Consider the following 72,089-nt stretch of genomic DNA (forward strand, 5'->3'; position numbering starts at 1 on the left):
TTTCTGTCTTCATCCAAGTGTTACACAGAGTTGATGACCAGACTTATATCTATATCATCTGTCTGACTGGAGGCCTTTGTTTAGGATTTTCTTGACAAATACACTCCTTTATGTGCCTCAGCCTGTTGCCTATTTACACTTTTTTTTTTTTTTCAGATGGAATTACTAAAGGATCAGACTTTCTCTGATTCTTTTAGAATGTGGCACTATCTATATAAATAAGATGCAGTCCATAGGATTGAGGAAGTTATAATGTAGAAATTAAAAAAAAAAGTTTTAGTTGCTATGAGTATAATATGTAAAATATAATGATGGAAAAATGAAGGAATAAAACATTACCATGGGTGAATGTGAAGATGGTTTCACAGAGGACGTTAACTGAGTCCAAAAAACGGGGCAACGTCCTAACAGACAACAAAGAAAAGAGCATTCTGAGAAGAGGAAAGAACATAAACTGTTAACAGAGACAAGGAATTATGGAATAGGTGTTTGATTTCTGGAAAATAGGAAATAGGGCACAATGCGGTAGGACTTATGCTCTAGATAAGCAACTACATTAGTCAGTTGAAGCTGCCATGACAAAATACCATGGGCTTTGTAGTTTAAACACAGACATTTATCTTCTCACAATTCTGAGGGCTGAAAGTCCCAGATCAAGCTCTAACAGGTTTCATATTCTGGTGAATGTTCCCTTCCTGGCTTGCAGACAGCTACCTTTTCTCTTTGTCTTCACGTGGCCTTTCCTTGATGTGTGCACAGAGAGAGAGCACATGAGAGAAAGATCACTGGTGTCTCTTTTTAAAAGATCACTAATACTACCAGATGAGGGCTCTGTCCTTATGATCTCATTTAATCTAATTAGGTCTTTAGAGGTCCAAATACAACCGAAATAGGTGTTAGGGCTTTAACATATAAGTTTTTGAGAGACACAAGCATTTATTCCATACCAGTGAGCATTTAATTTATTTTCTTAACTAGAACACATTAAAATATTAAGAAAATACTATTTATTCTTATACTAAAATAACATGCATAAATGAGAACTGATAGGGAAACTGGAATATATGGTCTTCTTAAATGTAGGGTAAGTGGTAAACTTGGAAGACTAATAAGGTAGATAATAGATTGAAGTGGCTTCTCTTATATGATAAGCTAAATAGTTTGAAGCTTACCCAGTGTGGTAGAAATAATTTTGTTTCCTATAACCTTCACCCTCTGATGTCATGCTCATGGTTATGCTATGTGCATGGTAAATAAAATTTTGGAGATGTAATTCAAGTTACTAATCAACTGAGTTTAAAATAGAGAAATGATCCAGATACTTCAGGTGGGCCCAGTTTTATTACATGAAACTTTAAAAGCAGAAGAGGAATGCAGAGAACTGAGACAAAGGAGGAGGACCTCAGAGATATTTGAAGTATGGTCCACTCCACTTGCTATTGATGGTTTTGAGAATGCAGGTCAAAGAATGTAGGTGGCCTCTGAAAGCTAATGACCCTTGATCAACAGCTGGAAAGAATTCAAGAATCTCATCCTACAATTACAGTCTCACATTCTGCCAGAAAACCCGAATAATCTTGAGAGCAGATTTTCCCAGTAAAAGCCCAGGCTCTTAATACCTTGATTTCAGCCTCATGAGACATCGAGCAGAGAACCCAGTCAAGTCCACCTAGACTTCTGAATTTTGAAATAATAAATGGGGATTATTTTAAGCCATTTAGCATGCTATTTAATTCATTGTACAGCAATAGAAAACTAATACATCCAGTATAAAGGGAGAATTACTGAAAATTATGGACAAAGCAATAATATGATCAGTTTTACATTTTCAAAGATTGCCTTTGCTGTCAATAAGGAAAACAAATTTCACTAAGAATGATGATTTCACGACACAGACAGAACGCAACTGTCGTGATGCTGGTGATAGTTGAAGGTCACAGAGGTATCAAGGAGGTAGTGGCAACACTATTGTAGACTAATTAACCATGAAAGATGATAAGAAAATGGAATAAGTCAAATTCTTCAAAGTGGTTCATTAGGAGGATGCAGGACTTTTAGAGAAGAGCTGATGTCTGCTTGTCATTAAAGTGATGACCTTAGGGTAGTCACGTTAAGTTTAAAGTGCTTGCGAGATAACAAATTGGATATGTTTGATGGACAGTCCAATACATAGAGTTCAAATGTGGGGAATGATGAAGGTCGGAGATATACATTTGGCTATAATCCTGAGAAAAGTGATCATTGAAGTTATTAAGTAATAATAAAGTAGTAGATAAAATAAAATGTATAGAATGTTAAAAAAGAAGGTTACAGGAAATGCCTTGGTAAACACCAGCATTTAAGGGGTAAAAGTAAGATGAGAGGCTGTAAATTGGCCAGAATAAGCAAAAAGCAAATTCGAAATTGCAGCATCATAAAAACTAAGAAAGAGATTATTAGTATTATTTAATTATAGAGAGTTGTAAAGCAGAATGTAAAATAAGAAAAACTGATGGTATTTGATAGCAAGATAATTAATAATTATTTCTTGGGTAGTGTCCGTAGACACAGGGGATGAAACTTTGTAATGATATTTTAAAAAATGACCTAGAAGAGAATGGTTGATACAGTGAGTATAGCTGATGATGATGATAATGAAAATTATGACGATTACTATTATTGCTATTATTCAGAGGAGATGAACTAAAAGGGGAGGGGATAAAAAGTATTAAAAGTTTGAGACATGACTTTATTTATATATGGGAAAGAAGCCAGGTGAAAAAGAATGACTTTAGATAAAGTAGAAAAAAGAGAGAGTGGGGAGGAAATGAGCTTACCATCATAGGTGGGTATAATGGTGTGGCAGAATATCTCTAAATCCATTTCCATATCTCTTTGGACTCCTCTTCCCATCAGTTAGATTCTTCTCAGACATTCATCAACTTCAGTGTGACCATGTGACTGTGTTTAGCCATGAAGATGACACGTGGCATTTTTAGGGCAAAAGCTTTCATGAAGTGGATATGCCCCATGCTCTCTTTCTTTCTGCGAGCTGGATGCAGAAGCTGCAGCCATGAGAGAAGGTGAAAATACAACAAATGGAAGCCAATCTCTTCACATCATTCCAGGGCTGTTTGAAGGAATCACTTCTATTGTTTTGCAGCCTTTATCCATGTTTTAGTCTGTTTATTTCTGTAGCGTAGGCCACCAAAATCATTATATGTATAAAAAGGAGATGAATCTAGAGGAGAGGAGGCAAGGGAAACAGCAATATTCATAAATTTGTTAGTGGGAACCAGGAAAGGAAGATGGATTTCAACTTTCTCAATAAAGTAGATGAAAATAGTATCTTTAGACCCGCTGGGGGTGGAGGACTTGAGATGGAGTACAGAGTATCCTGAAATCGGAGGGGTTTCAGCGGGACAGAAAATGTGAGGACTGGCAGAGAAGTGGGCTAGAGATAGGACTGTATACTGAGCTCAAATTTCCAAGCCAGTGCTTAGGGCTTAGCAGTAGTTAGACACTAGAAATTTGTAATCACTTCATGTCTCAGTATTGTTTACATAGAGAATGCATGCTATGAATGTGGAAAGCTAGAATAAACACATTTTCTTAAGAATTTTTGATTAAAGCATTAGTAAATAGCCTCAGCCACCAAGCCTGTGTTCTTTTCCTAATGCAGAGATATCCCGAGGATTATCTGACCCTGAGTTACGGTCTTAACAGTTATCATGAATATGTGTAGGTCCATCTGTAATGTCACAGAGATAATTATCATATCTAAAGACAACCTTGTGTGAAATAAGCATAAGCTCATAATAAAATATCTGATCCAGGTAAGGATCTTTTTCTTTTTCTAAATGCATTTATTAACCAGAAATTAAGATTAATTACATACTCAGTCTATAAACATTCATCAGCCATCAGTGGCATAAATGACCATGTTGAGGGAACTCACTAAGTTTAACATCAATACTTCTATTCTTCGAGTGTGGAGAGGCAGCATTTTTAAAGCTATAGACACTGAAACCCCTAAAGAATGGGTCCTGTATAGTAACATCCATACAGAATTTGTTTAAAATGCCCATAATGAAAGCAATTAGAATATTCTAATTTACAATCAATCACAGAAAGCCATATAAAAGACATCCTACCATTAAAAGAATCTGTTAAATTAATAAAATGGAAATCTGGTACTTATTTGTTAAGAATCATGCAGTGTGTCATTATTATATACCAGATTATCCTCGTTATATTACTGTTTCTGTTAAAACCTGCATATGCCAATTATCCAGGATACTTAGAGAACATTTTTAAAGCAGGACATAAATACATAAATTATTTTCAAATCTGTGTGAAATTGAAAGTTCACAACTTAGTTAAGTAGATTGGAGAATAGAAAAAATCTATATATTTTTAATTTTAATAATAAACTTAAAGCAGGTGAGGGACAATGGGCAAATAAAGGCTAAATTTTGTGAAGCACTTGTTCATTTGCAATTTTATTTCTCTGAATTCAAGTTTTCTCATTTCAGTTTTTCATTTCTGGCAATACGGCATACTAGGTATTCTAACTCATGGCTCCACCAAAAAAAAAAAAAATGCCTAAATGTCATGGAAAATGTATGTTCTATAAATGAATCAATGCACAAGAAAAATGTCAGAATTCTCATTTGAAAACTGAAAAACTGAAGACAGACACTTAGAGAGGGAAGTAAAATTCTAAAACAAATTTGACCTTAAGGAAATTTGCCAAAAATATTTTTTAAATTGGTTTGCACAGCCTCCCAGAATGCAAGAAATAGGAGAACAACAAGGCCTGAATAGAATGGGAGTCTATTTCGAAAAATGCCCTCGATAAGCTGCAACAGTCAGAAGGCTAAACCTACAGTGTAATTGTGAACTGAAACTAGTTAACCTATTTCTGCAGATGATAAATGGTATATGTCTTATTTTTAAAGTTGACGCTGCATGGAAGGTAAACACATGTACGTACACAGATGTACACACATACATACACACACAAACAGCTGCTAGAAATTCATGAGAAAAAAAATACTCATATCTCACATCTACTCTTTGCATGATAAAAAATAGAAATATAACACGGAAAAGAAGAGTTTATTTTAAAGTTAATTTAGTGTGGCAAAAACAATATAAATCTTCTTTGGAGGATTTCATCTTTACTCCTGAACTCTATTCTTCCAGGGAAAATGAACACTCATAGTCGAATATCAGAAAAAGAAAAAAGAAAGAAAGAACCATGAGTGTGAACCTGCAAAAACAAGAGACATTGAAAATAAAGCCTTAAAAAATCAGACATCACAGCAATCACACACAAAATACAAATACATATATATACAAATATATCTCATATGTTAAAAAATAAAAGACTAGTTTGAAAATACAATTATGGATAAAAAGAAAACATAAAGAATAAACAAGCTGATTTTCAAAGAACCAAGTGTAACTTTCAGCTGTAAAAGAAAGGATAGAATTGGGTGTGACAGTAGGTAAAGAATAGAGAGACTTGGTGAACTAATAGAGCTGAAGAAATTTTCTATAATGCAACACAACAAGAAAATGGAAAATATAAAAGAGAACCTAAGAGAGAAAAAAGAATGTAGAGAATTAATCTACCTCTCATTGGAGTTTCAAAAGCAGGGGAAACAGAAATATAGAGATAATATATGAGAATTATTGAGAACTGATGAATGACAATGATCAATATATTCAAGAAAGCCTATGAATCTTAAGTAGAATATTAAAGGGAAAAAAAAAATCACATCTTGACACATTATAGTAAAATTTCAGAACACCGAAGAGAAAGAGAGCATCTTGAAAACAATCAGTAAGAAAAGACATTGATTTCAAGGCAGTGACAATTATACTGACTCTTGACTTGCAAATTTGACATCGATAACAAGTTTCCTGAACTTACATTAAATATCCAAGTGGAGGATATAAAGGAAGAGTTGCAGTCTCTCCTCAGAGAGATTGTAGATAAGCTACCAGTCTCAACCCATTCCCCTCTTCATCAGACAACTCCATGTGTGGCCAAGGACCTAAGAAGTCACAAAAGTGTCAGGTTAAAGTAGGGGTCCAGAGACTGGTACCAGTCTGTGACCTGTTAGGAACTAGACCACACAGCAGAGGTGAACAGAGGGTAAGTGAGTGAAGCTTCATCTGTATTTGCAATGGTTCCCCATCACCGCCTCAGTTCCACCTCAGATCATCAGGCATTAGATTCTCATAGGAGCACTGGTCCCTGGTACCAAAAAGGTTGGGGACTGCCGGTAAAGGCTAAGAGTCTGACAGTGAGGCCCATAGCAGGAAGGGAAAGGCTGCAATTGGAATCATCATATTCCTATCGACAGCAAGCCAATAGAAGTTTCTTATGAGTCGCCTGTGAGCTTTGTGAGTTCAGCCTGAGATTGTCTTAAGTCTTGTCTAAAAAAGGCCCTGGCCAATGAGGGGACCTCTGCAGGAAGGGCCTTGGAAGGACATCACCAGATGTCTAAGGTTTTATGGAGAAATCTCAGGAGGGCAGCCAGAACTAATGCATTCAACCTGGCTGGGAGAACAACCTACCAGGGATCACCAGCCATGAAGAGGTTTCTCAAGTCCCAAGTGTGCCCTGTAGAACTCAGCACAAAAGTACTCCACTCCCACCCCCCTTTTCTTTTGTAATCAGACAGCGGTTTATGAAGGGTCAATAAGACCATTTGTGTTCCATAACTCCTCTCATGATAGTTCTGCAGGAGCTTATCAGGATACTGAAGAGATGGGCAAGGGACTTAGGCTTAGGAATAGGAAAGTTTACTGCTTGTTCATTGGATTGGCCAAACTTGTGAAGATAACTTTAAGCAAATATTGCTGTTTTAATTCTTATAGAGTACAGGGAATTGAAATTAAACCAAAGTGAGAGTTTAGGGTAATAAAAGTGACTAGAGGACTCTTTATTACTTGTGTATAAATGGCTAAGTCGGGGGATCTACTCTGTATTTCATTCAAGAATCCTTGTTTGCCCCTCAAAGAGGAAGGATTGGTTAAGTAAACAGTTGAAAGGACATAAGTTAATTTCTGATTGTACTTTTGCTCATTTCTCAAGTTAAATAAATATTTTTAAAAAACTACTAATTTAATATTAAGTGGTTCTACTAATATTCAAGAAGTTTATAGATGATTGTTTTGGAAACATAGTTTTAAATATTCATTTATTTTATTGAATGGCTTCTAGCTTTACTATAAAAAGAACGCTTTGAAAATAATGAAAACTAAATAAAAGTAATTCAATGCCAACCATTTAACTGACTAAACATACTTTATACCTTGGTGGGGAGGAGGGTAGGAATTGGAGAAATTAAAAGCAAGGGTGTCTCACTGAAGTATATCAAATCCCATTAGTCCAGGTATTTTCCTTGGTTGAAAACAGGACAGGGTTCCTATTGTCTTGTCTGCTTAGTCTGAAATCTTTTATTTATCCTCTATGTCTATTTCATTTGAAGGTAATTCTATACCTGTTTCCACATTTCTTGTGCTGGGTCATTTTCGCCTTATGACCAAGTCACTATGATGTTCGTACTAAATATTTAAAATTCTTGTGATGATATTTTAGCTCTTTCTACACTTAATAGTTCTAGTTATTGTTGATTGTTATCTCATTAAGCTCTCAAAAATGTATTTCTTCATTAAAGAGAAGTGTGTTCCTTTGAAATGCGATTGCCAACAAAGGTTGACATGAGGTTTATTTTCCTTGTGAAATAAGCCATTTATTCTGGAATGCATACACATCCAGCTGAAACTTGAAGAAAATAAGTCATCTTTGGTTTATGTTTAATATTACTCATTTCTATTCTAATGTTGGTAGGTTAGATTTAAGGTTTAATTATTAAACATTTCTTTCATGATACATTACACAGGCAGTGAACTTACAGTTCACAAGAGAAAGTCACAAAAGTCATCTCATAGATATACTATAATTATGCTGGGAGCTAGACAGATATTATCATCTCAGCATCAGAATTGAACACATAGATATATGTTGATTAAGGGATTTCATCCAAATTATTATAGCAGCTCTAAAATATTATACTTAAAGAATATTCAAAATGGGCATTCTGAAAAGAGAGGCCATTTATAGAACATCCTTCCAAGAGATGCAATACTCTATCCACCACATTTCTACTAAACAGTTAGGGTCCCTTTTGTTCACCTCCTTTTCACTCAAAGAAATTCATTTATTAAGAAATGCCAACATCTAAAGTCTAGTTCAGGGTTTTTCCTACTGTACCACATAGCATCTTCTATTTTTATTTGTTTGTTATCTTGCTATTTTTTTAATTGCCTGAATCATGATATAACTTTTAAAATTTTTGCTTTTATACTCAAGAGTTCCCAGAAAATATAAAATAATGTGGTTTGTAGAAAACTTTTGCTAACAAAATTCAAAAACTTAATAACTGAGAAAATGAGGCACACAAAACAAAAGGTCATGCATGGCTATTAGTTTGAGAGGAGTAGAACAGTAGATACGAATATATTCTGAATTGATCAGAAATATAGAATGACATTTAGGCTAGAGTTCTTCAAATAGTTAAAAGAAAAAGTAAAAACACTGCCTTGTAAGTTAGAAATGTAAAGATTAATTATATAATTGCCAGCCAACATACAAGTGCTAAAGTGTTTGTATAAAAAATTACAAGCAAAACTGTTTCATGTCGTTCACATGGATCAATTGAGTCAAATATTTGGCCACAAGCTTTACCTCATTTGTCACTAAAATGGCAGAGCCCTTTGGATGATATCAGGGAACATTCTGCCTTATAATGGGAAAGTTTAAGGCAGATAATTTTAAATCAAAGGACAGGTAAAAAGCTATATTAATTAAACAGCTAATTGGATATTGGAAGAATTGTTTCTCTCCTGAAAATTTCTATTAATTTGGGGTTTCTTTTTGTGTTTATGGAAGTTTCATGAAACAATATCCTAATCTGCAATTAGGTAAAAGAGTTCAGGCACAGGTTTTGGAATTGAATAATACATACTTTAAGTTTGCTTCAGTCATGAAAGTCTATAAGATTTTCTGAGCAACTTTATCTTAAAAAGAACTTCTATTGAAATCTTATTTTAAAGGACTCTTTTTGCTTTCTCAAATAAAAAAAAAATGACATGCTATACTTTAAAATTCGTAATGTCATTACTGCAAAAATAAAATATGTAACAATTTACCATTGATTCATTTTTTTTAAAATCTTAATCTTGAATTTAAGCTTATGCTTACTTCATACATTATTTTTATTGTTTTGTTTCTGTGAAGAAAATAACCTGATTGATCTATGAATATGATTACTTTTTATCTCAACCAGTGAGGCATTATAAAAGGAGTACTTTTAATTTTATATGAAATAATAATAAATAATAAACATTGGATAATTCTAAAATCTCAAATAAAATATTATTATAACACTAGGGGAAAGGATAAAGATAGAAAAATAAAAACTTCCTATGTTTTATCAAAACAATTGTAGGAAATTTTCTTCATGCAGCAATTTTTCTTCTATCATGAAAAGTTTTCTCAGAGACATAATGGCCACAACCATTTCATTTTCCTACTTATTAAGCAGTCTAAGGGAGAATTGAGAGATTCAATTCCAGGTTATGGTTATAATTACTAACTGCAAAAAATTCCTGTTGTCATTCATTAAGTAGTTATAATATTTAATTGAGACTACAGGGTGTCTACACACAGCATAGCACCATGCATAATTATCTGTACACATAAAAGAACACTGAGGGTACTCTTACAATGAAATAGATTATCAAAAAACTACATTTTTAATTTAAGTTTGACTTTAATATCTCAGTGATTAAGAATATATCTCTGCATTTTTCTGCAAATGAGGACATAAAGCTAAATAAATGAACCATAAAGTGGGGAAAGAAAAAAAAATCTTTGAACTGTAACATAAATGGATAAATGTAGGTTACGTTAACAAATTACACTATGTCTTTCTTTTCTAATAGCTGTATGAGACAGGAGAGCAGGTGACTGGGGTAGTCAAATACAATCAGTTTAGCTGGTCAGCTTCATCTCCTTGGTGAACTAGATAGGTGCTAGGATCACAGGTAGTCCTTTGCCCCAGCCTTTTGCATTCCCAGCTTTGCTTCTGGCAGAGTACTATCTCTTTGAGTACTGAGAAACTACTAAAAAGAGAGGAACTTGAAAGAAACTGGAACTTTCTGTGCATGTCCCTTTGAAAGTTGTCACATTCCAGGTTAGCTTTTAAGGGGAGTCCAAGCTAGTAGGAGCCTGCAAATAAAGAAAAGCTCACACACTGAAACGTCACCTGCTAATAGTTCCCTTATTAGAAAAAGAAATGTGAAATTACAAATATCATTATGGTGTTAGGAATTAATCATATGATTCCTATACATGTTAATACAAATTGTGGTTCGGAAGTTGCAGGAAAGGCCTGAAATTATTGCAAAAAATAAAATTATCCCCTCCTTGGAATCTAAGGCAACTGAAATTATTGTTACAATTTAAGATTTTTCTTCCATTTTATATTTGGAAAGTTCTTTAATAACATATCAATTTGCAGATTACCTGAGAGATACAAAGAAGGCAAATATTTTTATTGTTTTTGTTATTATTTATCTTTATGAAAAATATTCTTGCTTTGTTATAATTACAAACATTTATTTCTACAGGGGTGGAAAGATTATGCTCTGTTACCAGTTCCAGGTACCAATTGTCAGTATGAAATAAAGCCTAGGAGAGCCACTGTGGCTCTTGGGTCAATACATTCTGTTTAAAAAAAAAAAGCTGTTATTGAGATGTAAATTTAGATATTTATCCGATACTCAAGAATTGTAATTGTAAGAGCTTACTTTGGGAAACAAGAAAAAAGGATATAATTAAAATTTTAGGATTTACACTCATCAGTGGGAACTACTATTGCAGGTATTACCGCAGAATTATAGACAATGTGAAAATAACCCTAGCTAACATTTAATGACTTGTTACTATGTGCCAGGGATTGTGTGACACAGCATGTGAAGAATCATAGAAACTGAATGGCCATGTATGTAGGAACTTGCTGGAAATGCAGAAATTTTGTTTCTGTGATTCATCGAAATACAATATTTTAATTTGACTTGTGCACATTCTTCAGGACACCAAGAAACAAGTAAAAGGAAACTCCCCCAAACTACAGTTTGTTGAAGAATGGTTTTAGTTCTACACGAGTGGATTCCTGGTTCCAAACATTAAAGAAAAAAACTCTTGCCAATTTAGTGGGCAAGGATTTTATTGAAAGGATACTGGAACTATTATAAATATATAAGAAGCCCAGAGAGATAGAATCTGCACATGACAGAGAGACCAGAAGATGAGAAGGCAAGAATGAGCCAAAATTCAAACTTCAGGACAGTAAAGGCACCAGTTCAGCCCCTGATGAACCACACTGGTATTCCCACCTGGAAACTACCATCTCTGAAGGATCTTGGTTGTCTTGTTTTCCTACATTGCTAGCTGATGGGACAGATGGCTGATAGAGTCTAGGATGCATGCTGGGACTCTAACTGGGTATGTCTAGTGGGAGTGAGGAGGTCCAATGCAGGCATGTGTAATGTAGATTTTCTTCCCATCAAAAAACATAGTGAGAGAAAGGTCGTGGGTTTTTTAAATTTATATGCCAAATATGTGCAAGCTCAGATAAAAGAAAAAAGAGTCTCAGCTGAGAGGTGAAAAAGCTCTGTAATCACCCACGCCAAAGGAAATTATTCCTCAAGCAAAGAAGTGACTGATTTATTAGATATATCCTCCTGTCTCTTCCATAGTCTTAAAAATTTGAGTCATTACTTATCTCTAAGGTGTCTTGCTTTAGAGGTGATTCTTCATACTGCATTTATTTTAAGAGGTACATCTGATGTACCATTTAAATGTTTTTCAGCTATGTTAACTAAGTCTCCAGAGGCAAGTCTCCTTTCATTGGGTTTATTCTTCAATTGAGTTAAATTTCAGAGAGACAATATTGAAATAAAAGAAGTTTCAAAAAGAATCTTTAAGATTATTTTGGCAAGAACACTTAACATGCGATTTAACCTCTTAAATTTTGACGTGCACAATGCAGTATTGTTATCTATAGGGACAATGTAGTGCAGCAGATTTCTGGAACTTATTCATCTTGTATAAGAGAAATTTGTGTCCATTTCTTCCCCCGCCTTCAGCTCTTGCAACAATATAAATGTACTTGATGGACATTTTGTTAAGTGAAATAAGACAGCCACAGAGAGATAGATAATGATGACAGTTATATTGCAGGTAAAATAGCTCATAGAAACACAGTGGGAATTTAATATGCAAAGAATCACCCCTTTTATTTTTTGAGGGAGATTTGCTTTAGTTGATCAAAATTATAAGCCCCCAGAACTCTCCAATATAGTTTATCATTGGAGTCATGATGTGTACATAAGTATTGAAGTGATGCTACAGAAATATGAGCAATAAGATACTGTATGAAAAGATAAAGTGTGACAATGAAGCCATTGCAAAAATTTAAAAAATGCTTTATCCTATATAGTATCCTTGGATCTATCTACTTCAACTTTGAAAATATGTATTAGTGTGTAAAAATGTTTAATGTAAGAAAAATAAAGGCATTGCACCTGTATTACTCTCCAGAAGATTAAGAATTTAGCTGATCTAGTTATTATAAAATTAATTCTTACCATCTACATCTAAACTTAAAATTAGTTTAGAAATTTTTTTGGAAATGTGACTCATTTGTATCATTTAAATGAATCACTTAATATGTTTATCTCTGTTTTAAACAGGAATAATTGCCTATAACTTGGCAATTTTAATATGAGGCACTCAAAGGCCCTGAAACTATTAAGTAATTTTATGCAAGCAATCTGTTTAATCTCTTAACAAATGTTATTGTTTATGAAAAGCAAAAGTTAATCACAAAAACTTAGATTTAAAGATATTTTTTCACAATTATGGGTGAGAAATAACCTAAAATGTAATCTTTATTTTGAAATTGTAATTTTGATGCAGAGGAGTCCTAAGAATACATTTAACAACAAGAAGAAACCAATTTCAAGAGCATACTGATTTCATTTTGTTTAAGTATAAATAATATAAATAAAAAAGACAATGTATTATTATGTAGCACTCTTTAATTTTCAGGCTTATTATATCTGTTTCTCTCTCTCCACTATTTCCATAAAATTATTCAGGGAAGATGTTACTTTTACTTCACAAATGTGATAATTGAGAACTCAGCAAATTATGTACTTTATCTCAGGACACAGCTTATCAGCAGTAGAGTGAACACCAGAAACCTCAAGATTACTTGGGATATTTCTTTCAGTTCTGAGACTCCTGAGAAGTTTCAGGGTTTACACCCCTCATTGTGAGCTACTGTTGTAGATAAAACTTCCAGGCTTTATTGGGAAGTTTATTTTGATTATAGAGGTCAGCTGTTAAAAGAGGTTTTAATAAAGAATATAATTTTAAGATATTTGCAGATAGCCCCTCCATCCTCAGGGTTTCCAGAACACTAAAAAGAATTTGAAAAGAAGAGTACTCACCCTTCCCTTAGCTCTATGTCACTTTTCCTTAAAGGAAACCTAATTACACACTAAGTGTGGATCACGGGAGTGGGGGAAGGTGCCCTGGGGTTGCATCGGGCCCAGGGTTAAAAATAATTAGAGGATTATTATAGTTCCATTTTGAAGGCAAACAGTTTTCAATTAATGTCAATGAACATTTATTAAACAGCTACTATTTGCTAATACAGTACATCCTCACTTAACGTCATTCATAGGGTCCTGGAAACTGTGACATTAAGTGAAACGATGTATAATGAAACCAACTTTACCCTAAGGGAATTGTATAAACAAGAGTTAAGTTCCTACTGTATATTTCTTGTCACAAAAACATCACCAAATTTCTAAATAAAGAGCCAAACACTTTTAATATTAAACATTAAAATAAATGTGAGTTATACATACAATTAAGAAAGGTGACCAAAAACAAGTAAAAGAATTATTTTCCAAAATGCTTATTCCAGGTCAGGGTCACTGGTGGCCAGAGCCTATCTGGACAGCTCAGGAAGCAGTGGGGAAACTCATCCTGGACAAGTTGTCCTTCCATCACAGGGCACACTTACACCCACACTCACTCAGACTGAGACAATTTAGACACACCAGTTTACCTAATGTGAACATCTTTGAGATGTGAGATGAAACCAGAGTCCCTAGAGAAAACCCACAGACATGGGAGAATTTTCAAACTCCTCATAGATGGTGGCCCCAGCCAGAATCAATTTCTTTTCTTTTCTCAACAATGTTAGAATAAAATGATGTTGAGTGAAACTATGCTATTCACGGATCGGTTTTAGATGTTCTGGATACCTAAATTCAATCAGACATTTTCAGACTTCTTCGCATCATGATACAGATTAAAGGTAGGAATATTGGCACAGCACACATGGGTGAGTGCGTGGATGGGGAGGCCAGTAGAAGATGAAGAATCGGTAGTTCTGCAGACATGCAACCAGCTGGGGGCTGTGCTCCAAGTCTACACACTTGATGCTGAAAAATATGGTCTACCAACCAGCAGCAGCATAACCTGGGAGACTGTCAGAAATTACACAATATTAGGCCCATCCTGACCTCATGAATCAACATCCGTATTTTAACATAATCTGGCATGATCCTTATGTACATTGATGTTTTAGAAACACTATTCTAATGAGTGATCTTCAAATTGTGCTCCTGGGATACAGGCTTTAGTAAATTATTGGGAAATTGCAACATTTACCCAAGCTTGAGAAGCAGTGAGGAGATTTAGAAAATACTGATTCTGGGGTTCTGATTGGTTTGAGGTGTTTTTTAGTCACCCCAGGGGTATCTAATGAATGGTATTGTTTAGAAATAAATGCTCTAAGTAAAGTTGTGAGCTGAATATTATTCCTGTTTTATAGATGTGAAAACTGAGAGTCAGAGACACAAAAAGGACTAAGGGAACTCAATTAGTAAGTAGCAGAGTTGGACTTAAAGTTTAGACCTTAAACTCACTTATTCTAAAAAGTGGTCTCTGCTATTATCTTACACAACTTCTCAAGGATTTTAATAAAATTAATATTAAAAATATTTTTCAAGTGATATCTCAATTGGAAAAAAAAATGAAAATCTATCCATGACTAGTATAATAGAGACATAGAACCTCAAGAAAAATGTAAAGACAAAAACACATTTTATAGAGTGATTCTCTTTGTAGTTGAAAAGTATCAAAATAATTCTCTTTCTTGTTGCATCTCATTTAATTTTAAGATAACTTCATGACTACATTAAAATTTTTGTTCCATTCATTCTGGTATGTATATTTAATATTATATTATTTCTTGCCTTTTTCATAAAGGATCTGTATAAATTATGTAGAAATCAATCCCAAAGATGTGAACCCAGCTTTTGACAGGCCATTTATATATTTTAAACACATTTTAAAAACAAATTAGTAGTTGATAGATGGTCACAGGGATGGAGAGCACAGCATAGGGAATGCAGTCAGCAGTAATGTAATGACTAGGTGGAGAGCCAGAGGAGAGAAAGAACAATAAGAGGGGTAGTTTCATAAACTATATAAATGTCTGACTGATGTATTGTATACTTGAAACTAATAATAAAATGAAAAATAAATACTAATCTCTAAAAGTCCAATCTCACATGTGAACCAAATTAGAAGGATTAATTTGGAGAGGAGTTCTGAGCTATATTCTCCATTAGAAGTTGGTATTATTTCAAAAGCACCACTCTTTTTAATCTCGGCAGATGAATACATTTCATAGGTCAAATCATCCAGCTGGACAGTCAGTGAAAGGAAAGTGATGGGATGGACTCAAGGTGGCAAAATGATAGGCACATCTCCTTGAGAAATAGGAACAAAATATTTGGAATTTAAAAAGATATTAATTTAAATCTCATCCCAGTGGAAAACTTTGGACAAATTGCCTAATATTGCTGAATATCTATTCCTCATTTAATAACTACAGAAAACAATCTGTACTGAACTAAGTAGTTACCAGGATATAGAACATTGTGTGTAAAAATCTTGGTATTTTTTTTTTCCTGGTTCTTGGTTTTCTTAGGGCTAATATTATGACAATATGAAGGCTTGGTATCAAGAATTAAGGTTTGCTTAGCAGTTATGGTGCTCCAGACACTCTTATTGACATCCATTTTCCTCAACTCATTGAGACTTGGTGAATTCTAGAGTCAAATTCAAGTCTGTTTGCATACATGGACTTATCCCAGAATTAGGATTTATTGCTTTTGCCAACTCGGGCATGAGCTACAGCAACTCAAAATCATTTACTGATGGTTTGGGTTCTAGAATGCAAAATTTACTAAATGAGAACTAGTTACCATTCAAGAGGAGTTTTCATTTTAGAAGGTGCATCAGTCAGGGTTTTCCAGAGAAAGAACCAATTGAGAGAGAGAAGAGAGAGAGGAGAGAGCAAAGAGAGAGAGAGAGAGAGAGAGAGAGAGAGAGAGAGAAAATTTAAAGAATTGGCTCAGAGATTGGTGGGGACTAGTAATTCCAAAATCCATAGGACAAGCCAGCAACATGGAAACTCAGGATTTCTATGACATTGTGTTTTGAGGCAGAATTCCTTCTTTTCTGGGAAGTCTTCAACTGATTGGATGAGGCCTACCCACAGAATTGAGGAAAATCTCCTTTATGTAAAGACAACTTACCATAATTATTTATCACATCTAGAAAACACCTTTGCAACACCATATACACTAATATTCAAGCAAACAACTGGGTACACAGCCTACTCATGTGGGCGTAAAATTAACCACTACAGAGGAAAAGGCATGTAAGTAATCACATTATTTTATTTGACGAGGACATTTCAAGGTCTTTGTGTTTTTATCTTTCCTTCTGAATTCACAATCATCTCTATTCCTACTTCTTAGAACACTTGGAGTCAGCTGGGCAAACTAGCACCCAGTAAACAAACACCTGACATATTTTCCAGTTGTTTTACATGTGTAATACTTTATAGGAAAGCCATCTCGATGAATATTTCTACATATTTTGCCAGTTGACAAATACCCTGGAGTATATGATTAATCCAGAATGACAAAAGCTCAGAAAATACATTACATTTTTAAATATATATATAAAATATGTATATACATTTGATGTTTATTATTTTCTTATTAATTTATTTTTATCTGTGCTTACTGAAGCTAGCTTCTTTTATTTCTACTGTACCAAGTCCCTGCAAAACAATTATTATTACTAATTCAGTAGGATTAGAATTGAGCTAATTGGCGAATAGGCCCAATCTAGTTAGTGTTTCATTTAATGAAAGAGCCATTTCAATTGGTTGAATGAACTCATATGAAATAACCAGCTTCCTTACACTGTACTTGGTGACAGTGAAATTTAGAGCAGTTCTCAAACTAGAGGGTACATCACAATCAGTTGGAGGGGTTCCTAGGCTTCATTTCTTGAGTTCCTCATCAGTAGATTTGGTGGGATGTCCCCTACTTTTTTTTTTTTTCTCACAAGTTCTAAGATAGTACTTATGCTGCTAGTCCAGGAATCACAATTTGAAAACTGCTATTTTAATTTTTAAATGAGGCAGCAGGAGTTGGATTACTGGAGCTTTAAATATAATGTTCTACCACTTCATAGCTGTATAGCATTAAACAAGTTTGGTGCCTTCTCTACAGCTCAATGTCTTTGTCTACACAATGGGAAAAATAAAGGCACCCTATATAATAAGATTATTGTGAAGAATCAATAAATTAATCACATATAGTGCCTACCACATGATATAATCACTCAATAAATTATGCCTATTGTTCATACAAATGTCTCAATTATTTTATAGGCGAGAGAAATATCACAAATATTATAGCATTTGAAAGGTACTTATGCTCTACTTGTTATTATCCAGGTTCCATCTAACACAGGTTATCCTGTGCTCTCCCTGTCCTTGGCCAACACAACCACACTGATGACCTAAAACACTCTTTTGGCACTTCTCAAGTAGGTTTGAAGGAAAATAATTAAAAATTTTTGAAAAACTACAAAACAAATCTCCTTTCTTAAATTTTTAAATTAGAACATTTACTTATATCTCAGAGGCACATGAGGATGTATACAGCATTTTTTTCTCAGTTAATTTTGTTTTGATCTTTGTTTTCTTACCAGAGTTTGCTGTTTTTCTTTTAAATACTCCTTATATTGCTTCTTTAAAATTATGCAAATATTTAATTGCTCATAAATATTTCCTCTTGCATGGATTTTTTTCATTAAAGTATTGAATATAAAAAATACTATTAGTTATATTTACTAAAATTATTTCCCTCATACTCTTAATTTAAACTAATTTTTATCTAAAAATAGAATGAGTTATAGAGTTACTACTCTGGCTTATATTCATCATACACTTAATTTAAAACCATGCTTAGATCATAAATTAGATACAGAAAAACATTTTTTGTACTTTTTCTGTCCTCTATTTGCCTTAAACCTCCTTAAACAAAACCCAAGGCAAAATTTCTGCCTGGAAAACTTGAGAAGTTTGATTCGTTCCACCAGCTTTATGAAATTTAATTTGGGTTCCTTATTTGAGGTAATCTAGAATATAAACTTACTTTTAAAGAGATCACTTTGGAAAATCCAACTAAACAAGTCAAAATCAATGGTTTCCTTACCAAAAAAAAAAAAAAAACCCTGGGGACAGAATTTTCAGGAATTACTTCATGGGTACGTCTGCTACTAGTTTTTTATGCTTGACTGCTTGTCAGTTGGCAGAAATCAATGGTTCTCTTCACATAAAGAGGAGCAGGCAAACTACAAGTTATCAGTACTCAGAATGTGGATTAAACATTTCACTGCTATCTCTCCAACATGTGCCCTGAAAGTACCACTTGGCTCAGAATTACAAAAGACTGCATTTAGCAAAGCTTTAATTTAAAATAGACACAGGTGACAGCTCTATTATTTTTGCATGTTCAGATGCAACCACATCTGTTTGTATTTATCTCAGCTGTATATGCACATATTTGTTGTAATTATTAGTCTCAGATATAGTTGAAGATAAATATCTCAAATGCCAATCAAGGCTAAATTAAATTAAGGAAATCACACTTTTCACCCTCACCCCCTTTGGCTTTACTGAAGGAAATTGCAACAACTTAAAAGTTTGAACTTCGGTTCTCCTCAAGAGGAGATCTCATCAGAAGCGCTTTTCAAAGTAGTCTTAGATCCATGATTTAGTCCAACTCAATATCCTACTGGTATTTCTTTTCTCTACATTTAACACAGCAAAAATATTTTTTTTTCCCAAGTTTCTTATATACACATAAAATGGTTTTAAATTAATTCGATTGCTGGGAATGTGAAAAAGTCTTATGTGCAAAAGAATTGTGGCATGACCCTATTTAATTCTTCTCCTAGTTTCTCCCTGGTCATTTTGGATTACAGGCCTAACCCTGGTTTTCGTTTGTTTGTTTGTTTATGTTTGTTTATTTGTTTATTTCACTTGTGGTTTATTCGCTGTATTTAACATGTTGCAAAAGAGTAGGGCACTGGTTTCACCACTGGTGATCTAAGAGTCAGCGTGGAGGAAATAAATGAGGTCTGGAAAATTCGAAAGAGAGGAAAAAATAAATAAAATGAGAAGGTAGATTAAGAAGGTGAAACAGCAGGATTTTTAAAGGGAATTTGATTTGCAAGATACACAAAATCTCACATGAAAATGTATGAAAATGTGATAATTGTCTCCAAAATTCATATAAATGTTCCTTTTGAAAAATGTTTGCTGCATTGGCCCTGGATTTGTTTGCTTTCACATGGGAAGACAGTAGTGCTGCTGTTTTCAATTTGAAAGAAGGCCTGATATGCAACTTTGTAGCGGATTTATTAGTCTGAATAGTGATTTTTGCAACCATGGCGACGTTAACTTTAGCTCTTCTTGAGGTCTAAGGAAGCTCATTAATGACGAGGCGATATGGTAAAAAATTGCATAGCAACTAATCCAAGAAATTTGAGAGAATTGGACAACTCAAGAATGATGGAGAGAAAATGTCAGTTAATGTGCTTCTAAAATGAAGAAATATTGAACGGGCAGGTAATAAATAGTGGAGATTTACATGTTTCTGTCTAATCAATACCATGGGAAGAGAAATATAGTAGTTTTAGGAAAAGAAAGTTACATAATATTTTTAATCATTATCCTATTTACTTAAAAAATATTTTTCATTACTTTGATTTATCACTTTAAGCACAGATACTCTCCAGATATATTTCTGAAGTGGATATCTAATTATGACCATTGAAGAACTCAGAGTAAATGAGAGTGCTAATAGCTAAGTCTTTTTCGAGGAAGATAATTAGATTGATTTTGTCTGGTTTACTGTTTTCGATACGGTTGACTGCCTTGCTTTTTCTTAACTCAAATCATTTTTAGCCTTTTTCCCCATACATTTTAAGTTCTCTCTTCAGAGGATATGTTATTTTCCTTGACACAACAGTCTTTGCCTGACATTTACTCTAATAAATAATATTAAATCTTACTCTTGATATATGGTCTTAACTAAGGAAATAAGACTGTAATAAATCCTTGAAGTGAGATATATTTCTGAGTTTGAATCTGATGGGAACGTGATCATCTTTCAACCACTCATTAATTGCCACCACCTCATAAGTTAATTTTTTTCATTTGTAAATTTTAGGGGTGGATGTGTGACAAGTGATAACAGAGATTCTTAGTTGCAATGCTTATTGAAATATTTGAAGATATACTTTAATATATTTTAGTAATTATTGAGGGTATTCCTTGATAACACTAAATCTTTTCAATGAGAGCTTTAGAAATTATATGAAAGTCAAAACAAAGTATTATTTTCATCTTATTATAAAAACTTCCCAGTGTTTTAAAACATGTACTAACTTTTCAATTTGAATTCAAGATACATATTTTAAGACTTAATAAACTGAGTAAATCTATAAGTTGAATTCTGACCCTTTACAAATGATTAATGGAATTAAAGTTTTTTGTCCCATAAAGCTTTACCTTTCTTTTCCCTAACCACCATCCTCACCATCTGGAAATGCATTGACTTCGACCTGGTAGGAGAAACATAAATTTCATTTTTTTTCCTCTATTCCCGCTTCCCACAAAAAGATATCTCAGCATAAATTACCAAGCCCACCCATTTCTTAATTGTATAGGTATTGCAAATCTTTTAACTCCTAAAATAACTTACTGTGCAGCATTTATGTTCTTTCAAATTATGTCAATATCATAGTCTCTTCCCTTTCATATCTTCCTTAAGTTTATACTGTTTATAAAAAATATTTTTCAGTCTGATTCGTGGAACATTACTGATAGCGAGGCTATTTTATATGTTGTACAGACCTTTCTTCTGCCAAAATAAAGTGTTAATAAAAATGTATTTGACTAAATCTTTTATGGTAAAGATCACAACCTGACAGAGAACCATCTCCTTTGAAAGGATTGGAACCTCCAAATAAGAAAAAGTAGACATATGTTAAATCATGGAACAGCAAACAGGATACTTTATGGAAATGAAGTCACAAGATAATAATTTGAATTTGACAAGGTGATAATTAAAGTCCCCAGATAGATTTTTTTTCCACATCTGTATGCCTTTGAGTAAAGTTGGTAAGCATATTAACTTTGGTGGAGAATACTAAAAAATATTCATGGATGTAAAACTGCAAATTATTATTCATCTCAATTTGTATAATAAGTGTAACAAAATGCAGTGCATATAATATTACACAAGATGTACTAAACTCTACTATGAACATTTTTAGAGCACAGACAGGACCCTTAGATGACAATTTTGGTCTTGAATAGTCAAGACACTTAAGTATGAATTACCATTTTCACAGTTTGAACAAAATTTTGTATATCTTCAATGTTCTTTAGGGCTAATAATTTCTTATTTTGAATGACTAATTTTAATATTATGTATTTGGATATGTGCACATAAACATCTGTACACACGTATATATGCATATGCATATAAATACTTACTTGATGTAAATTAATTGACTTTTAAAATATTTTCCTCTAGAGGAAAATTGGAATTCAGTGACCAGAGAAGAGAACGTAGAAGTGTGACTGAAAAAAAGAAATCAATAACCGTCATAAGTTATAATTTCAAATAGCAATCCAACATATTAATTCTCTTCTTCATAAGTTAGTTTTATTGCACACATATTTGAATTTAGATATATGAGAAACCATTTTTAATATGGTGATATTAAAACACTATATAAAATTTTTGGGAAGAACTGTTATATGTGCCCACACACTGTGGATAGTAGATGTCATACTTGAAAATTTCTTTGGACTTGGGTGTTTTATACAAAGAATATTTCTGTCATATGGGATTTAAATATAATAAATGAATCACTATGCGGATAGATGTGTAACCATTTGCCACCTATGAAAAAGCATACAAAGACTATGAAGAAAGAGTTTCTGAAACACATCATCATTTACATTGATGACATTTTTATATTCATAAAACATTCGCATGGCTTTGAATAAAATTACCGGTTTCATATATGCAGCAAATATCACAATGAACAATGCAGAGAAACTCTGGTCCATAGTCAATGGGCAATCAACTGTGAAACCTGACGTCCTCCTTCGGGAATGTTAGCTAGAGCAGGAAAGAAAGGAACATGATTACAAAAACGAGGATCATTTGAGAGACCAGATTTAATATGAAATTATGTTAGAATGGGAAAAAAAGATGATTTTGGAAAAGTTTCGACAATTCTACTCAAGGAAAACTAAGTTTCACCTGAAGAACAAGAGAGAGAAAAAAAGAGAAAGAGAAGAGAGAGAGATGGAGGGAGGGAGAGAGGGAGGAACGGTGAGAGAGAGAGAGAGGGAGAGAGAGAGAGAGGCAGGGCGCGGGGCGTGTGGGGCAGGTTGAAACAAGAGCATGGGGGAAGAAGGGAATATGACTGAAGGATACATTTTTCAAACATGAACTTTTTGACAACAAGGAAGAAAAGGAATTTAAAGTGTAATATTACAAGAGATTTAGAAGAAACCTCTCTTGCAGATTAAGTGAAAGCTCTAGATGTCCTAAACAGTGCAAATTTTACGTACATTTATGTAGAAATTTCAGATCACACATAGTTGGTGATGCCTCCGGAAGGGAGAGTAATGTAACACCTTCTATGCAGGTGACTGGAAATGTCTCCTCAGCTTCCTAGACTCTGGGTTGTGTTCAGGATTCTGGCGTATGGAAATGCACTTTGCTTATTTCCTTGGTGAATTAATGAGAAAGGAGTCTCTTTGCTTCAATATTTTGCAGTTCATATTTTGTCTTTTAATTTTTCTATAAAATTTTATTTTTTTCACTAGGCAAGCCACAACTAATTGTTGATTTCCACTGAATTACCACCATCATCAACTGGCCAGCTCCTCAGAGGAACAAGCCCATTGAAGTTTCCCCAGAAGACAGGAAGGGAAAAATTAAAATTCACTCATTCTAAAAAACTGTGTGTCTCTTATCATATGTTCTGCTGTCAGATACCTATCTCTCTAAGAGCCATGAGTGTTCCATAGATACAGCCAAAGGAGAACATTCGGTCTATTATATGAATGAATATTAATTTTGAAAAATATGTTTTAGAGAAAATAAAACAAACATGTTTTTTTCCTACTTAATGTCTCTTCATTGTTCCTACCTCCATTCTCTTTTCTTCTACCTCAGAGATGATTTTCTCTCAACTGAACTTTTATTTTTATGAAATATTCAACTTCTATGTTACACGTTTGTACTTTTTTGTCCCTTCATATTTTAAAATTTAACAGTTGCTATTATTAATCCCAATTTTGTCTCCAGGGTGTATGTACATAATCACCAATCTTTTCATCTCTATCTTTTTAGCAGTAGTAAATTAAACATTTTTTTATTTTATTCTAACTTTGGGATATTTTATATTTTTATATGTTTATTTTCATTTGACTGTTAGAGCATCTTTCAGAGTATGATACAAACTATTGTATTCATTGTAAATTTGACTATTACTCAGTGTGATATTGCTTAAGGTTATGATTATTCTGTCAGTGATTACCCCAAGTGTTCAGGTGTCATTGACAGTATAAGAAAAGACAAACATCTAGGTAATGTGAATTGGCTAATCAGAAAACACATAAGCTGCCAAGATCATAACTTGGTACTTTTGAACATGTTCTCAGGAAGTAAATTCATTTCAGGCTTTCTATATTTTACTTAAAGTACTTTTCCATCTCTTTAAAAAACTAAATTTTGCAAGATTATCCATTCTAATACAACTTTTCTTTGCTCTTTCATCTGTGTTTCTGTTTATATGTTTTCGTGTAGGTGACCTGTCCATAAGAGTAACTATTCTGTGGATGGGCTAATTACTAAGGAATCCAGTAAAACAAAATCTTCCTCGTCATTAGAGAAGAGTATCTGTGGTTATCATCCCTATATCATTTGATTCTCACCAGCTTTGATGGCTTTCATCAGCCTGTTTGCCCCTGAGTTTTTTTTTAAATTAGCCATACTTTTTCATAGTTCTATTACTTTAAATATTTTGCAGTGGAAGAGCCAGGCTGAGGCTAGATATCTTGAAAAATTTTTAAACATATCAATGACTAGAAGATAAATACTTCCACTTTGGCCAGTCAACATGGTATCTCTTCCCATATAGGTAGCTTGAATTGACCATGGCAAACCCACTGTTCCTTTGTTTGGGAAATAAAGAAAAATGTAATGAGTTGTTTGGTTATATAAACAAACAAAAAAACCCTTTTTTTTTCAGAAACATGTCAGTTTAAAAAAAATCAGGAATAAATCGTTTACGCTTCTCTGGATACTACAAATAGCTTTCTGATAAGAAATCTGTCAAAAGAAACTCAGCTGATAATTTGACCCTTAAAATATGCAAAAAAAAAAAAAAAAGAACTGGGCCCAAGAGGGGAAATGACTAGTATTGAAACTCCTGTGGAGGAGATGTAGTTTAAGAATTCTTAAAGCTGTCATATGTGATATCCGATTTACTATTCTTAACTCTTCATTTCTTAATGTAATGCGATGACACTTCCATCCCCTTTTCCCTATGACCTTGTAGAACCTTTAGGAATGTATGTCGATTGCATATCCCTTGGCCATTGCCTCTGGCCTTGATGATTGACTTGCTTTGGCCAATGGAAATTTAGCAGACACGATGTGAGCAAAGGCTTTAAGTGAATTTTTGTAATATTTTGGTCTCCTGTGTTTCTGTTTTTTGTCAGGAGAAGAACACGCTCCATGTCACCATGGGTACCAGAATGAGAAGATGATTATAACTGAGCTAGACCTAACTCATAGCCTAGAGGCAGTTCAGCCAATCCCAGCAGCCTCTAGCTCAGCCACATCTGACCAGCAAACCATAAGCAAGATCCTTCTGTTGATACAAGTCTCTGAGCTTTGTGGTTGTTTATAACAGAGCATTATGCAGTAAAATCTTGACTAATGGGATGCTTTCTGCATGGGTTCCATAATCTGTTTCCTGCAAGCTTCTATTAAAGTCATACTCACTGAAAGACTGATTTTAGCTGTGTTGTTGGACCCCTGGGACAGGGTCCAACCTTGAAGTAATGATGCATAGTGGGTGGGAGCAGAATCTGCCCAAGGAGGCCAGAACAAAGAAAACAAAGCGTGAGGGTGGAAAAATGCTGCAGGCTTCTGGAATCAAATAGTTTGCTAAAGGCAAGCGGCAAGTACGGTACACAAAGATGTACGTGTAAGCATTTTTCAGGGGTTCTTAGACATATGCGGGGAGAAACACCCCATAAAAGACTAGATTTTCTATCATAATACACAAAAGGACATGCGCTATTGCTATTTAGGCATTAAAGGGAAGCATGACCCACCCCTGAAGGCTGAATAAGTGTGAGACACCTGGCTTACATTTATATAAATCTTTTCACTGTACAATTCAACCTTCTAAGCACGATGCAAACTAGCATATCCAATCTATTAAGCACAGTGCCTCTTAACTCATAATATATTGCATATAGCAATCCAGCCACAGCCACTAGCATTTATTGAGCTTTTTCCATGTACTAGGCTGGATGAGAAGTTTTTTCAGCTTTTAACTCATTTACAGACTTATTAGATAAATCATTTTACTATCTGTATTTCATAACTGAGTAAATTGTAGCTTAGAAAAGTTTAGTAGCTAGTCTAAATCCAGCAGCCAAAAACAACATTATTTCTTACATAATATACTTTTGCTGTTTTTTTCTTTTATCCTTGACCCTACAGCTGTGACTTCAAAGGCACTGCAGTGTTTTAAAACAAAATGGAGACTAGTATTGTAAATTCTTTAAATATACACATAATACATAGTATACATATGAACTCTTATATTACATATGTAAAATTACAGATATCTCTCTCAAAAGTTAGTTTATAGTTAGAAATTATAGACAATAGAGTATACCATCCTTAGAGTGAGATCTGCAATTGATCAATTTTATCTGGGACCAAGTATACTATCTACAAAATAATGATTCCATTAGGACAGAAAACTTCCTTTATAAACTATATACTAGACACATCATTCTTCTCTTTCTATGATTCTTTTTTTAAAGAGAAATATTTACCAAAAATCAGCCCACACTGAAGCAGCTTTTCTGAAGTGATATTGGCAAATCATCTGTGTCATGTCATAGACACAAGTAGATTAATCATATTATTAGCAAAAGTCAGTTCTTAAGCTTATGGCACAGAAAGAAAAGAAAAGGAAAAAGAAAAGAAAAAAAGAAAAGAAAAGAAAGAAAAGAGAAAACAGAAAAGAAAAGAATAAAAGAAAAGAAAAGAAAAAAGAAGGAAGGGAGGGAGGAAGAGAAATAGAGGGAGAAAGAGAGAAGGAAGGAAGGAAGGAAGGAAGGAAGGAAGGAAGAAGGAAGGAAGGAAGGAAGGAAGGAAGGAAGAAGGAAGGAAGGAAGGAAGGAAGAAAAACAATCCACAGGCCAGATGAATGCATAAAAATGGCATTTTATCACTTGCTGACCAGACACTTGCAACTATAATCCTATCCCCTAAAAAAAAGCCCTTTCCCCTCTAAATAATAAGTCAGGTTTTCATCTGAAAAAATGACTTCTTTCCACTTATTTGGTTTACCTCATTAGAAGAAAGTGAATCATAACTCAGAAGTAATTTTCTTTCTTTTTTTTTTTTAAATACAATCTTAGAAAGTTTATGGATAACATATATTTCCAGAGTAATTTAGAAAAGTTCTTGAGTAGCATTTTGATCATTAGTATTTTCTTCCCCCAAATCTCTTGAATTTTTAAAAAGAAGATTCCATCTGTACTATTAATTAAAAAAGTTATGTTCAATGTACCACATTATAGATCCTTAATGATGATGAAAGGAGATGTGCATTACTATTTGAGATAAATTAATCTTTAAATTTTCTCTATATATGTTCGCTAATAATCCAGGACTCTTGAATCTCTATTGCTTGTTTTACTGATGGAAGTAACTCACAAAGTAGCATGGATGTGACCATATAATAATTCAGAGATGGCGTGGTGTCAAACAAAGGGAGCATTTTAATTACCTATTGTATTAATTTCCATTGCTGAGTAACACATCACCGTGAAATTTCATGACTTAAAAGGATATACATTGATTAGGTCACAACATTCATGGATTAGAAATCTTGGGCAAGGCTTAGCTGGATCCCATTCTCAAAGTCCTCAGGATCTCACTGGCTGCAATGCAGACTGCATTCTCATCTGAAAGTTTGACTGGGGAAAAATTTGCTTCCAAACTCTTTTGGCTTTGGCAGAATTCATTTACTTGTGGCTGTATGAATGGCCTTTTTGCTGATTATGATTAGACTTCCTGAATAGGTCCACATGTTGCCTTCAGGCCCTTGAGCCCATTCATAGGTCTTTGCCATGAGGATTTTTCTAACATGGCCATTTACTTTCTCAAGACTGTGAGCAGATATTGCCTTAGTTGGCCAGGATGAAGTCTTGTGTAATGTAACCTAATCATTGGAGTGACATCCTGTCAACTATCCCATATTCTGTTGGTTATTAATAAGTCATAGCTCCTGCCCACATTCAGAGGGGTAGGGTTATCAAAGGTGTGAACACAAAGTATGGATTTAACTTAGGGACCATCTGCCACATCTATGTTACTTGAAAGTAGCCTCTCAGAAAGACTTTGTAATAGTGTAAATATACTATAAGTTTATTCTGAAGTCTAATTTTGAGAAAAGGCAAGTCTAAGGCTAACTATGACATGTTGATTTTAGCAGTTAACATATGACCTAGGCTGAAATATTCTGCTGTATGTTCACTTGAACATCGGCTGGTATGTTTGTATCAATTAATAACATATTAAAATACTTTCGTACTCAAGAAATGGTGAGTCAGGCCTCTGTTTTTATGGAATTTACTTTCCAGTTATACGACTGCTCATACTTATAGATACTTTCATGTACTGGGCAAAGTACTAATCACCACAAACATGTGATGGAATTCCGATTTCCCAAGCCTCACTCATGACAATTAGACTCTAGTTAAACTTGGAGACAAATCTGAGCTTGAGCTGCCAGGTAGGGAAAAAGGTTTAAAAGAATCATGGGGAGTGCTTGATAATTTTGGATGCTCAACTATAATGTCTTGAAACTTATATTGGACAAGTCTAACTTATTTGAAATAAAAAAAAAAAAAGCTGATATATTTATGATTTGTTTTTCTCGGTAAAACAACACATTTCAATTACCTTTAAGGGAAAAGCATTTAAAAACTTACAGATCTTAAACCTTCTCTTTCCTAAATAATTGTTGGAATGTTATCCAATTGAAAAGGTCTAGCAGACTTGTTTTAAACCTAAAGTGAATACTGGGTGCTTTGAAAGAATAAAAATCTATTTTTAAACCACAATTTTTAGATGAGAAAACAGAAGCATTGGGTTTATGTAGCTTTCCTAGGGTCACACAGTTAGAAAATGTTGGAGGAGAGATTCAAATCCAAGCAGCTGACTTCAGAGCTTCTGCTATTAAAATTAATCTATTTACATACAAATGTTAATCTTTCTATCTAGGAAGAAAACCCAGCTCAGATATTTCCTTTCATTTTCAAAGTCCTGAACACACCAAGTAGATAGTTAATCACAAGATGCTGCAGACTTGCTCACAATACCTAGGTCCTGCCACATTCTAATGTAATGTGTTTGTTTATACTGTTTGTTTCTCCTGGTGAACAGTTAATTCATTGGAGCATGACTATGTCTTGAGTGTTGCATTATCTCTCACTAAACATCGTGCATGAGAAGGAATTAATCCTGATGTCTTTTCAATTCTATCAAAAACAATCAAGCTATGGATGGTGGAAAAGTGGCTTCTCAGTTTGAGAGAGATCTGTTGTGGTATTTGAAACAGGCTTGTAGCTTTGGGGGCTCCATGCTGAGGACATTTCTTCACTGTACTCTAAGGCCCAATACTTTGGCCCAATCTTAATCCTTTAGAGAATAAAATTCAATCATTTTTACTTTTTCAGTGAAATAAGCAGGGTTTATTGTTCTTCCTCAATCATTGTCACACTAGCAATCTCGTAAAAGAATTTATTCTAGAAAATAATGGGTTAGAGGCCTCTGTGGAGGAATACAATAGTGGAATATTTTGAAATAATTATAAAGCAAAACAGATAATCATGTTTCCAAACTCTTTTAAACATATATGTAAAATGTTATGTGCTTGAGGCTGAATAAAAATATAGTTATAGTCATTACCCAGTAATGTACCAATTATAGGTAGCACTGTGTGTATACAGTCTCTATTATGCAATCAGAAAAGAAAAAACATTATAATCATTTTAATAATTTATTTTGCTTTATTCATCTTCTGAGTTATATTTTCATAAAATTAGATGCTGCGTTAGTCTTTTCTGGAAAGTGGAACAGTACATGTAAAAAGAATGTTTTCATGTTAATCAAGGCTGATAATATTATACTGAATAAAAACAAGAAGGTAGACAGCTTAGAAGTTGAGAGAGAGACAAATGAAGAGAACCTGATTGAAATTATTAATTGCCCCCCAAAAAATTCTATTGACTTTTTATGTTTTTAGAAGTACCTCTATTAGCTTCCAAAAATACAGCTGTTTACAGTGATTGATAAGTTCCCTTGCTTTTAAGCTTATTCACATCCATTAGTTCTGTCTTTTTCTTCTGTTAAAAATCTTAAGCTGTCAGACCGAAGTAGCATGATCAGCTAATGTTCTTGCCAGATTCAAAGCATGTCCCCAGGGGTGGCAAAAGTATTCTAAATCACTAAGAAATGGCTTTTTAAATGTTGCCTGTTGACACTGGTCACTCCATTCACTCCATCAGAAATGTTGAAATAGATATCAGGTAATTACAGAAACTGTGTTTAATGGGCTTTTGATGATCAATTTCCTCTAAATATTTCATTTTTAGAGCAAACAAAAACAGATATTTGAAATTCACTATATTTTACATGAGATTTTTATTTAAAAATAGTATACAGCTATATTTTCAAAATTGGTTAAATCATTTTATAGTTTTCCCTTCAAATTTGCTGATGATTATGTACTTATTCCCCCTAGTATTTGATTATTATTTTGCAAACTGTTTTTTTTTAATTTACTCTGTAATAGTTTCACAGCTTCTGCATTATCACATTCAGATATATTTTGTTCAAACAAAGGGGAGAAGTTTCAAGGGGAGTAAATGATTTCTAAAATGTAAGATCCCCAAACACTAGATATTAAAAGTGATTGCCAGTATGTCTCTTACAGAGTACAGAACTCAGAATTTCTTGTTAAAAAATTTAGAAGAAATCACATTATCTCGTGGTTTCATGAAAATATTATTGTATAACTTATATCAGGTTAAAAAAGAAAAACAAAACAAAATGACCTTAATAAAGAACAACAACAGCAAAAGCCCTGCAGAGAGAAAGGGATGTGCCCAAGGAGATAGACACACACCAACACACACAGACACACACACACACACACCAACACACAAACACACTAACACACACACACACATATACATAAAAGAAGCTAGTTCATTAATTGATTTGGTAAATGTAGAAAATGATTGAACAATAATTGAATAAATGGAAGATGAAGGGCATTTTCAATGCCAGCTGGCAAAATTGTATTGTCCCATATACTTCATTACCTTTCATAGTCTTTCTGCTATTGAATCACTCCCTCCATTTCTCCTCTCACCCTAATTTCCTGGTGCTCCTTTCCCAGTACTCTGAGGTCTTACAGGTCTTGCGGTTGGGTGATTAATTTCACCCTTGTAATAGATTGGAAATGTAGAGCTTTACTGAGGGAGGTGAGAGTAAAGAATGAGAAGGTGCGTGAAAATAGTTGATAGTGATCGGTTAAGCTGAGAGCAGTCATACATGAATAGTGCCTCCAAACGTTACTTTCTGCTACATCTTATTCATTATACAAATTAAATAAATGAGCACATTGTATATTGAACATGTTGTTATATGGGTCAATGAAGAAAGAGAGTAAGAGAAAAATAAATACATAATTTTGTTATCATAAATTTGTTATTCTCTGAGGAAGTAACATCTCAGTAGATCCCTGAAGAATATGTAGAAGTTAACTGGATGAAGAAGGTGAAGATTGGGGGAGAAGAGCATTCCAAGCAGAGGGAATGGAATGTGTGAACACTCAGAGGCAAGAAAAACATTATCAGTTTGATGAAGAGAAAAACTTAAAGTAGAGAGTAGAGAATTTGAGAGATGAGGCTTTAGGGCTGATTATTGAAATACATTTAGGCCATATTAAAAATCTCTGATTGCATTGTTCAAATAATAAGCAGCAAATATAAGTCTTAAGAAGAGCACTGTCATGACCAGATTTGCCTTTTTAAAAGCTCATTCTGACTTCTGCATGGAGAGTAGCATATAAAGGGGCTATGAATAATGCCAAGTGACACATGAGGAAATTGTTTAAGTGGCTCTTATTAAAATGAAGTGATAAAGAGTATGATTCCTGGGGTTGCCGTAATAAGGTACCACAAACTAGGTGGCTTAAAACAATATAATGTTGTTCGGAAAACTAGAAGAGTGAAATTAAGGTGTTGGAAGGGCCATGCTATCTCTGAAGATTTTACAGAAGAAACTGTTCCATGCCTTTCTCTTAATTTCTAGAGTTGCTCTCAGTTTTTGGCATTCCTTGGCTTGTAGATACATCATTCCAGTCTCTTTCATCATCACATAGTATTCTATTTGTGTGTTTTCACATTATCTTCCTACTGTGTGTCTGCCTCTGTCTCTTCCCCTCACCTCTTCTTATAAGGACAACAGTTATATTGGATTTGAGCCCACCTCTAATAGCCTCATCTTAACAAGTTTCATCGACAAAAATACTATTCCAAATGAGGTCACATTCACAGGTATTTAGGATTTTAACATATCTTTTTGAGTGTCCTAATTTAACCCAGAACACAGAGCTTTGAAAAGAAATGCGATGATGGGTAATTGAAAGGAACCATGAAAAGATTTTAAAATATATTTACATTGGTAGACTCAATAGGACTTGGTGATTGAGTGGGATTTGATGGATGACATAGAGTTATGGTTGACTTCCAAGTTTCTGAGATGAATAAGAGATGATGATGCCATTTGTTGAGACAGGAAATTTAATAGATCAAATAGTGATGGGGTGAGCCTGGGTTCATTTTTGACCCATCTGTGAATTTTAATATGGAACTGTATGCCTTTGGAATTCAAATGAGAGATCTGTGCTAGAGATATAAATGTGAGAATCATTTGTATATAAATGATAATCAGAATTCTGGAAGTAGATAACATTCTCTAGCAAGAAGATACTTAGCCAGAAGATGAAAAATTCTAGTTTTAACATTAAACACTTAAATGACCCAAACAGACAAACATTTCTGGCCAAGATGGACAAATAGAGACCAAATTTACCCTGACATATAAAATAACAAACAAAAAAACAGACAGCATTTGAAACAATGGTTTGTAAGACACGAAACATCAGACAAACAAACACAATAATATTTTAAGAAAAATAATTGAGTGCTATGATTGCTTACTTAAGATCAGAAACGAGACAAAGATAATTGCTTCACAATTTCTATTAACATGGTACTGAATATCCCAGCCATAGAACTAAAGCAAGAAAAAAATAAACAAAAGCCATCTAGATTGAAGAGAAAGAAGTAAATTGTTTTTTTCTGCAGATAATACAATGAGCTACATAAACAACTTAATGGAATCTTTAAAAGGCTACTAGAACTAATGTGTCATTTCAGCAAGTTTTCAGGGTGCAAGTTCAATATACAAAAATCGATTTTATTTCAAACAACAGTAATGAACAGTCTCAAATTTTAACAAAATGCTATTTATAATAGCATAAAATAGGAAATACTTAGGAATAAACATGAGAAAAAATGTGAAGGCCTATACAATTAAAAATTATAAATACTTTAGAGAAAAATTAAAGATTATCTAAAAAAATGCAGGGATAAACACTTTTCAAGGGTCAGAAGAGTCAATATTTTCAAGATGTAAATTTTCCTTAAATTGATATATCGATTCCATGTAACCCCATTAAGCTGTATGTAGAAAATGACAAGATAAATTAAAATTCTTATGGAAATACAAATTATTTATTATGGTAGTAATATTTTTTTTTAAAAAGAATATATTTTGGACTAAAATAATATTAGGACAGATATCAGCATTAAGAGAGAAATTGATCAATGGAACAAAATAGAAAGTCCAAAAATAGACCCACACATATAAGGACAATTGATTTTAGAGAAAGAAGTAAAAGAAATTTGATAGGAAATTGTCATCCTTTCAACAAATGGTATTAGAACATTTGGGTATTAATTGCAAAATCATTAAACATTGATCTCTAGCTATCACCACACACAAAAATTAACTCAAAATGGATCATAGTCCCAAATGTAAAACATTAAACTATAAAAGTTTTAGAAGAAATGATAGAAAACTATTTTTATGAATTTGAGTTAAGTAAAAATTTGTCAGATGCAATACTAAAAGCATGATCCATGCAGGAGTAGCTTGAGAAATGGGATTTCATTGAAATTTAGAAAAAAACAAAAACAAACCTTTCAATTTTTCAAAAGTTATTGTTAAGAAAATTAAAAGACAAAGCAAGGTCTACAAAAAAATATTTGTGAAGGATATATTTAATGTAGAATTTGTATCTAGAATTTATAAAAAATTTCAAAACTCAACAATAAGAAAACAATCAACCCAATGAAACTGGGCAAAGCTTAATAGACACTTTACCAAAGACACATGGATGATCTATATGCATTGAAAAGAAACTCAGCATTGTTAGTCATTAGGAAAATGTGATGATTGCACTACACATCTACTAAAATGGCTAAAATTAAAAATGCTGACCATACCAAGTATTGGTGACTATGGAGGCACTGGAATTCTCACATCCTGATCGTCAGAATGCAAAATGTTTCAACCTCTTAAAAAATAAAGTTTGGCAGTTTCTTTAGAAAGTAAGCATATATCTACCATGTAATCTAGCCACATGATCTAGATATTTGCTCAGTGGAAGTAAAAACACGTCCATTAAATACTTGTACACAGATTTTCATAGTACCTTTACTTATAACAATTAAGCCTGAAAAACCTTAATGCCCATGATCACGTGAATGAGTAAAGAAATTATAATACAGTGGAATACTACTCGACATGGATGAGGCTAAAAATAATTATACTGAGGGAAAAAACTCAAAGTAGAGCAAATACTCTATGATTCTGCTAATATAATTCTTTAGTGAAAATGGGTATAATGACAGAAGAATGTCACTTGTCTAAGAACTGGAGGGGTAGATAGGGTAAGAGATAGAGGAAAGAAAAAGGAGAGATTAGAAGGAGTGTGAAGAAACTTCTGGGGAAGATAGATATGTCAACTATCTTGATTATGGTAATGTTTTGGGGTATATTCATATGTCAAAATTTATTAAATTACATATTTTTAATTGTACAGTTTACAGTGTCAATCATACCTCAATAAAGCTGATAAAAATTTTCTGTCTCTAAGATCACAATGTCATATTATACTTTAAATAATTATATCAAAGTAAAAGTGAAGGTGATGGCAAAGAGATTAAGAAAAAGAGCAGAGTGATAAAACACAGAATATGAGCTATAATAGAAGTCAAGAGTAGGGACCAGGCAAATTTTTCTAAAGCTGTTCACAAATCAAGGAAAATAAAAACTTAAAACTGTTCATTAGATTCAGAGAACATATTACAGGCTGAAGCAAAAGAATTTGATTGCATGATTAAGGCATGATACAGATGAAAATAGGTTAATTGAGAAATGGTAAAATAGAGATAGCAAATATATATAGACATTTCAGTGTTTTGTCTTTTAAAGGAGAGAGAGAGATTGTTAGCTTCGGGGTAAAAGATTCTTGTAACTAAGCTACTAAAGCATATTATATATTGATGGACCAAAGAGGAGAGAAAATTTGAATCAACAGTTTGTTTCCACTGCCACAGAAAAGACTGGGAACCAGAGGTTTGGTAGGGGAATACATTTTTCTCAGGGGAGAGAAAGAAGCAGATAGGTCTGAATTCTAGATCCTAATTGGGGATATTAAGGGAGTCTGTTTTAATGGCTTTAATATTCTTTTGATCTAGAAGGAACAGGCGTCTGGTGAGATTTAAGAGATTGAATGGAGGGGTTCAGAGTTTTGAGTAGAAAATATTTGAAATAGTCCCTTTGGAGAGTAGGACAGGTAGAATGTACAGTTGTTTAGATCTGGAGTTACAGGGATTTAGATTCAAATTCTAACTCCCCCATTTAGCTGCTACACTGTGAGTCCTCATGTCTTTATCTCTAAATCAAAAAGATAATCACATACCCTTCATAGGCTTCTTGGGCAGATTTAATGAAGAACTTCAATTTATTTCTATTTTCACGCAACTTGACAGTGAATCTTGAATAAATTGCATCCATGATCATTACTATTTTTGAAGGAAACTGGAAGAAGACTGTTGTCATATTAATATGCACCATTACTCTCTGCAAAGAAAAGTCCTTTAAGAGGTGGTCACTAAGAAAGAGCAGTTCTCCTGAAAAGTATTGTTTGAAATGAAAATCCATCTCATCAGATAAACATGTGGAGATGAATGAATAAATCAAGGAATCGATGATATAGTCTGTGGGACGAATGACACCTAAATGAGGAGACAATGTTAGAGAAAGTTTGTCTAAAAATTGGGGATCATTTATTCTTTCAGTTGACAAATATTTAGTAAGCATCTATTACATGCCAGACAATGATTCTTAGTGCATGGGATAATGATATAGCAAAGCAAAGTCCTGCTCTCATGGAGCATACATCCTCATGGTTTAGAATTAGGTGCATGGTATAAATCAGAGTTTGTGTGGTGCATTTTTATAAGGATATGGTTGGGCCGAAGAGCCAGGAAGGAAGCAGAAAAATCAATTGCTTTAAAATATCTTTTATGCTCCCTTCCACAGAAAGAGAAAAGAAAGTCTAGGCTTTGGATATAGGCAAATAGAGAGTCACTTTTCCTTTATTTTCCTCCAAAATGTAATCAGTCCCTTCTTGTGCAGAAAGGGAAAGAGTGACCTTTTTCTCTGAAGTTTTATATCTGCCCTTGAGAAAGACTGCTTTTGTCCCTGTTTGTAAAGGCACATTCAGGATGAATATACACTTGATTTGTTCAGTCAGAGTAGTAACAGGATATGACACTCTTTAATGACAATTGAATATGGAACATATATAAGGTAAACCCTCTATATATGGGGTAAAACTAAACAAGGATGAAGCCCTATAGAAATTCCGTAGTGAATGTATCATACTGTGACTTCTTGCTGAATCTAAAGAAAAGATCTATCTGAAAATGCACTTGTATAAGACACATCTGTGTAAAAAATGGCAATCCTTTCTAAGAGAAATACAGCTGTATTGTCAGCTGCTGTTTTGTCTAAGATAGCAGGACTTAAAGTTAATTTTTTTTACTGATGATTTTGGCTTATTATCATTAACTAACTACTTAGTCAGAAATGACCTGGAAACCAAATGTTGTATAATATAGCTGCCATTACAGACTATTAAATGATACTGAACAGTAGAGTTTTTGTAAAAACTACTTTAAACGATAGATTCTATTTTGGTTTTGGACACAGCTGAAATATAAGAAGTTAAATAAAATTTGACAAGCAAAGAAATTAATGTCCAAGGCACAGAATTATTAATTCTGAAAATGACTCCATTATCTTCTATTATTTTCAAATCAGTGTGCATATTTTAGGTATTAAAATTGCTCTGATATTGCTAGGTATCTATTTCAAAAATTATGTTTCTCTGTTATATTTAAATTATTATTAAAATATTTATTAATTATTTTTAGTACTATGTATTTTCTCTAAAAATGCATCATGTGCAAATTTTTTAAATGTTTTGCTATATTATTTTATATTTATATTAGTTCGTTATTGTGTGACCCTTTATTAATTTTTATTTTTATTTTCATTTGACTAGAATTATTTTTATTACCAAAATATTTTAAGTATGTAACCCAGAAGTAATTACTAATCCATCTGGACTGGAGGATATATAATTTAGAAAAGTAGTAGAATTTATATCTGATAGACTGTACTAAAACTAGAGTATTTCAGGTTTGATAAGTCAAATGACTTTGGAGGAATAAAAAACACAAAACCAAACCACCGAATCCCAGGTCTGGGACGAGTGTGGTTTTATGACTGTCAGTTGGAGGTTTGAGCCTCTGATATAAAGACCTGTTTTATAAAAAATGGGCCTGACTGGCTTGAGCTAAGACACAGGGTTAGAAGAATGACCAGAGGAGATAGACAACAGAAAGTAAGGAAGATGACATGGTTTTTTAAAGCTAACGTGACTACGAACAAATGCCATGTGTATGAATCTGATGGCTCTTCAGAAGAACTTGTAGAGAAAATCATAAGCAGTACAAAAATATTAAAATATTCAGAAGTATTAATATGAGCCCTTGTCAGTTTTGGAATATCAGAGCTTTGTAAAGACATCAGGGCACTGGGACACCAAGCAATAGGCACCTAGAACTACTGAGACAATCATGACTGAAATGGTGCTAAGACTCGAATGCCTTGGGCCCACAGGATAATATAACTGAACAAAATGAGTCAAGAGGCAGGAAATTGGGAGTAATTGGGACTATAGTTGGCCAAAGAGTTCATGGTCTGTTTATAGCCAGTTGCCAGGTTTAGAATGAGGTAAAAGAAATTTTTTTGTTGTTTATTTTTTTACTCCCACATCATAAATCATCAAAAAGAAGAATTAAGCCTGTTTAATGCCCTTATTTTTTTAGTATCTCATATGTAACTTAAAGAAAAAAAAAAAACAGACCTGTGTTTTGTGGACAAGTGGATGTTTTGGTGTAAGGGGAAGGCATCATTTTCACTTTCTGTAAAAATAGTGAAATACCACTAGATGGAAATTATTATAAATATAAAGAGATAACTAAATAGCCTTAGAATTACTAAGCAAGCTAATTATTTTATGTTTACGTAGCTCGGAATGTGGTATATTTGAAAATTCAAAATGTAGACATTTGGAAATGTCTTCATCCTTTTAGTATTTCAAGTTGGGAGGGGAAAAAAATAAGTGAGAAATTCCAGTGTCTGGATATTCCCAGGCTAGCTTTTAGATAAGTGAGTGAATTTTGAGAAGTTCAAGTTTCAGATAAGAACATTTTTTCTTTTTGGCTTCTTTAAATGATGAGTAAAAATATCCTTGGAAGGGCCTAAAAATATTAATAGATTGTACCAATGTGGAGAAGAATTATTAAGATGAGATTTTAGTAAATTGGAATAAATATGAGAACCTCTAATAATTATTATTTAAAGTTGATTTAATAAAACTATGTACTTATAAATGTGTATTTCTAAAAGATTAGTGCAGACTTTTATTCTGACAAATACAAATACAAAATAAATGTGAATAATTGAAGCCACTCTACAGAAATTTCCCACTCAAATTCCATAAGTCAATAATTCCATAAGAACAAATTTGACCTCTTATTGTCTACCTTAAACATAATATACAGTACCTACATATTTAACATTTTTAATGAAAAATGTTTAGATTTCTTAAAGGTTTATGAACTAATATTTTCCAGTTTAAATTACCCAGACAATTTCTAAATCAATTATTTTCTTTACTTTTCTTACTTAAATATAGCTTTTGATTAAGATAATTTAGTTATCGATCAATCTCAGACACTTTAACTTTCTCAAATTAGAGAATGCCATGGAATGAAAATTTACTTCTTGGTTCTCAAATATACCAAACACAGTTTCTGTGATCAATTTCCTCTCCTTTTCTAAGTTTGCTTGGAGGACCTCGTAGGACCTAAGTCCTTTGACAAGGGGACCATTTTAGCACCAACATTACAAAAGCACTTTTGTTCATAAGGGAAGTATCTCCCCCTGAATTAAATTTAACCTCTTTAGTACTCCCATTTAGCCACCTGATAAATCCACTTGAGCTATCTTTTGGGGAGAGAGAGGTACATGGGAACAATAACACTTCCTTTTAGAACAGTTTAATAAAGCTTTGTGCGATTTTCAAGATGAAAGATAATGTGTAATGCTGATAGTGCCCTCGAAAGCTCTACATTCATGGATCCAATTACTTTTTTTTTTTTTGTCATGATAAAAGCCTCGGTGGATATTTTAAATGGGAGTGTGGCTTAAGAATTAAGGTTCAGGAGTCTGGGTATCTGATTTCTGAGGTTGACTTAACTTCTGCTTTCTGATCTAACTATGAATATGCAGCTTAACTTTTTGCCTCAGTGTCTCCTTCCATAAAATGCCTAGCAAATATATAAGAAATACTTTTAAAATGACAGTGCAAATTGCCATTTAGAATCACACTGTAATTGTCCAGAAAAAAAACGAAGTGTTACCAAAGAGAAATACTATCATCTGCTTAATTTTAGATTTATCATAAGTTTTACTTTTTAAAAGTCATGAGATTTCTAGAAGAGAAATGACATTTTCAAAGCCTTAAAGACACTCTTTCAACTGTTCTTTATTTCTCACGAAAGTTTTGACTTGGCTTTTCTCCAACTTCCTTTCCTCCCCACCTCCCAATTCCAAGTTGAAAAGAGTAATTGCAATGTTAACGAATTTGAATCTGGAATATTTTCGTGGAACTGTTTTGTTTCATATAATTTTTATAAATTTATGCATATCAGGTGTCATTGCATTATATTTGTATATTTACTGACTTTTAATTTCCAATCCTAAAATTCTCAAATTGATTAACTTAATTGTGAAATAATTGATTATAATTTTGTAGAAGTATTAAATTTTATTTTACAAAATTCAAGCAGATAGAACATTGTTATTTATTGATTAATCTGTTGCATTTGTCCCAAGACAATCTTGACAGCTGTAAGCTCACCTGTGTGAGACAGCACATTAACTGTTAAAAGATCAACTGAGGCATATTAAAAAATTTAACACTTTATTTGAGCAAAAATTGATTCAAAGCAGGCAGAGCCAAACCAGAAATGGTTGGGAGCACACCACTGACAGGATCTAGAGAGACATTTAGAGAAAAGAGACAGAAGCAAAACAAGGGAATTATTTGATTGGCTATAGCTTAAGCGATTGTCTTCGTTAAGAAAGCCTAGTTGGTTGTTACTGATTGCTTGTTCTTAGATTTTGATTTCTTATCCTTGAAGTATTTTAGTCTTAGGTTTTGAGTTGTTTATGTAGCTACTAGGGCATTAAAGCCACTTCAGTCTAATGACTTCTTTATTTAATCAATTTAATAGTAACAAATTACCATACTTTTAAAATATGCATACTCATATATGTATTTTTGTAGTGTTCTGATTATACATTTTTAGAAAGATGTCCAGCAAACTAAAAAAAGTTCTTTTTATAGGATGCTTGCGATTGTGCGGTTTAGGTACTTTTTGAAGAGTTATTGTGAAACATCATAGTCCCACTGATATTTTTCTTAACAAATCAAATATTTGGCTATGACAAATTTATTCAGTATCAATAAATAATTTCCATTACTTATAGAAATAAAATGTTATCATCAAAATATTAAATTCAGGTAAATTAAATATAAATGTTTTAAAATTAGATTATCTGTTCTAGAATTGAGAATCCTAACCTGAACTTTCTTGCCAACTGTCTTGCATATGAATGATTTTCACTGGATTGTACCTACAATGTGTTCTTGCTTAACTCCTTGTTTTAAACAAATTTTTGGTCAGAAAATTGAAGAATTTAGCTTCATTTTGGAGATATAAGAATTTATTTAAGTAGCTTTTCTGAAATCCTAAGATTAGGTAGCTCTGATTAGAACTCTAGATTGAAAATGAGTAGAAATAATCTCTTACAGCCTTGTCTAAATTTATCTTTGCTTCAAACCAATAAGCCATAGCCTCTACTGCTTTGTAGATAGATAATAGCTCATCAGTATGACTAAATATCACTTTAGAATTGCTCTGTAATAGTTCTGTTGCTATGCCTATAAATATAATTTCACTGAGTGACTTTTTGTAGCTGCTCATCTATATGTTTCTGTGGCAAGCTAAAGGGCCTCAGGTATATTGTAAATGACAAATTAAAATAGCATCAGATAAAACATGAAAAGTCAACACTAAATTATCAGTGGTTAAAAAAGTAAAAAAAATAAATTATTGAATTTCAATACTTTTAAAAATCATGCTTTGAAATTATTATTAGCTTCATTTTTTTAATACAAGTCTAAAAGGTAAAATAAATTATTTGAATTCCATTTACGTTCTACTATGCCTAACCTATAGGAAAGAATGCAAAACAATATTTGAGGAAAAAAACTCTTATTACCTAAATAAATAATTTAAAAGATGCCATAAGTGATAAAAGAAAGATAGAATCAGATATTTCAGCTGGACAGAGTTCGAGTATTCAGTGGGAAAACTGTTGAAAAGAATCTGAAAAACAATTTTATATATGTTATATTAAAACAAACAAAAATACTAGAGCTGACAGTCTAAAATTTATACTTTTCATTTTTTACTTATTCCCATTTTCTCTAGAGCAGTGTTGCTCTCAAAGTGTGACCCAGCATCAGAATAACCCACAATGCTAGATAAAGATGGATATTTTATTGTTAATCCAAATTTACTACTGGTAAAGGGCCTGGCACTCTGCAAATTTAACAAATTCTCCAAGTAATTCTTGGAAAAAAATAAATCTAAGAACAACTACTAGAAAATATAAAGACATTAATGAATACTTTTTTAAAATTGATTTTAAGTGCAGTTTTAGGCTCACAGCAAAATTACGATGAAGGTACAGAGATATCCTGTATATTCCATCACCACACATTGAGAGACTCCTTCGTTATCAACATCCTTCATCAGAATAGTACATTTATACCAGGGATACTCCTGCATTCACAAATCAAGATCATCCTTAAGTCCATAGTTTCATTAGGCTTAATTCCTGGTGATGCACATTTTATGGACTTGGACAAATGTATAACGACAGATATCCATCAATATATCACAGAGTATTTTCACCTTCCTAAAAGTCCTCTGCGATCCACTTACTTTCCCTTTCTGTTCCCAACCTCTAACAGTCACTGATCTTTTTACTGTCTCCACAGCTTTACCTTTTATAGAATGTCTTATACTTAGAATCACATATTAAGAATATGAATTTAAGATTCATCTATGTCTTTTCATGATTTGAAAAAGCTCATTTCTTTTTGGCATTGAATAATAATATTCCATTATATGAATGTACCACAGTTTATTTATCCACTCACCAACTAAAGGACATATTGGTTGCTTGCAAGTTTTGGCAATTATGAATAAAGCTGTTATAGACATCCACGTGCAGGTTTCTGTGTAGAGATGCTTTTCAATTCCTTTGGGTAAACACCATGGAACATGATTCCTGGATCGTATGGTAGAAGTATGCTTAGTTTTGTAAGAGACTGCCAAACTGTCTTCCAAAGTGGCTATGCCATTTTGCATTTCAACTAGCAATAAATAAATGTTCACATCCTCAACAGCATTTGTTTTTAGTGTTCCAAATTTTGGCCATTTTAGTAGGTTTGTAGTGATATTTCATTGTTTAAAGTTGAATTTCCCTGATGACATATTATATGGGACAGATTTTCATATGCTTATCTGCTATCTGTATACTTTCTTTCGTGAAGTGTCAATACAGATTTTTGGATCCATGGTTTTTTTTGTTTGCTTGTTTGTTTGTTTGTTTGTTTTTTAATTCAGGTTGGTTGTTTAATTATTGTTGAGTTTTAAGACTTCTTTGTAAATTTCAGATAGTAGTCTTTTATTAAATACATCTTTTGGAAATATTCTCTCTCAAACTGTGCCTTATATTCTCATTCTCTTGACATTGTCTTTGCAGAGCAAAAGTTTTTGTTTTAATTAATTTACCTTATCGATTATCTCTTTCATGAATCATTCATTTCTTGCTGTATCTAAAAAAAACCATCACCATAAGGTCAGCAGGATTTTCTCCTATGTTATCTTCTAAGGGTTTTACATTTGTGTGTGTGTGTGTGTGTGTGTGTGTGTGTGTGTGTGTGTGTGTGTGTGTATGTGTTTTATATTTAGGTGTGTGATTCTTTCAAGTTGATTTTTGTGAAAGATATAAGATTTGGTCTAGATCCCCTCTCTCTTTTTTTTTGCATGTGAATGTGTAGTTATTATAGCACCATTTGTTGAAAGACTCTTTTCTCTATTGTATTGCCTATGCTCCTTTGTCAAAGATCATCTGATACAGACACAAATATAAATACAAATATAGATTTCTGGGTTGTCTATTCTGTTCCATTGATTTATTTGCCTATTCTTTTATCAATGACATATTGTCTTAATTACTGTAGCTATATAACAAGCCTGGAAGTTGGATAGTGTCAGTTCACAACTTTGTTTTTCTTTATAATTATGTTGGTCATTCTGGATCTTTTGCCTCTCCATGTAAACATTAGGATCGGTTTGCCAATATCTACAAAATAATTTGTTCAGAATTAGATCTGAATTGCATGGAATCTATAGATCAAATTGGGAAAAGTTGACATCTTGACAATGTTGAATCTTCTCATCCATGAATATAGACTATCTCTCAATTTATTTAGTTCTCTGATTTCATTCATATGTTTTTATTTTATTCATATTAACCAACATAGTACTTTTTAAGTTTTAAAAATAAATACTGCTTTATAGAGATGTAAATAATTTTGAGCTAGGAAGAAATTAAAAATTGAGTTTAATACAATATAAAAAATCCTGAGAGGTTGTTTTTCTAGCGTTCAGGGTTAACATTTCATTTTCTTATGTTTGAAAGTTCTAGATGAAATAGATCTATTCCCTGCCTAGGACTCTCTACAAATAGCTGTGTCATTTAAAAATAAACATCTCAATATTTTTCCTTCCTTTCTTTCTTTTCTTCTGTCCCTTTATTTCTTCCATTTTTTTTCCTCCTCCTTCCTTGTCCCTTTTCTTGCAGCAGTACTTAAATTGACAAATATGAACATTAACTATATCAGATCTCTTTACATACATGCTGTTTTAATGATTGTGTACAGATTATGAGAATTGTCTAGTTTACTTAATTTCACAGAGGTTGTTGGTTAGCACTACATTCGTGTAAATAAAAACTCTAATACACACACTGTGCTCTGAGATCTATCCAAAATTAAAGGTGACTCTTTTTTTCTGGATAAGACTATACTTTAAATCATTTAATTATAGTAAAATGAAAATATCAAGTGGCCAAAAAAAAAAAAAAAAAAACAACCAGACAATTAATTGTGATTCCTTATTCCTTTACTGCACATGAAATATGGTGCACAAAACAAACTTAAATAACGCATAGATGGCCTTTTTAAATCTCAATATCTTACTCTTAAAGGCTCTATTCAATCCTTCCCTGTGTAAGTACTAGATTTACAGTTTCCTATGGTGAAGTCTTTCCTACATTGCTGGCCATAAGGCAATTTTTTGGGAAAAAAAAATCTTAGATTATCCAAGTATACATGAGTCTTTTAATTTTAATGTGTAAAAACATAGAGTGTGATGATAAATATATAGAAAAATATCAAAGAATTGCAATGGGTCAAAAAGATTAGTAAATAGCCTGTACAGCACAATCTTCCAAGATATCTCTCTTTTTCTTGTTTGAGATATTTCTCAACTTTTGTAATTGTAAAAAAAAAAAGAAAAAAATGATTATAGGCAAATGAGTTTCTTTATAAAAATGCAAAGATATTGTGTCAAGTAAAATACAAGGATTATTATCTTATAAATAGACCTATTTAACTGTATATAGTTTTAATTTGAAATGGTTCTAACAGCTTACTATTTCCCATTAATTAATGAATTAAGTAAAATGTTTTATGTGTGTATATTTTATATATGTATGAACTAATGATAAAATGTTTTTAAATGTTATTTATCAAAATCTACCTTCTAGCCAATAAGCATTCCCTTCTTTACTTTCTAGTAAGTAACAAAAACTCATTTCAAATTCTGAGCTCATTGTTTTTTTTTTTTCATACTAAACATGAAAACTTTGTAAAAGTATTCTTGAAAACAGCATCTTCTAGGTAAATTTTATCCTATCAAATCTGTGCTAATATCTTCTTTGCTGTAGAATTGGCACCTTCTCCAAATTTTATACCACTTCTTCCAGTCCCATATCCTTTATTTTGGTAAATATGAAGTGGATTTGCCACACATTTGATATGACCACTACTATTCTTGGAATAATTGCTCTAATTTACTTATTAAACTGAGTTTGTTTTTTTTTTCATAATAAAAAGGATTCTGGCTGACTTCACACATATGTTCTGCTTTTTTATACCCATATAAATGGATTTTTTAATGAATTGTGCTTTGGCATCTACTCTGTATAATTAATAAATATCTAATAAATATTATAGTAAATATTAATGAATGTGTCATTTGGTATTTTGTTAGTTGATTTAAAAATTAGAAAAATAAAAAAAAAAGTTGGATCAAAAGCATTCTTTATTAGCTAGCTGTGGTTATGTAAAAATAAAGAAAACTGAGAAGTTACCAGAATTGCTATACATAGAAATTTTAACTTACTAAAAAGTGCAAAGTGAGGACATTACAGTGTGCTTAATATGTAACAAAGATATATGCATTACATTAGAAAGAATGATTCATAGTATTTAAGAGATTATTTTTTCTCCATTAGTTTGTTCCAATTATAGACAAAGCAAGAATATTATCCTGGCCTCTTTCTCTCTCCCTAAAATTTTAAATGAGCAAGAGGATTAATTTAGTAAAGAAAGTAGCCAAGCTTTCAGACAAGAAAATAGATCAAATTATGGTTAGACAGATCAACTAAATTAAAATCCAGCAGTTGAAATTTATTATAAAACAAATAACAAGAGATAGTCCGTGACACAGAAAACCGAAAGTAGTCTTTACTGTGTAATAAATAAAACATGGAGAGATTCTCTTTGTATTCAACAAAAGCTGAGAAAACACAACTGTCAGGAGATTAAATACATAGAACTGTTTAGAAATTTAATGGAAGCAAATTAGATAATTATTGAAAATTTTCTTCAATTGGTTCCCTTTTATATCATACAAATCATAAAAATCAGTTTGATATTATATTTTTTACAAAGTTAAGGCTTTATTTTATAAGAGCTGTGACAGAGAAGTATCAATGCTACCAGAAGTCTGTTTTAATCTATTTCCATCATAGGAGAATTAATTTTACTGCAGAGAAAGTTTCTAAGACAAAGTAGAGGAAATACAGCCAGGGAACAGCAGGACACACCTAGGAGGCTAAGACAGGGTGAATGATGATAAGAAAATTTCGAAAAATTTTTCTGCCTTTCAGGTCTCTTGGCTTTAATATTCTGCTTAGCACTATTATTGAACGATATGGTATGGTGCTTAAATATCTAAACAAGATGATAGATAAACCCTCCTTCTTATAGAAAATTTAGGTGCCTTATCTATGTTTCATATGTGCTGCCACATTTACTTTTGTTGCTTTTCTTTTCTTTTTATAATTGTTTCTAAAGTGAGGCTTGATCTGATAAAAATATGGATTTAGGGAAAAAATTCCTCAGCTATCCCAACATTCTTTATTATGAATCTGAATGATTACCAAGATGAGCTTGAAAGATATATTTGTTCCAAGACCACCCTTCCTTTGATGTCAAATTTCAATCTGTTTACCGACTACAATTTTTATATTTTATTGAGATGCCACAAATTAGGACCAAGTTTCTGGAGATATTAGTGTTCCAAGGCAAAGTGATCATTAGAAGGCAATAAGATTGTTTTCATTCCACTATTCTTAGCTTTGTTAAAAGCTAAGTGGAAGAAATTAGCATACAGCATGTCTTATAAATAAAATTATGCCTAATAATTTTGCTTCTCAAATTATTCCACGAGGCATTTTTTGAACTTTAAATCCATTTCATATTAGTTTCCTTAAGATAATATTTATAGTTTTCCATTGTTGTTAAAGAGAGTCTATTAACTGAAATGAAATCATTATGCTAAATAAATGTAAATAAACTGGAATAGCCAGAATATCCATGTAACCATTAATTTTGGTCAAAAATTAATAGTAGAATGAACCAAATGCCTAAATATCTAAAACTTAATGTTCAAATACTGATATTTCTGTACCTTTTGGGCAAAAAGAAAAATTAATTAAGAAAAATCTTAAAATCTGTGTGTTGATTATGATAAGTAGAATAACAGTCCCCAAAGATGGCCAGGTTCTAATCCCTGTAATCTGTAGATATATTACCTAACCTAACAAAGGGGTTTTGCAGGTGTGATTATTATTAATCGCATAAGTCTTTAAAAGCACAGAATTTCTCCCAACTGTGTAGTCAGGAGGCGTGATGGTGGAATAAGTTCTTCCAGAAGCTCTGATGACATCATCTTCTACTTTTCATGCAAATTGACACTCATTCCAATGTCAATGATCTTAATACTTGGAATTGATTGAACCAAACAGTGATCATTTAGGAATTGTCAGGCAATTAATTTTTTTCATTTCCATCATAGTGACATGCAGTCTATAGACACGCCTTTGAGGATGTATTTAGGCATATCAATTGTCTCTTTGGTGGAAGTAATGCAGTGTTTGATATATGCAAAATTTTTTGTAACTTGAGAAAGTGACTCGAGATCAGTGTTGTTCCAGTTAATCCCTCTGTAAATGGTAAAATATGAAATGAGTGTTATTCTCATTGTTCAGGCCCTACATGTAGATATTCAAGACTGTAGGGATCTATCTTGTCCAGGTTTTTTTTATTTTAAATGATATTTTGCCACACCTGATGCCAATTTTTAGTATATAAATCTGTGGAAAATAAGGAAAATTCAGGAATGATTAAATGTACAGTTTTTTTTTTTCTTTTTTTCAAGAGAGATTATTTGCATAGTGGAAGTGTTTATATCATTCACAACTTAAGAGTTTATGGTTCTAAAGCAAGCAATTGCAGACATAACTGGGGAATGAATATCTAGGTGGAGAGCCATTTCTGGTGTGGTCTGATGACAAATCCCTCAGTGTCTTGCTAGACTCAATAGGATAGATGTAGCTGGCTTCAGTTAGCAGCTGCCTCTAAGCCAGAAATAAGAACACCAATGTATTTTCTTAGCAGGCCCACTGACTAGACACTCATGAGGAATTAGAATGATTTGGAACTCCTAAAGTTTGGAATATTGTCATGGTGGGACACTCATTTCACCTCAAGAGACTTCCCAATGTTGACTTTATAAATAGGTTTTGAGCAAATAGCACAACACCAGTCAGCAATGGAGGACTGAAGAAAGCACTGTGGCCAGGTAGCCTCTGAACTATGGGACGTAGATGTGGAAAAAACCCAGGCATCCACATGGAATTAATCAGAAAAACTAGAATTTTGCTCTAGATATAACAAAATGTAGAACTGGTTAATAGATTTTTTTTTTAAAAAATAGGATACAAATCTCATACTAATAATAGGAGCTCTGGCCAGTCGCTTGGTTTTGACAGCATCATATGATTACGAAAGAAGAAAGATAACTCTAGAACTACACTGTTCAATGTAGTAGCCTTTGGTAATATATAGCTATTTAAACTAATTGAAATTCAAAATTCTGTTTCTGAGTGGCACTAGCCACGCTTTAAGTGCCCAGTATTCACACATGCCTAGCTACCATATTGATCAGCATAGATATAGACCATTTATTGAGACATAGAAGACTGAAATGATAAATATTAAAGTGATATTCTGCTTACTACTTATAATTAAAAGATTTGCCATTCTGTGTAGTTGATTTTGAAAATTTTAAAAGCAGCTAGTTCCTAGAGATGTTATTGGATCTTGAGACTGGAAGCAGAAAATCTAAGAGTAACCTTCCAATGATCCCTCATTTATCAACTTTGTTTGAACATATACTAGAACTCATATGTCTATTCAGCAAATATTTCCTGAGCCCCTACTTCTTATTAAGTGCTATCGCAGACACTGAGACTCTGTGGTGAGCAAAACAAAAACTCTGCTCTCATGGAGCTTATATTCTATGTGGTTGATATGAGAGTAAAAGAAAAAATAATCAGACACTAAAGGTGATTTCACATTGTATTAAGTTTTATGAAGGATATTTATAAAAGATGACGAAATGAGCGACATTGATGTTCAGGTGACCAGAAAAGGCTGTGTTGAGAATGAGCTAGTCATACAAAGAATCAGTAATTAATTTATTCCACAATATAACTGGCTGCTAATAGCCAGCTAGTTTTCTAGGTTACCAGTGTGGTGTTTTTAACATCATTAAAACACCATAAGTTGTTTTAGAAATAGGACCCATGTTAACTCCCAATATACTGAATTTGAATCTTGAGCATATGATCTAGAAATTAGTATCTTTAAAAATCACTAAAACTAATTTTTAGGCATAGCCAGACTGATAGTAAAGACATCTGAATGATGGTTTTGAATGTGATATGCTAGAAAATGAGGAATAATTAAAAGGAAGCAAATATTATGATCAAGGTTGCATTGGCTTCAAAAAGGTGATTACAAAAGACAATTAGGACACTCTTAATTTAGATTAATATTAACATAAGGCCAAAAATGAGTGATATCTGTGAGATTACAAAGAATAAATATAAACAAAAGGACTTAAAGAACCAGGAATAAGAAAGAGTCAACAGTAACCCTGGGATTTTCAATTTCATGTCTGAGATAGAGGTGATGTTATTTTATGATATAACCAAATCAAAAATATTAAGAAACATAGAATTGGTTTATTTTTAGACATTCCAAATTTGGAATTGCTGTTCTTTAGTTTTGAAAGCATATTTTTTTTCTAAAGTCCTGAGACAAACAAAAATAAGAAAAACATAATTTTATGCTATAAACTAAACTAAAAAAGTTCTTCATACTCAACATAATTTTAAGCCTCTCACATTATCCAAAATATATATGTTACAAATAGATATTTCCAAATTAGATCCACCTTCCTTTAACAGTTAAAGATGAAAAGAAAGCAAGGATGTTTCTTTATCGAAATCGTTTTTTGAACTTATAACATGAAAAATATTTTTCTAAAAAAGTCACTTCACAACAAAGTACAATAAAAAAATAAACTGGACTAAATCTATACATATATTAGCTTGACCTAAGTCTGGGAACTGGGCCAAACTTTTCAAATTATGCTATCATTATTTATGAAAAAATAAAGAGGAAACGTTAACTAATGTTATTCAATAAAAGCACATATATACGCACATATAAAAGGAACCAAAATAAATGCTAATGCTAATGAATGTTGAAGATGTGTATATATACATACAGCAAAGATAAAATATCCTGTTGAGCAGTGCTGGAAAAAGCTATGCCAGGAGAAAATTTATACAATCTCCTTGGCTGTAGGGTATACATTTATCAAGTTATACAAATATACAAAAAAGCCACTTCCACAGTTGCCTAAAACAAAATTGAAATCAAGCAGTTTACATGTAAATTTCTTTTCACTGCTCCATTTTTTTGATGAATGGCAGATAATGAAATTAGGTGTTTGCCAAAAATTCAGTATAAAAAGTACCTTGGTCTTCTGTGAAGTAGAAACGTCTTTTATGTATTTAAAAAAATATATGCATCTGTTGAGAATGTTGCTATTTTGTATTCATGATGGTCCCTGTTTTAAGTCATATATCATTTACTGTGTTCCATTTGGTTTTGGGCAGATACTTTCATAATGTATTTGGATTCAGTATTAAGACAAGTTATATTTTGTGCTTAAAAGAGTTTTCCTAATTAGACTAGACATTTAGCCCACCTATCTAGACAAACATCCCATTTTTCTATCTGAAATATTTGATCTCTCTTGCACTTTTGTAAGGTTTTTTGTGGTTCTAAGAAGATCATCTAAGTGTGAGGTCCTGATTTTCCCAGCATAGTAACTTGTCTGAGATGCTGATGAGCACGGACAAGAAGGTGATGATGACAGGAAGGGATAATTGGGAAATACTGCCCTGGGGAAGAAATAGTTTGTGTCTGGGAAAGAAGTGCTTGACCGCTTTATTTTCAAATGACACTTATTTTTGAAAGACAGTGTTAAGAGTTCAATTGCAGAGAGTAGCTTTGTTGTTGCAGAAATATATACCACGGCATGCTTAAACTCGTTTTCTTTAAAAGTTAAAAAAATAGAGAAATGTGCATCTTTTGAAGAGATTTCCAAACTGTTATTGTGAAAAGTAATCCAATATTTCAATTTAGAAATCGAGAGGGTTTTAAATAAGAAAAAATTACTCTATGCAGTAAGCAAATATAAATGCCAGCCATCAAAAAAACATAAAGTTGTAATTAAAAAAGTGTTTTCGAAAATTATTTATCTATAGTTTTGACTATTAAAGTTTACAAACATTTCCACTTGAGAAAAAAATAAGAAACAATTAAAATGCTAAAAGTATAAGAAATATTTTAAAAATAAATAATTAAGAAAAGATTAGTATTGTGCTACCAACTCCACATGCAAACATAAAACACTTCTCAAAATGATTAGTAGTTAGTTCGAGGGAGAATAAAACAATAATAATAATAATAATAACAACAACAACAATAATAATGATCATTATGAATTTTTTTTATTTTTACTTTTGGCCAATAAAGTAATTACGTGCCAATAAATAATACATATTTGTGAGCTAACTCTTTAATTTATTGTAAGAAAATGTGTATTCTCTCATTTTAGAGAAAAATTTTAACTAAATTGTCTAATATGTACATCGAAATGCTTAAGACCAGTTCAATCCATGCTTCATTGGAAAAAAAAAAATCTCTGTTATGTCCAGGACACTTTAGGTCCTATCTGCCATCCTGATTTCTAAGAGATTCTGCCATCCTGCCTGACCTCTCCTCAAAAGCTGTTCTTTTTCTAATAGTTCAGAAATATTTTTAAAAACAAGTTAAATATTATCTTAATATCTAGATGTATTTAATGACATATGTTAAACATTTTCTGTTCTTATGGGTATACTCTCTCTGTGCCTACATATATTTATTTCATATCCATGTATATAAATTTAATCGTTTTAAGGACTATACAGTATTTCCATGTACAAATTAATCACCCTCAGTGGTTATTTAATTGATTTACACTTCGACCCAAGATAAGCAATGCCTTAGTGAGCATGTCGACATTTTTCTTTCTGTTTATTGGCCCACGTATTTATCTAGTATCACATTCTCTGCCCACAAATTTACTACACACTACTGAAGATTAGAGTCTTTAAAGTTATATGCTGAGTCATACTCCATAAAATATAAGATAGTATTGTCAAATTGCTATGCAAAAGATTTGTATCAAATTATATTCTCATTGCATCTTTCCTACAACTATTGCCACACAAACTTGACAGCAATAAATGTTGAAATTATTTATTTCACCAAATTTATTGTCAAAAATAGAATCTTAGCATTTTTAAAAAACGGGCATTCCTAGTATGTTTCGTGGTATGTAGTTAGTACTTTAAAAATATTTGTTGAATAAAAAAAATAAACATTGACCTTTTTAACAAGAAAAATACATTAATTTATTTGAACATTTTATGCAATATGAACAGACATACTTTAATAGGGATTTTTCTTGGTAAGTATTTGCGATTTAAAAAAAATAATAATCATTATTTAAAAGGGCCATATTGAAATAAATGAATTTTCTCTCAATTATATTGTTCAAATTTTCTCAGTGTAATAGTAACTGTTCTTTATAATAACATGATTTAGACTGAACTATAGAAAGTTCTAAAGAGATTATATAGTAATTGCCACATTAATATATAAAATGTATCACGTTAAACTAATATACTACGTGGTTTAAGATGATATCAACTGGTAGTTTATTAAATTTGTTCTGTTAATTGCCAAACTTTTTTCTTTGTTTAATAATGAAGTCTCTGTAAATATCATTGGCTCTTTTTCAAATACTAATTTGTTTATTATTAATATTTGATAATTTGATGTAATTTTAAAGTTTCAACTGTTCTTTAATTTTAAATAAACAAAATTTATTTTTAATTTTCTATGTGTAAACAACCAGGTTAACAGGGAAACAGTGTCTGGAGTTAGAAGTTAATATGATTTCTTAATATACTCTTCATTTGCATCTATAGAAAAATTTTATAGATAGCTTTTTTAATGGTTCTCTTAAACTTACACCAGTAATAATTCTGCACAGAAGTAAGTCACAGAAATGTATGGAAATAAATTTCATTTGGGTATTAAATATCTAAGATAGAAAAAATTATACATATAAAATTTAAAGCTAGCTAAGAATTCTTTGAAAAAAATTCATATACCTTCCCTCCGAATCTGGTTTTAAAGAGACTGTGACATAATTCCAGTAATAAAGACCTTTGGAATTGGAATTTGTGGAAAAAAGATTATAAATCCATAAGTTCCTAGAAATGCAAAGAGTCTGAAATATCCTATAGGGAAAAGATACTTTTCTTTCCATGCTAAAGATTAAATGAGGGTTCTGAAAAATCCACTTTGAGCAAGCATACATTTCTACCACTGGTGTTAGATTTTTTATTGATTAATAGTTACATTTTTTTCCTCTTTCTAAAGAAAACCTATAGGAGCAAAAACAACAACAAAAAAATCACTGCTCTTCTTACATTAAAATCTCCTATTGACTTAGAGCATTGCTTTTTGAAGGGAAGGTACAATTTAGTAAAGAAATGATATGAGAACCCTTGTTGAGATAATGCTTCTGAGGTAGTTATCCAAACAGGATTCATCTGTCAGTCTAAAGAATCATAACTCTTTAGATTTTTTATTATTAATTTCAGTAGAGCATTTTGAGATAGAAATTTTCTTTCGACATTGAAAAGTAACTTCTATAAAACAATACTCTTTACGATTGTTCATTCTTTTAAAAAATTATCTGAGTACAGAAAAAGTGAATAGCAAAGAGTGGTGGCCACAGGGTTTTTGACCCCTTTAGACTGACAAAGAGTGTCTTATAACATTCAGGCCCTGAAAAATCTATTGAGGTTGTAGAAAGTAATCAAGTAATGGCTGAGGGTGCATAAACCTGAATCATCTACTTTGGTATTCCATATCTTTTGGAGGGGGAAAAATCATAGCTGAATGTGATGGGAACTAGGTGGTGTAGCCTTTTAATGCTCTCAAGATTTTCCAACTCATATGTCAGGCCAAAATTGTAATAACAAAGCTCACAGCAGCTGCCTACACTGTGTTTGGTTTTAACTCAAATGAGAACATTTATCATTCTCTGCCCTTCATGAATACACATGCATGCACATTTTCAAATATAACGTCAAAAGACATTTCAAGGTTTGGATCGAATCCTTCATACTGAAAAGTAATCCAAAAGAGCAATACTTTGAAATGCTACCAAGTGTTAAACAAATGGCAAGATCTTGTCTGTTTAAATGTGTGTATCTTCAGGTCTGTCAGATCTTTCAAAATTGTATTTTTGATATAGAAGCAGCATATTAGATTTAACCTATACAAGGTCATATAGACTCCTGACTGTTCTCCTTTACATAACTGTCCTAAAATCTAAAGTAGGAATAATTTTTAAATTTTATTAATAGTATTTGAATAATATAAATCAATGTGTCTTTATTATATTTTATGCAGACATTTATACATGCTCGATATCTAACATTTATAACAATATTGTGAAGTAGCTATTTTTTGAAGTTTTGTTTAAATGACTCATTTAGGACACCATTAAGGATTTAGAGGGAGAAAAAATGTATTCTTTCAAATGTTATTATACTATGCTATTCCAATAACATTTACTTGATAGTTAACATTCTCTAAAATTAAACTTGTAGTATGTGAGCTCTGAAAATATCACATATATTTGGATTTCAGTTTAGTGCTTTAGAATGATCATTATCATAACTTAACATTAGATTTGAAAAAAGCTCCTAGAAAATATAATATATAATTTTTGGGGGTAAAGATATTCCTTTGGTATATTCTGTTAATATTAATGATTCACTGGTTATTTTTCGGTCCTATCATTATTTATTTATTTTGATTAAATTTCAGAGTTAACATATTTAACTGAATAATAAATCAATGATGTCACAACTTAAAATTTGTTTTCCGAGATAATAAGTTTCTATATAGAAAAATATAATTAATAAAGATGCTACAAAACTCTGCTTTCTCATAAAGGTGAATACGTTTTCCTTGATTCAATATATATTTATTAAATATCCATTCTACATAATCATTATCCCAGGGTCCGAGTTTATGGTGATGATTACAATTATTATTCATAAGTTTCAAGTTCCCTGCTCACAAAAAGTTCACAATCCTATGTAGGAAAACAATAGTAAGGAAATAATCACATTAATAGATCTATACTTGATTAAAATATGGACGATTATTCTGACTTCAGGAAGTCAATGAAATTGGCTTAAACTTGGGGGATTAGGGAAGCCTTCCTGAAGAATTACTGATTGAACAGAAATAAATATGTAGAATGGGTCAACCACATGCACATAGTATGCAGAGCATTCCAGAAGAGGCAGCAGGCAGTGGCAAAGACTTGGAGCAGGAGCGGGTGGGGTCTATTCAAGGAATGAAAGAAGTGAAAGAAGTTCATAACGGAACTAAGAGCAGAGTGTGAAGACAGCAATGTGGAGTCGGGGGGTTTGATGAGGCAAGAAGTCTGGAATTTATCCAAAAAGAACTGGGAAACCATTAGCGGGATTAGGCATGGAGTGGTGGTGACAAGATCCAATTTGCATTTTAAATATCTCTCTCAGGTTGCAGTACAGAAGAATGAAGGAATGGGTTCAGAGAAGATGACACTCTGGAGGCTAGTTAGAATTTTAGGAGAAAGAAGACAGTGGCAGGCATTAGAAAGAGAAATTGGTAGAGACCTCTTTGTTTTTTGTTTTGTTTTGTTTTGCTTTGTTTTTTTGTGTGTGTGTGTTTTTTTTACAAGTAGACATGCATTTCAAAAGTATTTAGTTTTTGATAGAGGGATGAGTGTCAGCCAAACAGCTGCCGATATCGGAGCATGCTCCAGTACCTGCAGGCTGAACATGAGTTATGCATGATAGTGTGCTTTTAAAACACTCTCCCCAATCTAGATAAACAAAGTAAAAATGCTAAAAGGTCATATTATATTTTTGGTGGTCACAGGGTTAGAATTTCAGTAGGAAAGCATATTGCAGTCTGATGAGAGTCGAGTTTTTTTTTTTCTTTTTGGTATTTATACCTATTTATTTTTATTAAAATTATTGAGGTGACACTGGTTAACAAAATTGTATAGGTTTCAAGAGTACAATTCTATATACATCATCTGTATATTGCATTGTATGTTTAACATCTAAAGTTAGATTTCCTATCACCATGTATTTGACCCCTTTTACCCTGTTCTACCTTTCCCTCTCCTCTTTCCCTCTGGTAACCACTACACAGTTGTCTGTTGTCCAAGAGTTTATGTTTGTCTTGTTTGTTTGTTGATTTCAGTTTTATATCTCACATACGAGTGAAATCATATCGTTCTCAACTTTTCCTGTCTGACATTTCACTTAGCATGATAATCTCAAGATCCTTCCATGTTGTAGCAAATGTGAGTATTTCATCTTTCTTACTCAGTAATATTCGATTGTATATATGTACCACTTTTTTATTAAAATTATTGGGTGACATTGGTTAATAAAATCAAATAAGTTTCAAATGTATAATTTAACAATATGTCATACGTATGTTGCATTGTGTATTCACCACCCAAAGTTAAATTTCCTTCTATCACCAAATATATGACCCCCTTTACTCCTATCTACCTCCTGTCTCTCATCTTTCCCACTAGTAACCACTAATCCACTGTCCGTGTCTATGAGTCTCCGTTTGTTGTTTTCAATTTTATATTCCATATATGAGTGAAATCATATGCTTATCAACTTTTTCTGTCTGACTTATTTCACTGAGCATGATTATTTCAAGATCCATCAATGTCGTCGCAAATGGCAATATTTCATCTTTTTTATGACTGAGTAATCTTCAATTGTATATATGTATTACTTCTTTTTTATCCAATCACAGTGGCCACCGTGAATAATGCTGCAATTAACATCAGGTGCATATATCGTTATGGATAAATGATTTCAAATTTTTGGGTAGATACCCAGAAGAGGGATTTCTGGGTAGATGGTAACTCTCTTCTTAAATTTTGAGGAACCTCCATACCATTTTCTGTAGTAGCTGTACTAATTTACATTCCTACTGGCAGTGTACAAGGATTCCTTTCTCCCCACAGCCTCTCCAACATTTGTTATTATTTGTCTTGTTAATAAATACCCATTCTTACAGGTGTGAGGTAATATCTCATTGTAGTTTTGATTTATATTTCCCTAATAGCTAGTGAAGTTGAGCATCTTTTCATATGTCTGTTGGTTGTTTGTATGTCTTCTTGAAAAAAGTATCTGTTTCGGTCCTCTGCCTATTTTTTAATTGGATTGTTTGCTTTTTGGTTGTTGAGTTGTATTAGTTCTTTATACATTTTGGATATTAGCCCCTTATCAGAGGCGTTGCTTGCAAATATCTTCTTCCATTCAATTGGTTACCTTTTTGCTTTGTCGATGGTTTCTTCTGCTATACAGAAGAAGATTTTTAGTTTGATATAGTCCCATTCATTTGTTTTTGCTTTTACCTCCCTCATCTTTGAGGTCAAATTCATAAAATCCTATCTAATACCAAGGTCCATAGTTTAGAAACTATGTTTTCTTATATGCAAATTATTTTAGGTCTTATACTTACGTCTTTGTTCCATTTAGAGTTAGTTTTGGCATATGGTGACAGAAAGCAGTCTAGTTTCATTCTTCTGCATGTGGCTTTCCAATTTTTCCAGCACCATTCATTGAAAAGGCTTTTTCTCTCCATTGAGATCTGCTTTTAACTGCAGCTTTTATACTCCTTACTACTCCAAAACATGATAAACAATATTCGCTACTTGTCCTTGTTAAAGAGCAAGATCGGGTTAAGATCACCAGAGAATTAATACTTATATCAAGTAGAATACTGCAACCAAATCCAGAAAATATTGTCTGTGTAGCTAAGTAAAAAGCATTTCACTGAATATCTGGAAAACTCATTATCTTCCAATTCTGGCTCTTTTATGAGTTACCATAACTCAGCTGTAGATATAATGTAATTGGCCAGCACCGATGATGAAATCAATAACCATTAAAACAAAAATAAATGGCATTTTGGGTACAAGAAACACTTAGCCATTTTTATCTTAGGGGAAGTACATGTGACTTTCAACTCCTGATATTTCATATATATTTTTAATAAACTCTAATTTTACTAAAATTTATATGCTATCTAATCATTATACATAATGGTGTACTCTCTTTGTGTTCAAGTAGAATTGGTGCATGTTTTAGATAAGAAATGCAATATTAATTTTATTAAAAATCACTAACTGGTGGGAATTTGTTTTAAGCTCTCCCTATTATGCAATTCAAAAGACTTCAAACAAGGAAGCATCTGAAAGAATACAATTGCAGAGCTTAGTTCAGATATTTAGGAGATGAGTGGTAAAGGGACTTCTCTTCATCCTCCACAAGAAATTAGTTTTATTCATGCAAATATTTTAATGCAACATTTCAAATGAACAAAACTGAGATCACATGACTTTTAGTACATCAATGTTGTCAATTCATTTTTTTAATGTTGCAGATTCTTAAAAGTGTCTATGTCTTGACCGACATTCCTGTTATAATGATTAAATTATTTGAGATTGTCATGATATGTGCAAGTTGACTCCTTTTGGAGGAGTATAGTGATTCTTCTTATTTCTATTTTTCTATTTTTTAAACACAGTTGACTACCTAAACTGCAAAGAGGTTTGTGTCTAATCTAGAAAAGGTCTTAGAATAGGTTGAGATTCAAGAAGGAGAAATCATGAAATCACCAGTAATAAACAACACAGTATAACGAGAATGTTTTAGAGGAGAAGCCTTGGTGCACAAGATCATACAACTTGTGACCTTGGTAATGGCTATAATAAACTTCTGATAATGTGTAAAAATATTAAAAAAAAAAGCATACCCACTAGGCAATGTATGTAGGTGTCTCTAATTTATATTACTATCTATATACATATATCCAAATTATTCTACTTATGTCTATTTATAAATCTATTGATCTATCTATATTATTTGCTTAAAATATATAAAGTTGACAATTGGTAGGCTACATTTCACATTATCAATTCTGGTTAAATGTGAAAGTGTGAAGATTGTGGTTATAAGCATTTATCATTTAATCAAGTAGTAAGTACTGTCAAGATGATATATCCAATCAGACATTATGAAGGGTGTGTATTGCAGTAGATTATTCTGCTATCTTAAGAGAGGCTGTCGATATTTACGTTGTAATTTTAGAGTTAAGAGAGCAAAGCAAATTGCCTGCTGAGCTCACAGTCATGTTTGGAAGAGACTAACAGACAAAGGTGAAAATGCATTATTATATTCAACTGAGGAAAGGAGTGTGACTACCGTACCCAGAACTAGGTTTTGCTGATTCATTGGGCATACAAATTTTAAGGGGCACAGATTCTAAGTTTGAAAAGTAGTTGAATATGTAAATCATGTGAATATTTAAAACTATCCGGTACTTTTTGTAGCATATTTATTAATACTAAAACAATTTTAGATGGGCTATAAACAAAAAATATTTTAATGTGATTATAGTCTGTTTATTTAAAATACATTAGTTATGATGCACAAGGTAATGTTTTGCTGAAATAATACAAATTATATATCCATCAAAGAATCCATAGTTTAATAGGATTTACTACACTAATTTTTTATAAAATTGCTTTAAACACTATAGCAATAGCTTTACAAAGACACAGGGACAAGCTCTAATATAAATGAATGAATTTGACTTTCTGGAAGACCATAGACAGACAACAGAATACTGAGGGGCCTACGGTAAACAGAGGAATTCTTGTATCTTACAAATGGTTTTCATAACTCAGTTTCATTTGACTAATGCCAAGTAGAAATGCAATTCCTATTTACAGATTTTTAATGTATTCTAGATAAAAATTTCCAACATTGTAAAATTAGCAACTAATTCTGACATTTGTATAACCCTAAACTGTTAGATAAAATGAGTGTACAATTGTAAATTCCTTGGGTGGGTCGGTGGGTGGTGGTGATGGGGGGAACTACAGGATGTGACCTTATCTGTCCAGTATTGAGAAAAATTACTCTAGTGAAGAAAGAGCATGTAAATTTTATTAGCTCTATATTCTGTGGGAACCTCATTAGAAGACTGTTCCAGTAACACTTTTTACAGAATAACTCAAAGCAAAAATCTTAGAATTTTGATTGCTATGAGTGTGATTTTTAAATATAAACATACACAGTATCTATTCTATATACTGATGAAAGTTCCTTGTCAAACGACAACTTGACAAGACTGTTCATTTGAAGTTTATGCCTGTTTTATAAGTAAATATATATAGATGTATATATATATATACTTATATATATACATATATATATATATATATATAATTTTAGTTGCTTTCTTTTCTTTCCATTTTTTTTTCTTTCTTATTTCAGTGCAAAACTCCACTTCCGGCCTATGTGAGGCCTATTGATGTTCAGTGTGTTTCCCTGTGGAACAGGAATGAAGGAGAGAAGAGAAGTCAGTGGGGATGACATCTGAGGTACTGTGAAACAAGATGGCCACTAAGCAGAGCCTGTTACAATAAAATTATCAAAACCATTTCCTATGTTAAAAAGTCTGTCTCTTACTTTTGTGAGAATACTTTTTAAATCAATTAAATTTTCTATATTTCAACTTTCTTCTGCTTGACTTCCTCTGATTTATGGAAGGGTAAATGAACAGAAGTTGTTGCATAAGATGTGTGTGTGTAAATAAGGTCCCTTTCTCTCCACTCATCTCTCTAACTAACTTAAGATAAGTCCGTTGATTTTAATAAAGAAGGAAAAAGTGGAGAAGGGATCTTTTTATTAATTTATTTTTTAAACCCAAAGAGCTCAGTATTCTTTGCTTCTCAGTTTGTCTGCTTGCTTAATCTGAGATGATATTCAAATACTACAGCTTGCAGTCCAAAGGACTGGACTGTTCTGTACAATTAATTTGAAAGCAAATGTCTTCTTTTTTTTTTATTCTTTGTTATTTATCTATTTTGCCAAATGATCTGCAAGTAGAATATTGAAATAAGATCTTTAGCAACTTACTTTGGATGTTAGTTTATTTTTTTGAAGGGCAGTTACAAACTCCTAAGACTGATCATTTTCTTTGTTCTTTTTCATATAAAGCAGCATCATCACTTTTTTCCAATATTATATTTCTTCTCAATAATTGATGTGTTACATTAAAGGGACACAAAATGATCTTAATTATGCAATAATGATCAAGGCAAAAAGTGTTTCCTGGGAACTAATGGTTGCCCAAGAGGACATGATGGCTTGAGGTCCAGCTGGTTAATAAGCCGCAGGAAATGCTCTAGGCCAAGATTTGTATTGTATCTCTGAGATGAAAATGAACCAAAAAAAAAAAAGAGGTAGAATGATTTTCTTTTTTTTTTATCCACTAATGGGTAAAATGGCCTCATTTTAGATGCAGAAGACATTTCAGTAGAAGGGCTATGTTCTATAACAACTTCATTAAAATGTTCAGTTATTTCTGCCTTTTGTTTTTAATATAGTAAAGAACAGATAATATTCTATTTTTTATTTGAAATTTAAATACAACTAAAATACTATACAACCCTGGAGTTTGTTTAGTCCTGTAACTACCATACAACATTATTTTCAACATTTGCTTTTATAGTTTTTTGTGAGTTAAATTATATATGTTTAATATTTAAAATCATTATTTTTGAAAACATTCAGAAAATATTTATCTAATACCAAAGAAATATAGGATTTACTTTTTTTTTCTAGGATTCTTTCAAATAAAATTTTAGAAAAAAATATCTGACCAAAAAGATGACTTAAGATCTTGAGGAGTTTTCCTTTAAGGTAAAATTACATAATTAGAGATGAATCATTTAAACTTCAATTGTAGTTTATTCGTCTATACCGCAATGAGTGCTAGAGTTGCCTCTATCTTTGTTATTTACAGTGAGATTATAAAAAACAGTGTTTTGAAAACTTTAGTGCTATAAAATGTAGTTGTTGCTATATTTGCTTTATCAGATTAACCAATTAAAACAACAAGTTTAATCATATTTTATGATTTTTTTGACTGAGAATGTCTAGGGAGATAGGCATTAACTTAAAGAGTGTGTAATGGCCAAAGGTGGTATAATTTGAGAACAAAGGTAATATTGGATTATAACCAAAAGTACATAATAAATATCCTTGAATCTGTACTAATGTAAATGTAAACACTAAAATACATAAATAAATGGTGAGAATTTATTCTCCCATACAAGATAATTCCAAATAATTTATGAAGATGCTCTACTTTCAAGGAGGTATAGCATGACCCCACATTCCTCAGCTATGTACTGTACATAGTAACTCCCTTCAGAAAGGTACAGTATGAAAAGGGAGAGAATGCTAAATAACAAGAGTGAAGATGAAGCATCCATATTTAGAAAAGCAAACCTTGACAAATTTATCAGCAATGTTTAGAATTTTGTTATATTGAAAAATTATGCTAAACTCAGTGATGGATATTGGTGTCCTACTTAATGGAGAAAGTTAAAAAACATGTGTTTTGAAAATCATTATCTTTTACTAGTACTTATGGCTAAATGAGTAACTAAAAAGCATAGGGCCACAAAATGAAATGTGTCGTTGCCAAGAAAATATGTTGGAAGTGCACAGCAAACCTTGCTGAAAGACTTACAGGAAAAATGATTAAAACAAATTACACCATGTGAAATATTTATTATGCTCATATACATTTAAACAAAAAATCTAGTAGAATATAACTTTTTGAGGGCAGACATTGCTGTATCTAGTTTTCAGTTGTATCTCTAGCATCAAGCACAGCATCTGCCACACAAAATGGACTCATTCGATTGTTGAATGTATTCAATAAATATTTCATGTTGGGGTTTTGCTGCTTGATATGACTTTAATAAGAGTACTTCCTTATTTTGTTGACCAAAGGTAAATGTATACTAGAAAAATATTTTAACCGCAGATAACATAATGTTATTAACAATAATTTTGGTAACATAAACTTTTACATTGGATGTTATCTATGGATGCTATCTATGTTAGCAAGACTAAAGGTCTAAAGAAACCTCAAAGAGAACGTGTGAGGGCTATGTTAGTTAATATATAAAAGTATTTATATAACTGCCTAAAATTGTGTAATCACTATGTAAAGGTAAGCTATTATAGTTAATTTCAATATTCACAATTTAAATGAAAATTTTGGGATACAGTTGCAACTATCACATCAACCAAAAATTATTTATTCCAAAATTCATGTTATCATAGTACGGACATCACAGCAGGGATGTACAGATTAGATCCCCACTATCAGAAATCATATCATGGTTATTATTCAGGACTTTTAAACTAGAGTATGTCATGTATAAAATTCTCAAATCTCCATAGATAAAATTTTGCTTGAAATTCTTAAAAATTATAAAACTCAGAGTTTTGAACTCTTTCGTTTAAATGTAAAAATTCAACACCTTCAGATGAGTGTAATAAGAATAACCAATATCAGAAAAGTAAAAATTTACTAGCCAAATAACAGCAAACAAAATTGTTAAATAGGATTAACAAATTACCAAATACAATTGAAAAATCAATATAATGATTTGATAAGTGCGGTTAATGATTAACTTCTATTAACTCTTAGTTTGATAGTCATTAAAATCAAGTGTTAAGATTAAAGCAATTTGATCTTAAAGCAATTTCATTCACTTTGCATTTCTGACATTATTACTTTATTATCTAGTTAAAATTTAAAAAAAATAAGCTGATTTTAAAAAGTAAAATATCATTTGTAAAATATTTTTAATTTCATATTCATCTCATCGTTTAGATTTCTATTTTTGGTATATATCAAGATATATAGAACATCTCTTCTCAGAACATTTATATAATCGCAAAGAAGGCCTTACCTTGCTTTTTGAACTTCCCTACTCTTAAACATTTCTTTTTCTTTGTATAAAATAAGTAGAATAGGAAGAGAATAATAAAATAAGAGTTTTAATGTAAGCCAGTGATCTTACTGTTCTTTTCTTTCTCAACCAAAGAGAAGCACCTTTTTACTTAATTCATTTTAATATCCTTTTCTTTTCTATCATCTGTTCAAATTTAGCCAGAGATAGATTTTAACAGTGTACCGTATGCTTATTTTCCTAAAATACTGGAGCTGCTATCAACAGATTGGCATAGTAGTTAAAGTAATTAGAAGGGTTCTATCTTTACATTAATTAACACATATTTATAGATTGCCTGCCATTAACAAGGGCAACGATGGTAGAGAGCTGTTAAGATGTGTCAGTTAAATTTCATGTCTTTAAAGACCTTTTATTCCAGTGCAGAATAAAGCCAAGTACATAAATATTATAGCACAAGGTAGTACATAAAAAATGTAAAAATGGTCCTTTCTTATTGCAAAATTAGAATGATCATTCTGGCTCAGTCCATCTATGGGGACTTTGTGAGAGGAGTTGTGAGGCTATCTTAAAAGACAGTCGATCTTGCCAGCTGAATCGGGCATTCAAGTGGTCAAAATAGGTATGTATAGAAATGCTGACTTCCTTAAAAATGATTCTTAGAGCTTTGTATATTTGCAAAAGAGTGAAAACTACTTTGAATAAATATGACAAGTTTAAAGTGCATATTTATAACTATTTCATTATTTGCTAAATAGATTTAGGCACAGCTGCAAGTCTAGATTCCTGCCTGACCAGGTGCTCCCTTGGACAGGGCAGAGTAAAAAATTCTGGAAGTCTCCACTGCAGCTGAATAGCTTTGCCTCCCTGAAGACATTTTTTTTTTTTCCAGATATAAATTTATTCAGTTCTACAAACATCTTTTCTAAAATGCAACCAACCCCTTGGTATATTTTTAAGCTTTACAGATTACTTTTCTCCCAATATCTGATATAATTTCCATTTAGGAAATAGAAATTTTAATGTTGGTTGGAGAAAAGTTATTTGGGGCATAAAAGGAAAAACGTGCCTGGGCAAAATACCAGAGAATAGAACTTTGAGTAGTCAGGGGAAGAATATTAGGGGAGCAGAGAAAAAGGACCTCAAAAGCTAGGAGAGGAATGCGAGAATGAAAGGGGTGCAACAAGAGTGCATTTTAACCTTTCTAAAGAGTTATTCTGATAAAATGACCTTATTCAATAATAGTGTTAGATTCAGTTTGTCTTATCAGTGTATTTTAGTATTTTTTTTCTTCTCGATCACATGGCTACATAGATCAAGTGTACTGTCTATCAAATTAAATGCTCCTATTCAAGTAGGCTGTAAAAATGTTGCTAAAAATGTTTTAGTCTGCTTCTGCATATAGATACTGACCTCATCACACTCAGAGCTTATATTTTCTATGGAAGACTTAGGACATTGTAGAATAAAATGCGGGTTTGTTGCTCTTGATATTAAAAAGCTGAGTTGATTGCAAGCCTCCTCCCTCCACACTGTTTTTCACATAGGCACTTGCAGTGCAGGTTGTGTCCCCAATTCACTGTGCTATAGATTGATGGTCACTTATGTACTTCCCACTAGACTGCAAAGTTTTTGAGGCAACAAACTCCTCCATCCTTCACTATCTACCTAAAATAGTGATTAACATATGAATTGGTATTGAACAAATAAATACTATAACTAGTGTATATGCACTATATATAGTTCTTTTAGCACTATATTTAGATATAGTTTTTCATAAGAGCTGAAAATTATACCTTTTTTGTTTCATTGTTTTGCTCTTTTTCCTATTAAAAAATTAGGACTTGAACAGAAACACCACAGCTATCTCTTCTAGATCTAAACATTTTACTCTAAGATGAGTAAAAACAAAGATAGAGAGTATGAGCTGAAAATAGAGATTAGAGATTGTGGATTGGAGAAAGTGGATTGGAGATTAAACAAATTGGATATTAAATATAATACCTAATACTAAGAAGCCATAGTTTTAGTAGACTGTACTTTGGTCTTTATTGCCTAAGAACTGGCCTTTCACAGATAAATGAAAAATATAATCTTTCTCTGCCACTGCTTAAAACTAGACCGGATCTCATCATAGAGTTTGGCAGGCCATGTGGTAAACCCTACCACATGACTATCATTCCTCGACAGCTGTATATAACCTATATATTCTATATATTGTTGGTAATAACTAAAAGTTGATCAACTCTTGGTAGGAATTCAAGATATTCAGTATAACTCAGTTTTTCTTTCTTTAACCTGTACAACTAAATTATCTACCAGTAACACTTGCGATTTTTGTTTCTACCCAATACATACATATATATATAAATATTATGGGAAAAGTAATAATTGAAAAAAATTCCCTGGAATGAGTGGAGGTAGAGGATGTTCTGGTATGGCAGTTTATTTTCTTCACAATTTTTTCTGTGTATCTATTATGTGTTTGATACTCCATAGTTTCTGTGGTGAATACAGAAGGTTTGAGCAGCTTATTGTTCCACAAAGAAGTTAGTTAAATCAATAGTAAGAGGATAAGCTAAGCATATGTAAAATATTTCTAGAGTGCAAATATTAAAGTGTTGAATTGAATAAAACAAAACAAAACAAAATAGTGGTTTCCACCTTATAGAAATTAATCAATGATTATGAAAGGCAAGATGGGACTTGAAAAGGAACTTCGTCAATAGGTATGATTTGTACACACAGTGAGGAGAGCAAAGTTTCTACAACCAGGATACTTTTTTTTTTAATCTGATATTCTTTGTCTCGTTCTAGTCAAGATGACTTGAAGCTTTCTACACAAGAACAAGCAGACAAATTCCACTTCTTAGGGTTGTTAAACTCTTTTTCTTTTTAATTAGGTTAATTGAAGTTATTACCTGGTAGGTCCTAATCCAGATATTTGTTCTAACTTAATTTCATGCTAAGGTGCCATGGGCTAAAGATTCAATATTCCTTAAATGAATCCATATGTTTAATTTATGCCAGAATTTCTAAAATAAATGTATAGTTGAGAGTGTTGGTGGAAAATTGAGATGATATAAATATGTAAAAACTGGGAAATATGTAACATTAAACAGTTCATATTATTTTTATTATCTTTTTCACAACCTTATGAGGCCTTGGATACTAATATAAAAACAAAATTAGAAACTTCTTCTCTGAGGATATTTATTGCTCAGTCTACAGTGCATGCAGTCTTGATTCTAGAGCTCTAATACAAAAATTTTCATTGCTTTATCCTCTGATGTGCCAAAACAGGACCTAATTGTTGCTCTGGTTGTGAATTATGAAAAAATGTAATTTCTAAGAAGTTGTATTTTTCTTTTAATATTTATTTCCAACTTCAGAACATATGTATACATAGAGGTTGTGATTTTAATATGCTCACATCTTCATAAGTACATACATGTGCTCATGATTTCAAATATAAACACACAAATATGTAAATATTTAAAGATTTGTCACAACATAGTTTACTCTCCAATCTCTTTTTTATTATATTTGTGATTAGAATCTATAACTTACTTGTTAGAGTTCATTTAATTGTTTTCACAGGATTGAGTTGAACTAAAAATCCAAAATATCATAATGTTACTAAAATAAGAAGCTTCTCAAAAGATTTGATGTTTTAATGTCCTATACTTAAAATATTTCTTGAACTTTAAATATAAAAATAATTAATTACATAAAAATAGAAAGGTTTGTGATTTTAAAAACTACTCATCATTTAATACATATTAGAAGCCAGTTTATTTGCAAAATCCATGCATGATAGAAAGTATTATCCATATAGCATAGATGATGAAACCATTACATAAAGAAAGTGATTTGCCATTTGCTAGTGAAAGAACAAGGGTTCAGTTCTCAATCACTTTTATTCCAAAGCCAAAACAACTTCCATAAAAGGAGAAATAGCCTCATTTTTCTTATATGCTAATTCCTTTGCTGTATTTATTTAACCTGATGCATGTTTTATACATATCCATGCTTGACATTAAAAAAAAAAAAAATCACAAGATTTTAGTACTGGAATGAACCATAACATAATATTTCAGTAATTAGCTACTGAGCTATATTCTTCTATTTTTAAGCTTTCCTTTCTCTAAAAATTCTATAAAACTCAATTGAATCATCAATTCACTTTCAGGTAGTGTTTAACTTTCATAAACCTTTAACCTCTAGCCTTATACACAACCCATTTCATTTCCAGTTCTGGCCAAAGGAGCAGCTACCACCAAAAAACATGGGTAACTTTCTCCCACTTTTTCCACAGGAAGATGGATTTTGCTACCATCACAGTGAACCATTCACAACACCACATATGCAGAGTGACCAGGGCTTTCCAAATTATCTGCGATGAAGAAGGTTTTTTACTTGTTCTATTTCCATTCTGTCAGGGGCAACATAATGTGGAATGTTGGCAGCTTGCAACACATGTAATCACTAGGTTCAATCAAACTTTTACTAGTCTCCACCCAGCTCCACAAGGTGAATCTACTAAGGGATAGGTGTCATGGCAACACCTAATTTGTTATAAAAGTATCTGATATCTTAATTTCAATTTTGAATGCATATCATCACTGTAACAGTTTTGGGTCTGGTATTCATTCCAAGACCACAATATGAGACAAGCTGAGAGGGACTTTCTCAGTAACTAAGCTAATCATCCAGTGAGAAAAATTGAATTTAGTCCAACATTTCTGTTTGGCTAGGAATTCATATTATAATGTGTATGTGAATAATAGAACTATATAGTATTGGGAAAAAATTACTTCCTCTACCCATGGAAACACGTACAGTCACTAGAACGCATTAGAAAAGTAAATATCACTGGTCATCTGATCATTGTTTTCTACCATGTATATTTTGATTGCTTTTTATATTTTTTATTAATTTGTGTTTGGTTTTGAACTATGAATAATGAATTAATTCAATTAAAGTAAAAATAGTAGACATCTCTTTGATATGTTAGAGTTTATAATCTGTTTTTAGCAGAACAACTTCTGTAGTTTTGAGTCAAGATGAGGATGGCACGTGAGATCAGTCATTTCACTGAAGATTTACTGAGGTCCTACTTTGTGCCCTGCGCTAAGCAAGGTAACGTGTCCTTTGCTACAGTGGTCATCTCATCTAAATTTTACATTTAAAAGTGAGGCAACAAAGGTACATAGGGTTTACACCAGAAAATGATACCCTATTTTTCCTGTGATCAGCTCAGTGAACGAACCCTCCTGCCCATCCTGCTCTTCTAGTGGTCTCTGTGTCTTGGTTCGGGTAGTACAGTCACCACTTTGATGTTGCTTCTCCTTCTCCAATCCTCTCAAGGAATTTGAATATATATATATTTGAATTGAGTACAACAAGTTCTGAGATTCTATAGTATTTAGAGGGTAGGGCCAGTTATGCTAAACCTATTTCACTATGCAAGTCAATTTTGCAAATGAAAATGAGCTCTCAACCTGCACTAAATTCCAATAGCTCCTCTGTTGAGGAACACTGCTACCAGATTCATCCTTTCTAAGCTCACCTTAAAACAAAACGACGACAACAAAAAACTTTCCTACTTTTTTTGGTGACTTCAGTATCTATGAATAAATGCAACTGCTCATTTTCCAAAATACTGAAAGAATCACTCTACTATTTCTGTTAGTTAAATAATAAATGTTCTGGATCTATTATATCAATAGATACAAATACAGATGTATATTCAGTTTTTTTTCAGACAAACCTAAAATACCATATGCATTTATTAACTCTTAGGAAAATTAATAGCATTTAAATACCTGAATAGAGTACTTTTAATTTAATGGATATATTTCACGATGCAAGGATGAATGATTCATACAAACAAATTCCTTTGTATTTTGTAAAGATTTAAAAAAAAGTAAGTCTAAATATGAGTTTGTGGTAAAGTTTTTAATTATTTTGTTTTGTTTTTAGTTTTCTGGTTAAACAACCTCTAGCACAGTGAGCATAACAATAGCCTGGAGGTCTTATTAAAAATGTGCCTAAGGTTCTACTGCCAGAGTTGCTGACTCACTAAGTCCAGGGTGAGCCTGAATATGTATTTCTAATGACTTCCTAGAAAATACTGACTTTATTCCCAGGTTGACTTTCTGATTAAAAATGAGTGTAGTTCTCTCTTACTAACAAAATAGAGTCAAAAGCTCCATTGCAGGACACAATAGGAGTGTTAAAATCTGGCTCCATCACTTTTTCTGCTCTCAGATTCTAACATGACTCTTGTTAAACAATGGACCAGCCATTCTGACTATTTTTTTCTTTTTTTTTTTTTTTACTATACCATTCTCTTTGAGACTGTACATGCTTTGATTTTGTATACCTACTGACAAGGATGTCCTTCTACCTGTTTAACCTGAAAAAAGACCATTACCCTTCAAGTCCAACTACAAATAAGATTTTTTCCAAAGGGAACACTGTCTATTGCCAGATTTAAGTGAATGAAAATGGGGACCTCTTAAAATTTGATTACAATGAGTTGTTCCATAATGCAATCCAAAATATCCTGATAATGCTGTAATGTATTTCAATAGGCTCCATCGAGTGGTACAAGACTCATTTTGAATTTTGTGTTGGAAAACTGTGTTTTCATTGTCCACCTGATACCATTTTACTTTATACCATCATTTTCAAGTAATAAAATAAATATGGCTCTAAGAATTTTTGACATGAATTTTAATGGACCAAACCATAAAAATTTTTTTTGACCAAAACACTTCTGAACATCATCCAGTTACATACAATTAAATTACAAATAGCTTAGATATGAAGGAAAGTCATTCCAAAGGATTTATTTTTTTTAAAGCTCAACTTTTATTGAAGATTTTACTTCTTGTCTTTCTTGTAAAAGCATATATCACTTTAATCTATTATAATTTTGGTGTGTGTATATGATATAAACTGATGTGTATACCTAAGTTTATAAGATTTCAAACTTTCTTATATATAAATAGGTAGTTCTTGAAATGCTGGTATTATTGTTAGAGAAGCCTTACTAAAGCTCGGAATCTAAGTTTCTGCCAAAAAGGTACCTGGATAATCTGCTTTAAATAATGGTGAATGCTTTTTCATTTCACAAATGGAGAAGGCATGGCTGCCTGCAGTCTTCCTTAAAGGTTGAGGAGTGATATATGTGTGCTAAATAAAGGCTTATCAGGTTACTGTAAATTGGAACGCTGATAAAACTTCCTCAGGAAAGCACCAAATGGAACAAGGACCTATTCAGAAAAT

At 32.3% G+C, this 72,089-nt stretch overlaps 1 protein-coding gene across 1 annotated transcript; it reads right to left on the minus strand.

The window, feature by feature from the left end:
• Positions 1 to 27,794: 27,794 nt before the first annotated feature.
• DAOA (D-amino acid oxidase activator) lies at positions 27,795 to 28,611 on the minus strand. Its single transcript, XM_039866323.1, is given in 3 exon segments — positions 27,795 to 27,979; positions 27,982 to 28,090; positions 28,576 to 28,611. Coding segments are annotated over 3 exon segments (330 nt in total).
• Positions 28,612 to 72,089: the final 43,478 nt, after the last annotated feature.

This window comes from Pteropus medius, unplaced genomic scaffold (genome assembly GCF_902729225.1).
Source record: "Pteropus medius unplaced genomic scaffold, Ma_sr-lr_union100, whole genome shotgun sequence".
Classification (NCBI taxonomy): Eukaryota; Metazoa; Chordata; class Mammalia; order Chiroptera; family Pteropodidae; genus Pteropus; species Pteropus medius.